This window comes from Parambassis ranga, chromosome 2, assembly GCF_900634625.1.
Source record: "Parambassis ranga chromosome 2, fParRan2.1, whole genome shotgun sequence".
Taxonomy (NCBI): Eukaryota; Metazoa; Chordata; class Actinopteri; family Ambassidae; genus Parambassis; species Parambassis ranga.
In genome coordinates, this window is record NC_041023.1 from 11,829,360 (window position 1) to 11,889,435 (window position 60,076).

A 60,076-nucleotide genomic window follows, 5' to 3' on the forward strand; every position below is an offset into this window, starting at 1 on the left:
TAAGGACAGACAGCTGTGTCCTTAGTATCAACGCCTCTATCTATGAGGAGATTCAGCATGAGATGAAGAGAGCCAAAGTGTCTCAAGCTCTGTTTGCAAAGGTCGCTGCCTCCAAAAGTCAGGTACTTTCTTTTTAGTGTAAATTTAATAAAAAACACACCTGATCCCAAACATATACATATTGCACCTATTTTCTTTTGTTTGATCAAATGTTCAAATTTAGCATTCATGATGAATCCTCAGCTAAAGTAGTGTGTGGAGGAAAGCCCAGATAATCAAGCAGCAGCTGTACTCTGCAGAGCACTATCATCAGTGCATCAGACTGCTATTGTGTCCTAAATTATCGCTTTAATAGTCGCCATACACACATGCACATATACACACGGCTTACTAACACACAGCCATACTGTACGACTGCATAAAACACACACAAAAGCACTAAAACAAATACACACACAAGCATGATTTGAGTGTTTATTGTTCTCATTTTTATGGCAGCCCCATAAGCTTGTTATTGCCTTTTGTTTTGAGGATAATTTCCCTTCATGGAATGGGAGGATTTTAGCTGTCTCATTTTCTCTTTCTCTCGAGCATATCTCCATTGCTTTCTTTCTTTTTCTTTCTTTCTTCCTGTCTTTCTCTCTTTTATTTTCTCTCTCTCTCTCTCTCTTTCTTTCTTTCTTCTCTCTCCTCTTCATCAAGATGTTTAGAGGTCATTCATCGGTCATGCCAGCACAGACAGGTGGTCCAAAACCCCTGAGGTTCTTTTTCCATCTCTTCACTGGCCTCCATTTTACCTTACTTTCTCTAAGTTCCCTGTATACCACTCTCTCTCTCTCTCTTTTTACCCTCTCATACTCTCTCTCTCTCTCTCTCTCTCTCTGTATTACCCGGTTGTTTGGCAGGCAGAGCCATGCTGGAGCTCTCTGTTCTATCTGCTCTGTGCATCTGGATGGCATTGTGTGCTAGAGCTGGGCTATAGCCAGGTGTTTGTATGTGTGTGTGTGTGTGTGTGTGTGTGTGTGTGCGTGGGTGTGTGAGCATATCAGCCTGCTTGCAAAAGTAATCATGCTCCAGTTCATGAATCTGAAACTAGCTTGGCTTTACATTGCTCAATCTGCCACTCACAAGTTTCTTCCATCGTGATGCTGAAACAGTTCTGGACTATGATCTTCAGATTAGCCGGAAGAGCATCTTAAAAATTAACATTCTAGTTTATATTTGTATGTTGAGAGTAAACAGTTAATGTGGTGAAAAAAAATAATTTTTAAACTTGTATAGTGAAGTAAAGTGGGCTATGTTTTTGCTCAGTATATGTTAGATTAGGTGGTTAAATTAGATGGTGCTGTACCTCTTGTAGGGGTGGCTGTGTGAGTTGCTGCGCTGGAAAGAGGATCCTAGTCCAGAGAACCGGACCCTTTGGGAGAACCTGTGCATGATCCGCCGATTCCTCAGCCTGGCTCAGACCGAACGAGATGCCATCTATGAACAGGAGAGCAGCAATGTGACTGCACAGCAGCACTGTGCTGACAGGCTCACACTGTTCTGCAATGACAATACACTGGTAAGGCTGCAAAAAGAACATAAATGCAATATTACTTTTTAACTCTGTCTTAAATTTTTCATGTCATGTTATTAGCTAATAAAAAGGAAAAAAAAATCTTATTGACAACTTTCATTTTGCAAAAAATCTATTAAAGAAAATACATTACATTTAATACCATTAGGTCTCTTGTTTGTGCAATGGAAAAGCAGCACAGTAATGACGGCTAAATGCCACATGTCAGAAAGAAAAGATGATTACCGCATTAAGCAATGATCCGTGAGGCTGATTAGTTATTTTTCTTTCACTTCCATTGTGTGTGGTTGGATTGATGGCTTGATTACAGCACAGAATCACAGTTACAGCATGTGAAAAAAATGGTTGTGTATCACTCTTGTTTGTGCAGCATATTCTGTATCAAACCACTGAGACCTAAACTCCAATACATTTTGATAAGATGATAAAAACTATCATGTCCTGCAGCTTTTCTTGTTACACAGCCAAAAACTGCTGTGTTCAGGTAGATATAGAAAAACTGCCACTGACTGTGTCTGCCTGTAAATTACCAAATACCAAGTTTTAACAGCAGGTAATTTCCTATTTAGGTAAACCAGTAATCCAAATGAGCACATTTTTACCTATAATTTCTCTCATCAGTATCAACGCAACTCACCAATGCCACAACAACATCATCTTCAACCTCATCAACCCCTGCAGCCTGAGGCAGGAGGACCTCACCTATCTCCACGGCAACCCTGTGCTGCATCCCCAGCGGAGTCCGATGCTGGGGGCACCTGGGGACATTTGAGAGTACGTTTGCATAGCAGGGGCAGCGGCAGCGGCAGCGGCAGCAATGGTGAGCGGGGGGACAGTAAGGACTGGGTTGAAGGGGGAAGAGGAGACAGGGGCAGTTTGGGTAGTGACTGGATTTGTAGTGGAAGAATGAAGGACAAAAGCACAGAGAGCAGTGAGCAGGTGAGAGATGGAAATGTGGGCAAGGAAGACCGAGATGAGACCACTGGCGACAGCAAAAAGGGAAAGGTTAAAGAGAAACTGTCTGTGAAGTGGTGCAACATGAAAAATGAAAGCCACTGTAGGGATGGGGTTTGTTCAGAGGCAGATAATAATGACATAGGAGGCCCAGATGAGGTCTCAGGCATGGGGTTAAACGTGTCCAGTGATGCTCTGGGAATCCTGCAAAGCTTCATCCAGGATGTGGGCCTCAACCCAGATGAGGAGGCTGTCCACACACTGTCAGCCCAGCTAGGCTTGCCCAAACACACCATCCGCAGCTTCTTCAACAGCCAGGACCAAGAACAAAGCCAAGAGCACAACCAGATCCCCAAACGAAGTCGAGACATCAAGCCTGGCTGTACAGATGCAATTCTTTTACAGGCAGACACATGGCAACCAGAGGAGGAAAGACAGAATTTTACAGAACAAACAGGGGAGAAGAATCACACAGAAAAGGGTGAAACAAGTGAGATAGGTGTTTTAAAAGACTCAAATGTCAGTACTCAAACCATTCGTCCTCAGAAGGAGGAGCAAGAAAGCTACATCTGACCCTCGTACATCCAGTGGCATAGCTCGGACAAGCCATATGTTGCCTGTGAACCACCACCACGTTGTCCAAATACAACTCAATCATTACAGATTCACAGTGTATTGATTGGAGTGGTCACGCTATAGGAAGACTGTTAATGCCACAGCTTTCATTGCCAGAGATTTGTGTATTTATTTAGAAAGATGCTCTGTGATTTGAGGATCCTTAATGCACTTGAGACAGAGGTTACTGTGACTGTGTACAGATAATGTTTGTTAGACATTAGATACATGTCTGGAATAATGGGAACCAATACAATGAGTCTCAGATTACATATCAATGTCTAAAAAGAACAATTATAGTTTGATGATGTACATTTTTGAGAAATGTTCATACCAGAAATGCCTTGTAGAATTTGGACTGCTAATCGGTTTTGTTTATAATAATAAAAAGTATCTCAGTTATTTTTGTTTTAATATGTTTAATAGTGCTTTGTATGTTGGCACAGAATCTGTTATGAATCAAACAGAACACTGTTCATCTTTAACATTATGTTTGTACTAAATACATTTTCTGTTTTGTCCATATTGAAAGTTTGTTGAGGAAAAAAGTGGATTCATGTCGTATGAGTATTGATATGTTGTCATTTTTTCAGTATGTCATCTTATTCTGTTAAATAAATAATGATGGAAGCATCCTGTGCAATTTTCAATAAATGAAACAATGGATGAATGAACAATCAAAATGTCCCTGCTAGTCAGTCAATATGCATGTCTGTTTCTCAGTTGATGATCACATGACTTAAGATAAAAGGTGATTAAATTACACAAAAAGTCTGACAACAGCTTTTCTGAGATCTTGTTTTTGATAGGTCTGCTTTAGATGTCATATTCATATTCAGATGTTTTGGCATCTTTTGATGACAGCCTCTTTCTTAATTTTTTAACTTTTAACAGTTTCTACAACAGAAGCTCCATGACTGCTGGAGTGTTTAATGGTAATGATATAATAATGAGGGGTCCTAAGAGGGAATTATGTTTAAAAAAAGATGCCTAAGGTAAGTAAGTTTTTCTGTTATTAAAGAAACATAAAGACAGAACTTCAGTTTTTTTTCATTGAGATGAATACAATAGCATTGATACAGAAATAACAGTCACACATTATGTTTTCAGGTTGATAAGATCATGTGAGAAAACCTGTGTGCAGACACACACAGGCTAAAATAGCTGGGGGCATTGTGCTATTTCTGCTTTCTGACAGATAAAAATATGGTTGCATTCATCTTAAATAACAAAACACCACTAGATGACATGTAAACTTTGAAAATATTCAGTGAAGCTGGAACTGGATCTGGGAGAGACACGAGTCTGTTATAAATGTGAGGCACATGGAGTAGAGTTAGAAAAATAGATGGAGCTCAGTTATTAGATGACTATTTTAGGCCAGCTGTTAAAGATTAATGATGCGATGCTCACCATCTGTATTAGTATAGACTTCACACTGATGTTTTTCTCGTATAGGTCTGTGTCTGTGTTGGTGAATCGGTGTCATTGTTTCCAGCCATTGCACAATATTCCTCTGTTCTGACCATCAGGGCATTCTGTACCAGTGGATCTGTGACTCTAAATAATCACATGACCATCAGCGCTGCCAGCATTTTCCATTTTCACTCTCTTTTTTTTAATTTTATTTCTATTAACTGCTATTTTTATTGGTGTTTCTGTCTCTCCTCCTCTCTGCCCCTGACTCTCATCTGTCTCTCCTTGGGACCTTTCACATTGCTGCTCCTATACTCTACTCAGACAGTGCAACATTCAAGCCCCATTTGGTCAGAATAGCTTCATAGAGTCATTCAATAAAGCTATGCTCTTTTCTGTCATCTGTTTCCATGACAATAGCTAAGTCAGGGCCAACGAGAGGCCATGAAAGCCTCATCATCAGTAATATTAGCTACAATATTGATGATAATGGGGCTCTTGAAATGCCACGCATGTGATGATGATGGTAATAGCGATGATGGTCATTATTCCTGCTTTGTGTTAACCCCCCACCACCACCATACAAACACTGCTACTGAATGTCTCCACCTGTATATATTAACTCATGGAGTTCTGCTATGATTTGAAAGTGTTTTTGTGTCTGGTCTCTTGTCTGTTAGAAGCACTTTGTGATAAAGCTGTTTGTTAAAAGTGCTCCACAGATAAACTTGACTTGTCTGACCTCACAAATTGCTGTAATTAAGTCTACACAAAACTGCTTTAATTAACGTACGTGTTGTACAGCCCCTTTGGTGTTCTTGCTTATTCATAATGTGTTTTATTTCTCCTCTGTACTGTGACACCACAACCTTGTTTCACCAATGCAGATTACCATCTTTCTTTCTTTCTTTCTTAGTTTTTCTCCACATGACCATATCCCCCTTTCTTTTTGATGCAAATAAGGACCATGAAAGCCTGTATTTGCAATCTCATATGCAATTTTATTCTAGCAATCTCAAGTTGTTCGACATATCCACAGTTATCTTGCCATTATGTACCAAACCTTTCAAGAGAAAAAGATGTGTGCTACAGTACAATGCACGGGACATACAGATCATTTGTAGGAGCTGAAAACTGCTTTCACCTCCCTATCGCAGACATATTTGTCTTTTAAATTAACCAACATAATGACAGATAATATCCAGATATCACCGTGCATTCAATACATATATTTATTAAAGAAAAAGAGCATATTCATATTAAGATTTTGATCACCATTAGCTTAGTATGTATTTGTCCTGATTCTACATGTCTGCATTTATAAATTAATTAAATTATTTTGTTATTCTTGTGGTATTTTTCATTCTTTGTATTACCTAATAAGAAAACATATTAAACCCTTAAAGTACAAGTTAACCCTTAAAGGACAGTTTGACCTTTGACCTTTCAGATAAGCCTTTCGGAGCTCTGAAACCAAATCAATGACTGAACCACTAGATAAAAATAGGTGCAGTAATAAGTGAAATGCAAAGATCTTGGTTGCTAATGGTGCTTTTTCTGTTGAAAGAGACAAATAAGTGGATACTGTATATTCTCATCTTTGCAATCCTGTGATATATTAGACATTAATGCACGATTTAATTTATAATCATCCCTTACCTCGAAAGTGACAAAACATTTCATGTTGCTTGGACAGAATTTGAAATAAACAGCAGAGCTACCTGCACACGGCGACGTCATGAGGCCCAGGTCACATGACCAGTCAGCTGGTCTTCAGCACATCCGCCTGACCCGCTACTGTTTACAAATCAGCAGACAGTCCGACAGAGCAGAATGAGGATCCCTGCATGATCTGAACAGGTACCTGAACAGCACCGAGATCCCGTAACTGCTAACTGACCGCTCTCTGCTGCCAGTCATGGTCGTGTCAACCTGTGTATGCGCGCGCCTGTGTGTGTGTGTGGAGTGTTGTAACTTCGTCTCGTGGTGCTCGCAGTGGCAGCTGTGTCGGAAGTAAAGACAGGCCCTTGGGTCGGCTCGTTTACTGGCTAACATAGGCTAGCATCATATTAGCTTTCCTGCTTCCTGTCATCTCCTGGCATATCCATTCACGTGACAGCTACAGTATGCCAAAGAAAGTTTATAAAATCCCGTAGCCTTTATTTAGCATCGTTAGCCGACACAGGGTACAAGCTAGCTTGGCTGTTGTTTGGAGTGTTGCCTTCTCTGCTTCGATAGTCCGTCTGGTTGCAACCATTTTTCAAATTATAGACAAACTCTCAATGCTGGGTAAATATTAACGAGTCAACAGTGCAGGAAAACGTTTGGTAAAGCGCAGTATTCCTTTAACATATGAAGTCGGGACGGACCACCGTGCATGGCAGATTAACTGATGAGTTCAGGTTAGTAACAGCTAACACTGCCTGTCTGAACGCTTTCATGCGCTTTGACACACACCTCTCCACTCTGCCAAGGACCTGTCTAATACAAATATCTGTCTGTGTGAGAAGGTAGTCTATCATTTTTCGACAGTAGGGACACAGGGCCATGACTGAAACCTGTTGTCTGTTGTTTAGGGAAGGCCTTTACTGGTTTACCTTTACTAATAACCGCATCAGTTAGAGGAAAAATGATTTGTAGTTCAATTGTGTGAACTTGCTGAAAACTTAAAAGTTAGTTTGTATATATTTTGAACAGATATTCTTCTTGCATGTTCGTCTTTCACTGCAGGTCTCCCTCCAGCTTGTAGGGTGTTGTTAAAACAAAGTTGTCTGATCTCTGAATACAGTTGTATACATCAGTAAGCAGGAAAAGAGTGGTTCAAAGTGATAAAATTGTCATGTAATTCACCAGAAATGAGTTCATATCAGAGGAAAAACTCATCTTGTGACTTTTTGTGGGTGTCCAGAGCCCCCAGGTTACCATCCACAATCACTGTTCTAGTTGTGCAGACAGACAGTGGTCTGTCAGATTTCATCTCGGGTAATTCAATCAGTCAAGACCTAGCAAGTTCACAGTATTTTGCCAAGGTTATAGTTCCAAGCATGTTCTCAGCCTCTTGCGGAGCATGTGACTGCAAAGGCTCCTGAGCTCTCACTGTGCACTGAAGTAGAGGCATGTGAGTTTGTTTAGCTGGGCTGTTTCAGTTTGACTAAGCAACAATCTGCTTCTTTGACTGTAGCTGCCAGCACTCGATGCTTTTTGAATATTCATCCTCAAAAAAGCCCATGGAAAGATTTGTGTTCTGTATTTATTTAGCTTTTGACTACTTTAGACAAAGACTAGTAAACAGGCTTAGTTAATGACTATTATTAGTTAAGTTTGGACTTGTTTGAGAAATATAGAAGGATTTTCCAGAAATGAAAACAAATCTGCTGTTGTAATTTAGTCAAATGTCTCCAAATAGAAATAATGAAACAACGTTACCAAAACATTGAATACAATTGAGTAATCTGGGTTTAGCCCTTTTGCCTCAAGGCCAGTGAGCTTGGAGCTATTTCTGCTTATTTCCAAATGAACAGCAGATCCACTTGTGGGCCAGTGGCAAAAACCTGCTAAGTTATCCCTATATTTTTCAACTTGGATGCTGTCTTATTGTCTCCACCAAAATGTTCAGCTGATCTGAAGCGTTCTCATGACATTAAAGAATGTGACGCTGCCTGGCTTCGACCAAGTGGAAAAACAAAGACACAGAGGGAAGTGTTGGCTCAGATCACTTTCAGGCTGAATGTGAGTGAAGGGGAAGTGAAAAGTGAAATGTTCTGCACAATAATTGGGATGTTTGAGAGAAGAGGTTTGACTGGTTGTGTGACTGCACAGTTTCATTACACTTTACGCAGGCCAAGGCACAACAACTTTTATTTTTTTGAAGTGGTGTTTGAGGTGATGACTTTGAGAGGAAAAAAAAAATGAAAAAAATGACCTGACACAGTTTGCATATAGCTTCCCAAGCATTTGCTTGTAAATCCCAGCAACAGATCATCTACCTCTGAACAGATGGATTCACTGTTATTTGTCTGTTGATTTATTTATGCATTTCATTATGTATTGATTTGATTATTTCATGAAAGATTCGTGTTTTGAATTATTGAGGTGTCTCCAGGTGCTGTGGATTAAATTATGCAGAAGCTAATTTGCCTTGATTATTATGTTGTAAAGTTAGGATGTCATTTTACGTTCAACTCCGAGTTGAAGTAATGAAAGCAGCAGAAGGCTAAGAGAAGACTTGCCTTGGGCAAGACTGTGCTAACACTTCCAAGTCCTCAAATCTCTTGCATCATATTTCACTTTCTCATAACTATTCTCAGACAAATAAAAGATATAGCAACGAGTCATCTGTAAAGGCCTCTTTAGAAAGGTTACTTCTTTATTTGTGAAAAGAAGAGACAGTTTTAAATTTGTCTGCAGGCCCACAGGAACAGTGTTCTTCTAAATGTCTTCACCATCTCTATGCATGTCTGTTAATAATAATATGTATAATACTGTTAATATATGTAGCTAATCAGGAGACACCATTCCAGTCTTTTAATGTAAAACAAAGGAAAACGGTTATTATACCTATTCACCACATTCCTCTGTTTTTCACTGTAGTGGGGATTAGTTCCGATTATTTAATGGGATAATATCACTTTCATGAGAGAAGGGAGGAAAAACCCCTCCGACTTAAAGAGAGCATTAGTCTTTGAGTAGAACAGATGTTTCCCTAGAAAACAGGCACATACATTATGCATATAAAATAATTTCTATTCTGATGGCATGTGGAGCTAATTTATCGAGCAGCGTTTCATTCACATGGTTAATAGGTTTAAGAGATGCCTTTGTTGTGTTATTTCCACAAATATTAAAGGGAAAGAAAACGTAATGCTCTCTGGACGCCTGCTATTCTGTAAGGCCTGTGTATTAGGCAAACCATATTCATAAACGTGGAATAATCCCAAGCCGGATAAAGAATGGAGACAGGATTGGTTAACCTAGATTGTGATGTTTCGCAGAGAAAGTGAAACTTTCCTCAAATCTTGGCAGAGAATTGTTGGCTCAAGACTTACCTGGTCAGGATCTTGTTTACACAACACTAGTATCTACCAGATAATAGATGCTGCCTGCAGTTTGATAATCCCTTCACATTGTGAAAGGATAATACAATATGATCTTCTATAACTTATATTTCCTTAATTGTTCCAGAACCTCTGCTGTCTATATGCCATTTGATGTGACATCAGAATATTTAATTAATGCATTCATTTGCCTTCTTAATGACCTCATTAGCTTTGGTAGTTATGTTCAGTATATCACAATGAGTGCAGTGGAACATCAGGCAGCTTCAAGTGCTTCATGTTAATTTCAGCCATTCTTCACCGACTGTAATCACTGTCAGTGTTTAATTTTTGCTGCATGGTGGACACACAGATGGTTGTACAGTAGTATAACCAAACTTCTTAATGAACAAAGCAGTGGATTTTATATCAAATACCTCCCTGGCTGTACAGCTACATTAGGTTTAAAGGGATATGAGGTTATTATAGCTGTTTATTAGTATTCCACATTTTCCTTTGTCAACTTCTACTTTTACTGCTGTTCTGTTGACTTCTATTGCACCAAATTTGTCTTTCTATTCTATTGTTTCTCTTCCTTTTCATTCTGCACTGAGGGTATTAAGTTTTATTTTACATATTTCTTCTTGCAGAGACATCCTTTTCTTTCGAGTCTTGACTGAGGAGAACCTTGAGGCTGTGACAGTAAGTACTGAAACCAGACTAGTCAAGAGTTTTTTGGTTTTATTTAGTTGTGGTATGACTGATTGCAGTGTATAGTATTTGCCTGTCCAGGAGGGCAGGGTGCATTTTGCAAAAGAGCAAAACCCCTGTTTAAGGAGAGTCAGCAAAGAAGATGCCTGTCAGCACAGGTTCTGATCGAAGATCAGTGTTCCTAATCGGTAGAAGGGAATCTATTGTGGCTTATCACCTGGCATTTTTGGGCGTTCAAAAGTCATGCATATCAGAACATGAAGCTCTGCTTACTTCTGTTACTTTTTGTTAATTGATGTTGTTTGTTAATTGATGCTGTTTTTGTTTTTTATTTCAAGGTCCAAGACCACCCGGGTCGCGGTCATGCAGCACCCTAATTTTGAGACCCGTCACCCTCTCCAGACTGATGAGCAGCAGGAGACTGGCTTTGACCCTCTCCAAAATTTCAACAAGAACCGCAGCAGTATGTCACCTCAGTGCTAATCTGACAGTCGTGCCTTGTCCTGGGACCTACACATATATGATAACATACCAGGACTTCTGTCATTTTAGACCTGTGGCTTTTATATTTTTGTACTCTAGTTTATGACATAAGTTCATAAATGCAGCCCCTTTCCAAAAATCTAAAATAGAGGATAAAGGGATAAAGTTTGCTTGGACATCCTAACAGTGCCATGTCACAGAGTGTAAGATACAGTCATGATAGGGTTCATGATAGAGATAATAAAAACAAAATTTAGGCCTGAGTTGAGTGTGAGTCAGAGATGTGGCTTGCACTGCCTCCAGGCTGAGGGTGTTTTTATGTTTACGTGTGAGAGAGAGACAATGTTGGGGGCTGGCATGTTGTGGAACTGATGAATATTCATACTGAGCGTCCCTGTGGAATGATCTACTCCTGTAACTAATGTTGATAGACAGCTCTCCAACTGGAATGCATGTTCACCTGCAGGCCAAATTACACTTATTACCAGCAATAAAGAGGAAGAAGAGTATGGAGCTTTACTTTGTGTCATGACTTCCCTGCTTCTGGCATTTTCTGAAGCCCCAAAAAATAACTCCTGGGTCATTGAAGAAGCAGTAAAAGCAGTTGTCAAAGGTTATGCTTTTGTTTATGATGTCACATACATAAGATTTGAAGGTAGGGTAGGAGATTTCATTCTGATGCACTTTTTGTTAAATTAGTGTAACTCCTCTTTACAATCCGATAGCAACCGATTAGTTTGTCAGTTTCGCTTTAAAACGAAGAATATTAATCATCTGTGGAAGCTATAAAATGCTAAAAACATCAGCCAATCCTACGAGGCGCCCCTGCTCGTATAGTTAGCTGGTTGTCACTCTCTTCCTACTTCCTACTACGCATCAGAGAGGTACGTGCGTGATGGCCGAAGTCACAGACTGGTTAGGAGGCGTGGCTTCGGGGTGAGCTCCGAGAGTAAGGGGTGTGTGTTTACTTTCAAAATCTGGCTGACTCTCACTGAGTTTTCAAAATCTCCTACCCTACCTTTAAATTTCTACTTTCACTCACTAGTACTTGCTGTTTATGTCTCCCCCTCGTGGTTGTGTTTTTGTCTGTTTCTACCAGGAGGGTCTCTTGACAGCAGCACTTACTCACAGTCTCAGTCAACCTTCCTTTCATACAGGTAAGATTTTCCAGGATCACCTTCAGTGGCTAGATGGTGAACTCAACTCTCTGCTCCAGCCTCTGAGTTTACTCCTGGATGACACATTAGATAGAATACCATGCCCAATTTGGGTTGAGACGCTCATAAATCTCCTCATCCTCCGCCTACCCTCCCCTGTGCAGGAAAGAATGGGACGACTTGTTCCTCAACAGTAATTACCTGGCCAGGATCCGGCAGGCAGGCATCAACGGTCGGCTGAGGAGCAGCCGCTTTCGGAGCGTATGCTGGAAGGTAACTGCCAAATGGAACAAGCAGCCCTATCGAGTTTGATTAAAGGGGCTTTGGCAAATTCCCTGCCACAGAAAACATTGCAGTTATGGCAGCTTACAGACCCTGTTTGCTGGATGTAGGAACCTAAAGTTTGATAATATAAATATCCTGGATTTGTGTATCCTTTGTTAGATGTAACATGCACTGACCTCTGCTCTGTGTGTCTGTAGTTGTATCTGGAGGTTCTTCCAGAAGACAAGGGGCAGTGGATTAACAAGACCAAAGAGCTCCGGGCCCAGTATGAGAAGATTAAAGAGACGGTGAGAGCGCCACCCTGTGGCCACTTCCTGTAGTATGCTGAGATTTATTTCAGCTACTACAGACATTTTAAGTGGGGAAAAAAACTGTTAATACATTGCTGTAGTTAATGTAGTTGTGTGTGTAGTGATGCAAGAAATGAGTGATCACTGGGCTGTCACAGGCTCTAATGATTGGCTTTGTAATTGTTTTTTGTCACAGCACATCACTAACCCCCGAAAGGCTGCAGGCCAGCAGGACCTGGTGGTCAACAACCCGCTGTCCCAGGATGAGGGGGTGAGTGAAATCCGTTTTTGAGTGGATCATGAAGTACAGGTTTATGTCATTTTGTATTTAGAAAGGCGCTGATTTTATTTTCTAATAGGCAATAAAGGAATTATTAAAAAAATGTTTAAAACAAATCATCAAGCACAAAGTTTTCTTATTGAGTTGCCACACAAACAATAACATAAATAAGTAAAATAAATAAGTACAAAAGACTTCTTGATTTATTAATCAAGGACATAAATAGACAGTTGAATTGGTTCAATTATTGTTAAAAATGTTACAGAGAGCTTTTCACTGTGTTATTAGAGAGACCGTCTGACTTGTGTTATGTCATTAATTGTTGGATTTTTTTTATCCACTTGCTCACTAATTTGTCATTGTTCTTAATGTGCCGGGACAATCATTCTTTCAGCTCTACATTCTTTTTTAACTAACATCTTCTCCTGTCCTGCCCAGAGCCTGTGGAACAAGTTCTTCCAGGATAAAGAACTGAAGGGAATGATCAAGCAGGACGTGTTAAGAACGTCAGTATCTCTGACACACAGTGTTGTTGTTTTTGTCACCATACCTAAAGTACACGTTCTATTTGTTTCATTTCTATAAGATTCCCTGAGATCTGTTACTTCCAGGATGAGGATGTGAGGACCAAGCTGACAGATATTCTGTTCTGTTATGCCAGAGAAAACGAACAGTTGTTGTATAAACAGGTAGGACCACCTACTGTCCCATCTTCTCCTGTTTTGTTGGTTTATTTTAGAGAATGACAGTGTTGATAATCTAGGCTTGTGCGGGTTTGTGTTTGTTCCAGATGAGCTCAGACAGAAGAACAAAATGCCTTTGTAACCTAATCATTATCAGTGTCTGTAACAGGTGCCAGTAAGCGAATAGATGGCCTGTAGAGCATCTTTTTTGCAAAATGGAAGTGACACATGGCCGGGCAGTGGCTAACAATATCTAAATTAAACCTGTCATCATGGATTAGAAACCTCGTGCATCACTATTAAAGAAACACTGACCACAAATGAACCATATTTTCTCTCTCCCCCTGCCCTTACATGTCCGCTATCCCTTTTCCTATTTTTTTCTGTCTGTAGGGGATGCATGAGTTGCTGGCTCCCATAGTATTTGTACTGCACTGTGACCATCAAGCTTTTCAGCATGCCAGTGAGACAGCCACCCCCAGGTCAGTCGTAAAACAGAGTCTGTCTCCGTTTAGCTGCCATTAACACCTTTAATATGATTTAACATTTATCTAGACAAAGATGAAATTTAAGGGGGTTCTGTTTGTTTTTTCACAGTGATGAGATGAAGTGTCTGTTGAACCCAGTGTACCTTGAGCACGATGCCTAGTGAGTACATTCATATCAGATAAGCAAGAAGTATCCAGCTCACAAAATGTAGAGAAGATTGAAGCAAGGCGTCTGGACTTGTAGAGTCTGGACTTGTAGAGTCTGGACTCTACAAGTCCAGACTCCTTGCTTCAATCTTCTCTACGTATGATGATCTGGATGACTGAGAATCTTCATCAACAGCTCACAAAATGTTTTTTCTCATTTATTTCTGTCTCTCTCTCCCTACACACACACTCTGTAGTGCCATGTTCTCACAACTAATGGAGACTGCAGAGCCGTGGTTCTCCAGCTTTGAGAGGGAAATCAGGAAGGTCAGTTTGATGTCAAGAACTGCTTTTGACATTGACTTTACAACAATTGATTGCATGTTGTTCCACAATATTGACTGATTGCACATGCCATTACATTTACACTTAGTTGTAATCCTGAAGATTGCAGTCCAGGTTGATTTGATGTCTCAGATGGTTACCATGGTAACAGCAGTGTAATTTAATACAAGTTAGCAAATTTACTAGACCAGACATATTTCATGTAAATTCTTCACAGTATGAGCCACTCAGTGTCTTTTAAAGTGAGTACAACTTGCCAAAATATGTGGGGAATGTTTATCAACCAGATGGACACAGATGCTGCTAACTGATGTTTATATAATGATAGACCAGTTATGTAATAATCTGCTCCCCTAGGGTAAGGAAGAGATGCTGACCAGCATCCCATTCGCTCGGCCTCAGGATGCTGGGCCATCTGTTGCCATAGTGACCAAAGTCAACCGTATCCAGGACCAGCTGGTGAAAAAGCATGACATAGAGCTGCACATGCATCTCAACCGGCTGGAGATCGCCCCTCAAATCTATGGCATGTCAGTATTAACACCTTCGGTTCATTTGATTCTCTTCTTCACCCACAACTGTATACAAATGCAATTACCCTGTTTGTCTGTGTGTGTTTAGTCGGTGGGTTCGTCTGCTGTTTGGCCGTGAATTTCCTCTCCAGGACCTGCTGGTGGTGTGGGATGCCTTGTTTGCTGATAGCATCACTCTGGACTTGGTGGACTACATATTTGTGGCCATGCTGCTCTACATCCGAGATGCTCGTATGCTTCATTTATTACTTAAATAATCCAATAATGCTATGTATGGTCTTTGTAGCAAGTCATTTCTCAGTTAAATAGAAGAATGTGAAATAAAATACAGTAAATACTTTTTCTGCCATAAATACAAGTGGAATTATAATTATAACTACTAATCAGCAAACATCATCCATGTCTGTGTGTTAGGGATTCAATGAAATGAAATGTAATGTTCTGAAACCACTGATCCTGCACTTGCATGCTCTGATTATGACAGACAGACCCTCTGCTGGGTAGCACTGTCGCAACTAAATGTCAGAAAAAATGCGAGAAGCTCACCAGTGGAGAGGTGTCTTTCTCAAGGGTCGCAGTTTGATGGAAACAAGCTAGTGTAGTCTGTGTGCATGCGATGATTTTTTTTGTGCATTCTGTTTTTTTCACACATGTTCAAATTAATATTTTTTTTCAGTCATTGCCAGTAACTTCCAGACCTGCCTGGGCCTGTTAATGCACTACCCTCCAATAGAAGACATCAATGCTCTGCTGCAAAAGTCTTTGTTCCTACGGGATCCCAAAGTAAGCTACTGACATAATAATTGGAATAAATTCATTGTTATTGTGTCACAGTCAAGCATGTAGTTTAGTGATACTGTTTATGTTTTTGATTCAACAATCAATGAATTTTAATCTCACTTGTAGTGGCTCCTCCTGCTTCTTTCTGGCACTTATTGCTGCAGAGGATGTGCCGCATTAAACAGTAATCATTTGACCTGTTTTCTTGCATAGGAAGTAGAAGATTTGCAGAAGTGAAACACTCGGGTTAAAGCCTCGAGCAACAGTCAGGGTGTAAAGCATTTATACAATGTGTTCATATGAGTAAATATAAGTTAAAAGTAGCAGCAAGCGTTTCACTTCCTTATACAGTTGGTTACAATGTGATGATTTCAAGGCACTTACAGTAAATAAATGAACCATAGAATCATTGAAGCATGCTCTGCAGTTAATGAGAGGAAGTTCAACAGATATTTATAGCTTATGTACTGTACTTGTACTGTATGGTTACTTGAACGGATTAGGCCTTTGTATGTAATCCATGAATAAATGTCGTACTGTTGCAGTTACTAGTCACTAAGATAATTTTCTTAATCTATCCACCATAGCAAATACAACATACTGTATGACAAACCCATCCACATATAAAAATATATATTTTAAGTTAAAAATGCGGGAATGGTAGCATGATTGGATTCTTGGCAACCATACAGGTCAGGTTTTCATTTGAACACAGTGTTCAGTCATTCAGTAAATTGCTTTATTTTATTACTCAAACAGCTGTGACCAAGGTGGGACTGTATCTTATCAGTGTCCCAACAGGTTTGTCCTGCTGCATCTAAATGTTTACAATTGTATTTCAACACACAGCCGAGGAAGGTTTCTTATTGAATATGGTATAAACACATTATCAACAGGTCAACAATTCTCACTGCTGCTGTTAACAAAACATCTGTATTAAAACTGACATGGCCGACTGTTTAAAGAGGAAAGTTACTGCCCTGACATCAAAACATTTCAGTTCCCAAATTACAGTTACTTTGTAAGTGTTATAGCTGCATCCTCTCGCAACAATGTATTTGTAATGATAGATCAGTGTGACTGAAAAACAGTGAGAGCTAGGTGTTGGCTGTCAATGTATGTGTGGAATTAACACTCATTTAACTGTCAAAGGCTGGTTTGTTTCTATATTTCGGAACTGAATCTGAATCTGTCGGCCTGAGAAGGAGCTGAACATTTATGTCATTATATATATATATATATATATTTTCTGTCACACACCTCTTATAAATACATTTATTCAATTTAAAACCTTGTCACACACTTTCACATGCAGAACATTCACAGTCTTGCGTACATCAGACAGCAGTGGTTCTTTGACCTCACTGTTCTGGTACAAATTATCTCCTGCCCCTCCCAACATATTTACTGACCTGTACTCATAAACACAGCAGCTTGCCAAACTGTTGTCTACTACTCTCCTGGATTCAAACTCTTGGATGGTGGTGATCCAACATGACATTGTTTCCCCCAGTTTAATAACCGCGTCACATCACGTCCACATCATATTTACACCTGGGGGGTCGTCATCTATATTAACAGCAAGAAGGAGCTTGTTGCTCATAAGTAGTGACTCAGAAATGCATGTATTCACCATGCATGGACGGAGGTTTAACATTGATGTGTTTACTTATTTGTTTATCACGCACAACAGAATTGTTTATGCTGTCCCTTGTTTTGCAGAACAATCCGCGCCCTGTGAACTACCAGTTCCAGCAGAACCTGGATTACTACAAAACAAGGGGAGCTGACCTGATGAACAAGACACGGTGAAATACAGACACAGTTATTCAATGTTATTATTCATAAATATTAATAACCTCAGCCTTTTTGACCGACTGCCCTTCCAGGTCCACTTCCAGTACAAAAGCTGCACCCCTGAACATCAACAAGGTCTCCAGCAGCTTGCTGAACTTCGGCAGGAAACTCATCAGTCCAGCCATGTCGGGGGCATCCAGCGGCATCTCGCCGATCAACTGTGAGGTACACTCCACTTCCTCCTCCTCCTCGTCCACTTCTCCTGCCTCAGCAACTCCACCCGTCCTCCCGCACCCACTGGCTGAGCCCCCCGTCCAGGTGTCGATCCAGGGCCAGGCCCATACTCAGCACTACCGCCTGCTCAAGTCTGAAAGCATGCCTGTCCACCTCAGCAAAGGTGAGCAACAACACACAGATGCATAGGAAAACTGCTTCAGATTTGTTGCAAGACCAGCAACACATCCTACTTACATCAACTAATGTGCTTTTATGTTGGCAGTTTTGTAATTGGTGAATTTTTTGCATGTTCAGTTTAACCCTGACTATCTTAATATCGTCAACCATTTGTTTGTGTGGTTGTGGCAGCATCAGCTTTGACTATCCTGTCTGTTAGATGGAGTTTTAGGTGGCGTGTCTCAGGTCTGTCTCCCAGCCCAGACTCACACTGACACACAAGGTAACTGCTACCATGGCAACTGCTTGTGTGACACGCCCTCCTCATTTATCCATGCTTTTGTCTGACATTGCATGTCAAAACACCAGTTGTGATTTGTTTGTGTGTTGTTGCTGCTAGATAGGTTCACATTACAGATATTATCTCCTGCATGTGTTACTAAAATATGACCAGCAGAGGGCGATCACAGCTACAGGATTACTTGTCAGTAGTGTTTATTATGGCTGTTTAAGGCTTTGTTTAGACTTGTGTGTTGATTTGTGTGTAGTGTTGGTAAGTTTGTCTGTTTTTCTTTGCCTTAACCAACAAAATGCAAAGAAATATTTTGTGTGCTAATTAATAATAGACCAAAATAAACAGATTAAGAATGAATTCATAAATAAAGAGCTCTTACAAACCAGCTAATTATGTTTTAATTTAAATGATACATTAAAAAAAAATTAATGAATAGAGCAGCAGCATGATCCCTGGCCACTGAATAACTGGCCAGTCAGAGCTCTGGCATAACATAAGTTAAAGCAAGTCAGGACATGGAAACAAAAAGTTTAATTAATTACCGGTATTCTCTTTAATTTTAAGATTGACTTGTTAATTTAAAGGCAGAATTAGTACATATAATTATTGACTGGTAAAATTATTTTAAGATTAAGGCCCATTTAAATGCAAATTTAATAAATCATTCCATATTCACTCTTATATTTTAACAGTTTCTTTACTATAAAAGGACATGAAATTATTGTTATTATTTCTTCTCAAGAATAAGTACATCATTGTACAAACAGTAGTAGGAGTTTTACTTGTTATCTGAAACTTACTGACATTTTTTCTGGCCCAAAGTTGGATCTTTTGTTAAATAATTGTATTAAACATGAATATTTCTATTGTTTAATAACAAGCAAACATTAAGATCACTCATCTGTAACTCTCTTAGGCCAAAACTCTTGGACGGTCAGCTCCTCACCCAGCATAGAAAGCCTCTCTGGCGGTCGGGCTCAATCCACTGCATCCCCACCTCTTCCACTGTCCAGAGGCAGTGATGTGAGCACTTCATCCCCCCCACTGTCTGCCACCAAGAAAGAGTCTTTCTTCAATATCACCCGCTCTCGCTCCCACAGCAAGACCATGGGCAAGAAAGAGACGGTGATTTGTTTATATGTCATCTGTACCAGTCTCCTCTCTTGTATTCTTGTTGTGTGTTTTTCCTTTTTTCATTTTCTCTCACAGCATCAGCCCCATAAATCCTTTCACTGTGGAATCCCCTTCAGTTTTATTATCTTTTGGTCATTGTGTATATGTGTGTAAAATCAACAGGAGGAGGACCTGGAAGCCCAGGTTTCTTTTCTTCAGGGCCAGATCAATGACCTGGAGGCCATGAGCAAGTACTGTGCCAAGATGATGAATTCACACATCTGTGAGTTCAGCTACATATTTTTAAGCCATTACATTTATTTTTAGCATCCAAGATAAAAATGTTAAAAATCCTAAAACCCTTCTTGTTTTAAGAAACACTCCAGTCATGTCAGTGTCTGCTCTAATTAATCCAACAGGTTTGTTTTTATGCAGAAAAAAAATGTTTACTCAGAATTAAGAGATTTTTTTTTTTTATTCGCTTTGTAGTAAATTATTTTGTGGCTGGTTGCTCAGTGATTCTTTCTCTGCAGGTAAAATCCAAGAAGTCATTCTTCAAGAACATCTGGAGAAAGAGGATGAGGTCCTGGTCTCACTGGCTGGACTCAAGCAGGTGAGTGTGTGAGCAGGGTTTTACTCAGACTTCCAGCAAAACAGATTTGTTTTTCAAATCAGATTTCACTCACCTCTTTTCTTTTGGCCTTGATCCTCTCAGATCAAAGACATCCTAAAGGGGTCGCTGCGCTTCAACCAGAGCCAGCTGGAGGCTGAGGAGAATGAAGAAATCACCATTGCTGATGATCACTATACCTCCACAGCAGCTGCTGAAACTGCTCTGAATAGCAACATTCACTACAGTGACCGCCAGCAGCAAAGAAACATCAGACAGAGCCGAGACTCTGATCTTGACGGGAGTGTGAGCATGGACGAGAAAGAAGAGGAGGAGCAGGGGATGACACCTCCCGAGCAACAGGTTAGTTAGCAATTCATCCATCTATTAGATGCCTGGAATTATTGCTTCACACTCCTGGCAGCAGTAGTGGTGCAGTTTAACACTCAGGTCAGACAGGATGGCTTTCAGTTGTCTGGCTGAGTTGTTTGACCTTCTCATCCAGCATCCTTTTAAATCTGATCATTTTCATGTCTACAGATTGTACCCTGTGTTCACAATGATCCAGTGTCTGTCCAGTGTCTGTACCAGAATTGCATTCTCTCACAGATTAAACCATGTGACACTGCATCTGCCCCATTAGGAATGAAACAATAACAGAATGATAACGCATAATACGGCTTTTGCATCATGATAATCAGGCTTTTACCTGTCTAAATCTCATCTGTGCAGGTGGCATCTTCTCTTGGCTCAGAGGGAAAGAACTGGGACGACTACATCCTAGTGTCCCAGGATGGAGACTTGCATCCCGAGGGGGGAGGAAGGGCTGCATCTGAGCGCACTCCGCCAATTAGACGAGGTCGTGGCATGGTGCGCATGGAACCGGAGGGTGCAGCTGGGACTTTCCATGACCCCCTGATGGGTGGCACCACCTCAGGCTCCTCCAGCCCAGACGATGGCTCCACCCACAGCAAGGACTCTGACTTTACTATTGTTAACCCGAACGACCTGTGAATGAGAAAATCACCCCTCTCCTCTTACTCTTATACTTGCTCTGTTTTATCTCCTACCCAGGAGTTCCTATAAAACAAAAACTGACTTGTCATTAAAGAGAGGAGAACCTGCAGTTTTTGGTGGAGCTGCTTAAAAATTGCACATGTGGACTGTGACGCTTTAAGTCACAAATACCTTATAATTTGTCTCTTTAACTGTCATCTGTGCCACTTCAGTCCTGTCTAAGCTGATGCTGAATGCTGTCTCATCTACCTAATGCCTGTCTTCCCATTATGCTGACCCATTTTATGGGTGCCATACAACTTCACCTGTCTTTCATGATTAACTGTAGTTCCCAGCTCTACAGAGAGAGGGAGCCATTGAACTGTTTAAGCCTGTCACTACATGACAACTCTGGAAAGTTGGACCTCAAACTGCAATTTACCTTCAGGGGGATGACTTCCTCCTGTTACTGTGCTGATGGGGAGTGTGACGCTTCTTCTGGATGTGGAGATGTGGCCATACCTCTGCCTGTGTAACATCTCTGTCTGTCTTTGTCTTTACAGAGGAAAGAAGGACGGTGTCCTCCAGTGTCACTTGTTGAGGGCAGCTTTCTCCCTCTTCTAAACCAGTGCCTCTGACCATTATTCTTCTCTCAACCAAACAAAACCTAACTCTGTGATCTTATTCTTCATTTTTGTCGTTTAGTGTTTTTTATTTTAAAGAAAATATTTTAACCATTTAGATCTTTAATTTTCCAGTTAAAAGTCATTAAATTATGGAATAAGCTTGCTTTTCCTTTGTTTTTAAATTGATTCCAATGTAAACATTTTAATGTGATAATTGAGAGTTTTCATTTCTCACATTACCAGTGAGTTCTCATGTTCTGTGGAAATTATGTAAAGCAGCACACAAAGAATGTCCCTCTAGCTGCCCATTCAGCATTATTAAACGTAGACCAATAAAACTACATTGCTCTTGCTACACCTTGATGTGATATTGTCTGTTTAAAACCTGCTTTGCTTGTTTTTTTAAAGACACTCAAGTACATTTTTTATGTGTTTAAATAGGTATTAAATTTCTCTCTTTTTTGTTTTTTTTTGAACCGTGATAATAGTCACACTCTTTTAACCCCACTGCATTGAATCTACAAATGCAGGCTGATTAGGTCTGTTTCCCATAAACAGCAGATGAGTGTACCCAGCTGTCATCCTGGCACTACGCTGAAAAGCAGTCATATGTCATTATGAATGAATGCACAGCAGTAACACACACATGGGCTTAGTCATTTAAAAACTACTTTATTTCCATCCTTTCTGCTGAGAAACATAATCTTAAACTTTAACCTTTTACAGAGCTTTTTCTACTGCATCAACAATAACAGGAGCAATAACTTATGTAAAATAGTCTTTACAGCAAAGGGATAGAATTACATAATAAAATACTGTACAGTGTTTCGCACACAAAGTAAGCACTTTCAACATAACAGTATTAGTTTCTCTAGAGGCAGACACGTACATGTGTGAAGTTGATCACTATGGTTGGAAACAGTGGTTTTACAGAGGCTGTCAGAAAAATATAAAAATATACTGTGTACTAAGAACATATTTAGAGGGTGAGGCATGGATTTGAATGTGAAGAGCAGCAATTTAGGATCATAAATGCTTATTACATAACCTGGAGAAACACACATAACAAGGATAAACTGGTCCACGAAATAATGGGCAAAGACGTGAAACATACACAGATCCTTGGATAGCGTTTGTCTCTTAACTGGCTGGCAAAATTTCCTGATTTAAACAACCCACTCAATATTGCTAAACAGCAACTTTTGACAAATAGAAACCAAAGACGTATGGAGGTTGCAGGTTTTTAAAAGGTTTGGAATTTTCAGAGTTCCCCGATTAATCTCTGCCTCAAACGCTTAGCACATAAGACGTGAATAATAAACATTTGTATTTACAGTTTCATACAGTACAAACCAAACAGATTAACCGTGGCTGGCAAATCCTACTACATTCATCTCCCCAGCATGGCATTTCCTGCATCTCCCCTTAACAGTGCACTGACTTCTGCAGCTCTCGTCTCTTCGGCTGTGGCTGCATTTTGAAGACTTTTACAATCATCAACTCATCTGCCCTTAGAATATCTTTTGCTTGTAATAATACTTCTATGGTATTATGTCATTTAAATGTAGAAAAGAGTGTGTCACAGCAGCTACAACAGCAATATGGTCATGTCCTCTTCCATTTGCTTGTCATCCGCCTGCTATGTAGACAGTCCTCTAGCACTCGCGGTGGGTTTGTCATCCTGGCCTCGTCGTGTTTGGGAGCGGACTCTTCTTAATCCCAGTCTCTCCTTGGTGAGGTTTCCAGTCAGAGCGGCGTCGTGCACCTGCTTCATGTTCTCCTCCACTTCAGCCTTGGCATGTTTCAGCAGGTCAGCCTGGCCCTGGATGGCAGGAATGGGGGGGGGGGACACAGGGGTTAGAGTAGTAACAGGGAGCAGAGGGTAGGAGAGGTGAAAAAGAGCAAAAAACATGAGCTAGACTAACTAGCTAGCAACCAGAACATGCTTTAATTGGCTAGCCCTAAAGCTGTTTGGGTTTTTGAAAAACTATGAGTATGTAATGTGAGTCTGCTGCTGACCTTAAGGATGGTGATGTTCCAGCTGAAACTCTCCAGCGCTCGGCTGACCTTGCAGCCTTTCAGCCCCTCCTTTGTCGCCAGGCTTTGCAGTTTTTCATGAAACTCCATAGCTAGAGCAACAACATAAAACATGCAGTGGATAAAAGCCATTTAATTATGAACGCTGGAATTATTATTATTTTTTTCTTACAGCGAAGAATGCTTTACACATTTCTCTTATATTACAGCCCAAACACTGCACCACTTGACTACTGTATCGGCAGCACAAACAAAACTGAATGACCTTAGCTTTAGAAAGTCACTCAGACTTGCGCACACTATAAACTGAGGAAAAAGCCAGAAGAAAAACATCTCCACAAGAAGCCAGGGCTGTGAAAAGTGCCGGATTGTCTGTATACTTTGCTGAGTGAACTGGAAGTGAGCAATGCCAAAAATCATGCAGGACTCCTGCTGTTACTGTGTGTGATCAGGAAGCATTCAAGTAGTGAATCACTGTTCCTGCAATATGACTGTCAAACTGCATTAAAATAGTGTTTGTAGTTCAGCATTTATGATCGTAGATGGTCTCTGAGCAAGATTTATCCACCTGCAAAAAGTACTCCATCACCAGGAGATCTCATTCTTCATCCTGCATGTTTATGCAGCCAGATGCTTCACATCAATGGGGTTCAATTGCCAAAATCAGTCTCATATCAATAAATATTATTGTACACTTCCAATTCATCTCACTTCATTTAGACTGATGTTGACATTGAATCATTTACAAAACTCACACAAAAAGACAATGAGAAATGAAAGTTAAAAACCTTCTGATGATTTTCACCAAAAGAAGAATAAGTAATAAAAAAAACACATAGGAATGATACGTATGTAAAATCTGAGAGACAGATGAAGAAATATACAGGGAGAAAGCATGACAGCATCAAAGACGTCAGGCCATCAGCTATAGTTGAAGTGTGTGCAATGAGTTGTGTGTTGTGTGTCTGGCTTCCTCTGGCTGCCCCAGGCCACTGTCCCACTGTTACCATGGAAACCCGGAAGTGGGTTAACATGGGGCACACATCACTGTGAGCCATCAACAAGAGCCCAGACATTAAACATGCCAAGTTGTGGACCACACACACACACACACACACAGAGGAGAGAATAAACAGATTGGGTGCAAGTATAATTCATCAAAACCTCACAATAACACATCTCTGTCACTGAATGTCTGCAAACATGGACACACACATGCACATACATATGTTGTCACAGCTCTGCATTCACACACACCTACATAAGTTGCTTGGATAATAACATTTACTGCATGGTTGCTAGGCAACTTCAAGCCTACGTGCCAGTGTACTGTGTATGTGTCAATGTCCCTGTGAAACCAAGCCAAGCCAGGGGAGGGAACAATAATTCCAAGCCAATACTGGGTCAGTGTGCATACATAGACAAACACAAACTGACCCAGAGGCCAAAATAACCTCCAGTTCCAGTGAATCAGGATGCAGCAGGCCTTGAATCACCTTCACTTCCTGTCCTTTCCCTGAACTTTGAACAGTTCAGATAGGAAAGGTCTGACTTCCAGTCTTATGAAGAAACAACTGGGCTATGAGCATCTCATCAAGTGTAAAACCTTTACTTCCAGATGTGACTCTCAGCCCTGGGGAATAGCATCTGATCTACTGAGGGTAGGAAAGGGCCCAAATTAATTAAAAAAGTGTCTCAGTACAGTAGCCCTCATTGGCTCTTCCAAGTGTGGAAACATACTGGGAGGACAATTTGCATTCCCTTGAGAGTTACACCATCCAAACAATTGACTGAGGCCCTGTACCCTGAATACATTGAAGCATCCACACACTGAATACTTGTCCTCATTGGGCTGATGAACTCCATTTTATTTGTGGTGATCTAAACCTTTCAGCCAAAAATAACTGTTCTCATCATCTAGTGTTTCTGGGAAGACATGTAAAAGAGGAAATTAACACCTCTGAAAATCTTTCATTCCCGATTTGCCACAGAGATTCAGCTTCTCAGCTTGCTGTAACGGTGTTCCAGGGTGTGACAGAAGTGAAAACAACTTTAAGCCTTCAAATAGAGATGATGGCGAAACAGCAGTTTTTTTGCTTGGTGTTAATGTTGCAAACAAGTTATAAAGAGAAAGATCTGAAAATTGGGCAGGACTTGTGGTTGTATTCCTCCATGGACCAATCAAATTGCAGTTTGTATAAATATGACCTTTGACCTTTCAGATACAATGTGTAATTATGTCATCATTTTATCTTATTAGACATTTGTGTCTATTGGAAGATGCTAAAAGCTCCTTCTTCGTGGTAAAGTAGGAGGGTATATCAGGTGAACACAGTGGGTTCTGAACAAGTTCAAATCCATATTTCTGATTGACTGCACAAAGATCCATGTTGTCCATTTTGCCAGTGCTGAAATGGGTATTAGCGTTTTGCATACAAGCTGTATAACTAATCTTCTACCTTAGGCCACAAGCGTAGGAAGTGTTTTCCTAATGTGGCCCTTTAACACACAAGTGCATCCTGATACCTAACTGTCTTTTCTCCCTTGGTGTTCTCGTCTTCCTCTCAGCTTCACCTTTAGAACATCCATCTCCACCATTCATCTTCCCATGGCTTTTGCCTCCCACTCCGTTTCATCCCTTTGCTCTGATGTAACTGCCAGACATCCATCTCTGCCACCAGCCGTCCCATGGCTCCCTCCAATTGACCCAATTAGGCCTCCTCACTGCCTGCCCCCTCTTCCCAGACTGAGAGGTGGACCTCCGCCTTGGGATCACCTGATCACCATCTTTACTCTGTACAAACAGGAAAAGCTTTGTTCATTAGATCAGGCCCGAGGCTCTCTGCAGCAGTTCCTTATCAGATGAACGTGCTAGCACTTGGTCAACAGCACCAAATCTTACACAATGTACATGTGATTACACATCAAATACAAGTGTGTGCTTCTCAGCAGCAAGAGCCTGAGCTGCAGACTTACTTGCAACGTGGATGAGCATGTCACATATCTTTTGAATCAAGCCGAGGCCACCAGAAAACCTAAAATAAGGTCTAGCGAGGGACTGCAATGAGCTGTCTGGGAGCAGTCTACAAATTTATAAACAACATTCATCTCCGACAAATATTCTCTTGCTCTCTGCAGTAGCCCCAGCTGAACCATCATCTCCTTCGTAAAATATCATTTCTTTTCTAGTTTATCTCCAGTTCTTCATTTTTGTCTTTTCTGCTCACACTTTTCTCAAGGGTGATGTTGGAGAAGATGAGAATTTTGCACGCAGTTCAACCCACGGAGCTCTTATGAAACACAAAGATGTTTAAACATATGCCCCAGGAGTTCTTTTTTTGTAAACATGACTGCAGCTTTTACAATACGACTCATCTATATATACTGTGAATGTTTTTACATTTTTGCACCAAGCTGCTTGTTAACACTTCTAAATGTCAATCATACTGTCAGCCAGGAGCTGAAACAGGGGGGTGAAGGAATGAGATGTGAGTGTGTGTGTGCTGGTGTGTTTGAGGGGTTGTTTATCACCACTATGACAACAGTCTGGCTGACTAATGTTAGATGACCCAAGGGGCCATGCCGAAGTAAACAAACCTCTGCCAAAGATCACAGAAGCGATATCAGCAGGTCAGATTGTGTGCCCTTCACTTAAGAGACAGAAGGGTGATTGACGATGGGAGTCAGGCCAATTCAAACCTCCTCCATCCAAAACATGCAGATGAAGAGAGCCAACAAGAAGTCTCATCCGACCTTGTCTAACACTGTGATTAGACAGATGTCTGCAGAAGATGAAATAATAAGAAATTAAAGTACATGAAGGGAAAGGAAAGGAAAGGAATCTATATTGCAGTGTACACTGCTGAAGAGGCTGTGTGGGAGTTCTCATGAGTGGAAAAGGAATATGGGCATAGCCTGGTTTCTACTCATTACACACAGATCATGCTCTACATAGCAGCATTCCATATACACATACACACAAGCATGTGAAAACACACACACACACGCCTACACACCTGTTGTCTGTATATGCAGGATCCTGTCGTAGATTCCATCGGACAGTTCCATCACAGCTTTGCTTGTCTGGACCATCTGCAGACAGGAAAACATGTATTAGCATAAAACACACATACAGCTCCTAGCTGGCCAATAAACTTATACCATCTCGCTTTAAATTTACATACCAGTTTTATTATCTGCTGCAAAAGAGAAGGCTAAGATCAGTGTAAAACAGAGACATGCATATTTCCAATTACATAAAAGGCTATTTTGATGTTCTGCATAATTGGTTGTACAAATGTTTACACTGTATCGACCTGTGTATACAGGCCTTCATAGAGACTAATGTGACAGCTCTTATAGGGTAATGGCACAAAAAACACACATATACACACACACAGGGTTGACATGAGTAGCTTCTGCCTGATTAATTCTGCACCTCCTCTCACAAACCCTGCTGGGACATGACCCCTCTGTGGGAAAAAATTCTGTTCAACAAATAAGGGATTAACTACAGTACACTCATATGACCAAATCCAGTTCAACACACACACACAGACATACACACTCATTCCCATTTCCTGTCTCTGTTGCCCCCCCACCCCCACCCCAGGCATCAGGATTGAGGTGTGGAATCCATTTAGCTGAACAACATTTAAATCTATGCTAATGGTATTCAGCACCAGCGTGAGCTTTTTTCAACTCTGATCCGTCTGGCTGGAAACGGAAGTGGATGAACATGCACACACAGAGACACAAATGAACACACACACGGACGTTCTTACTTACTTACACATTAACGCACAGATGGACAGCCATGTATGCAGATGCTAGATGCATAGCAGTGACAAACAACTGTAGTTAAATTAAAGTGTCACGGATAACACACCAAAACCTAAATCATAATTTAATAAGATTGGAAACAGATACATTTGTCTCCACTGTAGCGTGCTCTTGATAAAACCCAGGAATTCATTCACAAAGCACATACACTCACACATACACATCACATATGCTCTCTCTAGTGTTACAAAATTGCAATTCGTACTGACTGTCCATCATCCTGCTCAGGAGATTCCTGAAGAATATCTAATATGAAACATGGACAAGTGCACTTTGAGCAAACATCAATTTAAAAAGAAATACTGCAGCAGCCAGGCAGATGACAGAGAAAGAGGTTTGATATTCACTTTAACAGTGAAAGACAACAATTTCACAATCCTGGTCCACAGCTGTGCAAAACCTACTAATGTCGGACAGCCAAAGTCCAACCAGACCCAGAGGGAGAAAGGGGAGGCAGGGATTAATGGGTGAAAGACAGAAGACATTGAAAGATGGAGACAGGGGCCGAAGGGAAATATACTGAAAGCATAGACAGAAAAAGGCGATGATGTTTCATCCATGCAATTGTGACGTGAGCCAAACTTTCTAAAGCCACGCAAACACAGTTATTCACCCAGCATTACTGACTGACGAGTTAACTAACAGACCAATTGACCCATGTGCCCCCTTTTTTCTCTCGTTCTCTTTCTCTGTTGGTGTTTATTTCCACGGGGGAGGTTTTCTTGTTGGCTGTAGTTATTTTTAGACATTACATAAATTAAAGTCTGTTAAATAACTTTCCCTTGGTCAATGCGGTCTATTTGGGTTGAAACACACAGCGAAATTTAGGCCAAGGTGAGGATGTTGCTGATGTGTTTATGAGGCTTGTTACTGCCAAAACAAAGGGGGGGGGGGGGGGGCAGCATCCGCTACATAACAATGAGAGGTGACTTTGTGTTTCACAGCATATTGGCTAAAAAGGAAGCTTTTGTTTGGAAGGGGAGGGTTTTCATTGTTAGGTCAAGGAGTCAGATGCTGGGAGGTGACCGAAAGATTTATTATATTAATTGGTTTTTCCTTTTGATTAATTTTAGATTCATCAGCCCTGCCTAATGTGGCGAAAACCAATAAGAATACTGAAGCCCATAATGCAGGACTATTAAAGTCTGCAATGTTTGGAGATTTTAACATGGAGGTTTGACTTGGAGCTTTTAGAGTAAACCTCAGTGACCTTTCCACAACCACGAATGCTGCTGAGTGATAACCAAAGTGGACGCCTCTAAATCGGCTTAGCTTTGCTCTTTTCCTCATCATATTCTGTTTCTGCCCATCAGAGTTCACCTGTAGACAAATGTCATACACACTGCCAGGATAGGGACACAAAAGTTTCACATTCTTGCTTTAACTGTTTCCTTCCTCACCATTTCATAGGTAGCAATGACCCTGCGAAGGACATCTGGCAAAGGTCCCTGGGGCTCCAGGATGGGATAGTGGTCCCGGAGGTCAAACAGAAGTAGAGGCATCCCCTCTGGTCCTGACACCCTGGAGCTCAGAGCCAGTACGCACTGCATGAGGTTGGCCACAGCAGACACACCACAAAGCTCCCTGAACACTGCCACTGAGTTCTGTTGCAAAAGAAAAAAGATGGATGAATTAAACTGAAAACATGATTATTTTAATTCTTTTCCCCTGTGGAAGAACTGAGACTAACATAACAGAAATTGTGAAATCTCCTCTCTGTTGTCTGGTACCTGATTAACTTTCCATTTCTGTCTCACAAACACACACAAATACACACAGGTAATCAACAGTGACTCGCACAGCAGAGCTGTTTGTCTTTTCTTTCAGCTATTGATTGCACTCCTGCAGCTGTGCAGTTGAAGTAGTCTGGAGTAAAATGGAAGAAATCAAGGGACGGTGGTACCACATTCTCAGCACACTGACAAAACATATACTGTTTTATTGCCATAGGTTGACACCAGCACCAACAGACCAAATCGCTGCCTGACTAACAAAGGTTAGTTCAGCTATTAACAAAAGAAAGACACCTGTCCTTCTTTCTGCTATTTCGTTTAATCTTTTCAATTATTTAAATATTGTTTTTGTGCTAGAATTACAAATGTAATGTTTAAACCAAGCTAATAATAATCATATCTTTTCATTTAAAAAAAATCAAGATTATACATTATACAAACTGCCAGTAACATAACAAGCTAAAGAATCAGTTTTATGCTTCCTCACCTGCATGTTTCCCCTCAGGTCAGTAGCTTCTCTCAGCAATGGAGAAGCCATCTTGAAGACCTCATCTACACCCCTAACTCCCAAGTCCCTTAGGGCTGTGTACTCCCTGCCTTTCCGGGCCTTCCGCACCGAGAGACCCCTTTTGTGAGGTTTTCCTCCTCCTCTCCGATTTGTAAGGGCCACGTGGACAAAGAGCTTAGCAAATGGAAGATCCTCCCCTGTGAGGGACTGGAGGGGTACATGTCGATAGCCAGGCTGGAGGCACTCCAGAGGTATGGTATACTGACCTGAAATTACATTCCAGATGTGAAAAGCTAAATCTTTGCAATCAAAGTCTGTTGGTTGTTGCACCCACTGACCTATAAATTCATCCCCTATGAAGTCATCATCCAGCACCACAAAGCGGACCATGGCAAGCTCAGGCAAGTTGATCTGGAACTCAAAGCTCTCATCAAAGATTGGGTTGTCCCCATTATGGGTCACGGATCTGGTGCGGCGCTCAGCACAGTCTGCAGGGATGCCATGGATCTCCACATACACGTATGGGTCCACAACATCCCCTTTGGCCTCAGCTCCTCTGGGCTTGGGAAGGTTTTGGCCACTAATCACCTAAAAAAAGAGTGCTGTTATTTATGAATTTTGAGAACATAATTGGTTGCAAAGGCTCCCGTCCATGTCATGACATGTCTGGATGTTACTAAAGACAACCAGACTTTTCACTTTCACCTCTCATTAAAGAATACTGAACAGTCTTGAGAGCCCTTCAAGAAACTCTAACCCAACAAAACAGTCCAGTCTTTTGATCTTGTTTGTTTTGACCTCTGATTGGTGGTTAACCTTGTTCATCATGAATCACGGTCCACATGATTTCACCTACCTTCACATGAAGTAGCTGTGGAGACACACCAGGCACTGTGTCTCTGGTGTCAGCGCTGAAATAAGACACCTCCTGCCGCATGATGGCTGGACGCAGTACATAGCCACAGCTCCCATTCTGCCTGAACCAGGCTGTGTTCAGGTCCATCATCAGGCCTGCTGTCTGAAAATTCATGGACACAATCTGACAACCGCACTTCCACAGGTCCTGGGGGTTCATGTTGCTCGAGTCAATACGCATAGGGCTGGGGTACACCCGTGACAAGAAATGCTTGTTGTGGTTGACAAAGTCACCAGGGCTCTCACTAGCAAGACGCACAGCCAAAGACTCGTGAAAGGAGCACAGTTCCCAAGGATTTTTGCTTTTGGATGATGTTGGAAAGTCAATGAAGCGGACAGACTGGCAAAGAGTTACCAGGTCAGAGAGCTCTTTCAACAGTTGGAAACAGTTGGGAGGAAGATGAACAGGATTTGACTGAGTGGTGGATGTGAAGGAGACACTTTTTTGCATTATGTCCTTCTCACTTGTTCCAGACGTTGCTACTCCACTGTTGGCAGCTTTTATCCTTTGGCACATCTCTGCTCCTTCATCCTCCTCACTCACCTCGCCATCCTCTCCATCCCAACCCGGGCCCAACTTTTTTCCTTTCAGTAGGATTCGATGCCTCAGGGCAAGTGGCGATGGTAGGTACACAGCCCCTTCATCTGGAAGATCTGCGTACAGCCTCTCACCAAATATCCTTATGAGATGCTGGCACATCACTTTCTGCTGTCGCAGTGAACAGTGGTTTTCAATACACAGGATTAACGGAAACTCTGATGCCACAAATGCGAATCTTCCAATTGCTTCTAACACACGTGGCAGAGATAATGGTGGCGAGAGCGTGTGTCCAGTACACACCACTGGCTCCTCATCAGGGCCGTCCCAAACGTCCACCTCCACACAGCGGCAGCCCATCTTAAGGGCACGGATGTAACCGGAGACATCAGAGGGACCTTGGAACTGGTCCTCTATGAGGTAGGTATTGTGGGAGGAGTTTATGTAGTAGTGCGACAAAGGTTGGGACATGTCCTGACACACACGGTCATGCTCCGGGTCAAAGAGGTGGCACTCTGTAGATGTGAGGTAGCTGGTGAAGCCGTCCAGTGACAGGTATCCCTGCTGCCGTCCCTCCTCCGATGGCTCATGGGTCTGAATGAGTTTCAGACTGGTTTCCTCACACACCTAGAGGAAAGAGTGAAACAAAAAGTAGTGATGTAGTAGAGCTGTGTCTCAATTCATGAAGGTCCAATTAATTTGTGTTACCCACCTGAGCTGTGCCCTGCTCAGCTTCGATGAACTTTATCAGGTCTTTGGTGTCCAAGAACTCCTTGTTGCTGGAAAACTGCACCAACAGAAAGTAGATCTCTGGACGTGTGCAAAAGTCATGAAATGCCTCAATGAAGTCCAGCTTGGTGACTTGTTCTTGTCTTCCTGTTAGCTTTGTGGTTTCACTGTGCTCTTTTAGTCCAGATATATTATCTAGTGTAAGCCCACACATCTTCTCCCTGACTCTTTGGAGCTCTTTAAACCTGTGCTCCAGTTTGCTGCCGCTCACCCCAGGGTTCACACTCTGTATCAACTTTACAGCTGACTGCAAGCGAATCCCTTCCTTAATGCCCTCCTGTCTGTCCAAATCAGCAGCAGAGGAGAACAACCGCTCCAGCCAGTGCAGACGAAGACTGTCCTGACTGCTCGCAAGCATGTCGAGGGCATGTTTCCCATACTGCATCAGATACCTAGTAGATGAGAGAAGAACAGACAAGGCCTCTGCATTAGAACTGAATGTTGTCATAATACTGAATCACAAACATTTTTTATTTGAGGCATTTTGTGCAGTGCCTGAAATATGAGGTATAATAACTTCAGCCGAACAAATACTTTGAAGTCAAAACATATTTAATCACACGGCTCTTCATAACAAAGAAGTCTCAAAGATATATATATGATATATAAAAAAAATCAACCCACATAATCTCACTCTTCATCTTTGTACAATCAATACTGAAGAAAAAGGAAAATATAGGTATATTGTTGGACTGGCATGAAAGAACGATTTAGATTATCTTGATTATATTTCCTGCACGACGAAACCTTTATTCAACCACAAATTAGATCTCTGTCATGACTTGTTCACCTTGACGTCAGTCAGTCAGAACACCAGTGAGGACTATATGTCACTGAACACTGGATGGAAACGTGTCTAAAGCTCAACAAAGCTTTATTTTTATTTTATTTATTTTATTTTAGATACTGTATTAATCCCAGAGGGAAATTCTTTACGGCAGTGTCATACAATGACTAGCAAGGCGCGCCACAGGCTAGGGTGAAGTGTCTTGCCCAAGAACACACAACAGCGACTAGGGAGGAGTTGGGATCGAACCACCAACCTTCCGGTTACTAGACAAACAATAAAATAACAATAAAATATGTTTAAAATATGTTTAGCTTTTTTCTATTATATATCCATTGTTTTAGATCACACAATAGGAAGATGATCCAAGCAGCCAGCAAATCAACAAACCAGTGTTTGTTCCTTTGCACCTGCTTCTTTGGTAAAGTTTGAAATATGGACAAACTTCACTGATCAATAGTTCATAAGAGAAACCTTGTTATAACACAAATGCAATCTTTTTACAAGAGCAGGGAAAAGCTTTTTGTTTACCTTTCTATTGATTGGAAGAGGCATTGTTTGTGTTGACATGAGCGATTTATATTGTGATTATTTCCAACTCAACTCTACAGTTGTACTATAGAATAACTTACTCCAAGTTCTATGTTCTGTCATACCTCAGGCCTGTAACCCAAATGTTAGCCACTTCGGCAGAGTTAGCCACCAGATCCAAGCTTTCATATACTTCTCCATAGATGATGGAGAATGCACAGTCCTCTGAAATCTGCTCATAAACACCACTGGTGCGGAAGGTTTCTGTGTTACGGCCTGTTCGTACCTAGAATCAGAAAACAAAAAACCTGCATGAGATACAATAAAGATAAATGGACTGTTGTGTCCCGTGTGCCTAAGGGTTGTAAATATGTTCATTACATTAGTCAGTCAGATCATTCAACCAGAATGGGGAACACTGACCTCTCGTATAGAGGCCAGACAGATCCGAGCTTTGTCCGACTCCTTCTTGGAAGGCTCCCAACACAGAGCCTGGAGGCCAGCATCCAGAAGGTAGTAACGCTGGTAGACGCGTGAGTTGGGTCGGATTTTCTTCAGCTCGCTCCCCTCAACCTGGAAACAGGATAAGGATGAAGTCGTCACCCACTGACTCTCATTGCAGAGCTCAGTCCACTTCACAGCTGAACACGCTCTGCTGAATGTTTGACAGGATCAGAAGACTTTGATCTTCCAGAATCCCTCGGTGCATCTGTGGCACATTAAATATTTCATGCACAGGTATGTAAAGCTTATATTTTATGTAAGGGGTCACACAGCTGCTGACCCACCATAGAGTGGATACAATCTGCAGCGCTGCTGATCTTCTTCTCTGACAAACTGCTGCTGAAGGACACAGTCTTCTTCCTCTCCCGACCAGCACGTGATCCATCCTGAAAAAGGAGGGAGGGAAGGATGAAATGATGGCACAGATAAAGGAGGAGTGGGGTGTAGCAATAATAAGAAGTGGAATGCTTTGGAAGAGAGAAGCAGCGGTAGGCAGACAGTGATTCCTCTGTTGAGTATATTCTTTATTAACATTTTTTCCAGTCCACAATGGATCTCAAAGGATTAAAAGGCATATCAGCTTATATAACCATACATAAACACAGATTATTTGGTCTACCATGAGGAGTCTCCTCCTCCCAATCTGCTAGTTTTTTCCTGATACCATGCTAAAAGCCTTTGCTTGCCCTTGCCCTTCACCATTACACCATTAATCATACCTGACTAGACAGAGGCAGCAGGCTGCAGCATTCTAATTCCGCCCCTCCACAATGACAGTGGCAGGCCCAATCAGTTTATCTGTGCACGTCATTACAGCTCATCCATCTAAATTTAATGGCCAATCAGATGTCACCCCCACAAAGTGCCTCATACTAAGATAAGAGCACATACTATGTGGGCAAAGTTATTTAATTACAGGTATAATAGTTCTGATAAAATCAAATCAAAGACTTCATCAAGGCTAGTATAGGGTAGGAAAACAGAATTATAGCTGATTCAATGAAAACTCCGACATACTTAACATACCTGTTTCCTATCTCAAGGCATATTGGACAAAATCTAATTGGTAGTTCATAGTTAACAGAAGCAGCTGAGTACAGAGAGATTATGTCTTTATGTGTATTCAAAACATTCTCATCATGTGATATCTCAGGAGTGCCTCAACAAAATTTGGTACAAGTGAGTCAAGGAGAAGCCTGCTATATTTTGGTGGTCAAAGGTCATTGTGGCCTCTCCAAGCATGTTTATTTCACACAAATGTCTGGCAGGATAAACCTGAAGTGAAAGCTTGTTATATCTGTGAATGCTTATCACGGTCTGATTAATCTCTGCTCATCAGCATAACACTGATTCAAATAAGACTTTATATGAACCTCAAGAGCGCCTGTGCCTTTTATGAGAGATGAGAAGAGGGGAGGGAAACCTTATATGAAAGAAATCGGTGGGATATAAAAGGCAAAAAGAGATGAGAGAGAAGAGCTTTGAAAAAAAAGACCTGAGCTGTGTTTCACTGAAAGAATATGAATGAACACATGGAAGAGGCAAAGAGGATGAAAGTGTTTTCCTCAGATGGTACGGAGGGTGTCAAACCATCACAAATCCTTGTAGAATCAATCACCTTATTAGAATGGAGAATTTCAAGTTTTTTTTTTCAAGCTAGAGTGATGAGGGAGTGCACTAAAAATACCCCCAAGTCCCTCAGGGCTTGATAGAGTTAGTGCGAGGGGTTGTGGACAAGACCACCCTTCCAATCTCATTGTGAAAACTTTGAAAGGAAGAGACAGAATAGGAAGGTGTCTGTCCATTTTAGTCTCTTATAAAGCATTTTATGACACACTATAAAATGCTGACATGTAATTGATCTAATTGATTTTGTGTTCTCATTAAAAAAAACTGCTCCCTAGAGCGCTGTAGCAACACCTCTAAATTTAACTCCACCTCAAATAGAAAAGCTGTCAAGTAGGAGGAAGATATGAAAAGCAAATTAGGCTTTTATATTATTAAAAAATAATTTATTTTAAAAACAGCACTCTAGTAGAAATGTTTATAAGGTAATAGGAACTTCACTGGCAGAGATACAGCTACACATTTAGCACCAAATGATTCACACTTTCCTTTTTTCACACTGTGTAGTGACAGGCACAGGAGATTAATGCTGGTGGCCTCAATCTATATGTCTTCCTGTGTGACTGTGTGTGTGTGTGACATTACTACTAATGGTCCCTCTGTGGCTTTAACAGCACCCATCTCTGTGCACACATCACCCAGTTTAGAAATCCCAGGTAAATAACACTTTCTCTACTGACATTCACTCACTTGTAACAAACACAGCAGCACTGATAAGAAGTTTTTTTAACCAAACTAATAACGCTCCACTCGTATAGCATTCAACTGCCACAAGCTGCAATAGAAACGCCAGGACTCTTCTGGAGGCATGCTCAGCAGTTGGGATTCAATTATCTTGTGTGTGGAGGCTGTCCTGCATGTTCACCTCTGTTTGCCTACGGCATAAATAACTGATGGAAAGAGCAAGAGAAAGAGAGAGATACAGAGTTCAAAAACACAACCAAACAACACTGACGTCACTGAATAAATTATCCTGGCAAGATAAAACTAGAGGGCACATATTTCCAAATAGATAACCACCTTAACAAAACCCAAATATATTGATTTTTCTATGCAAAACATACTGGTGAAGGAGATTAGAGTAGCTGTGTCCACATGCAAGATGAAGCAAGTTCAGCTTCCAGCTCATGGTAAGATTCCACTTCCATCTTTCCTTCATCTCTGCACAGTACATCTTCATCACAAAGTTTTCTCACACAGAGTAAGATGAGTCTCCAAAACCACCACTGCACTTCAAAACAGGAAGCAGCCTGTCAGCCCGTCGCAGAGAGTTTCCTGTGGCTCTGAGAGCGAAGTGAAGTGACAACAGAGAGCAAATGAAAAAATGTTGTAACCCTCAACCGTCTTGATGAGTATTGGTTATTTTTAGATTTGACAGACTAGCAAGTGTTAACATGTCTACAGTTTTGTTAATGAAACTTCATCTGCTATACTAGCAGTGTACAGAAACATGTTTTTTTCTGTGCACTTGTTGAATATATTTTAAAGCAGCCAGTGACTCCAGCTAATATTGAGCAGCTCACATTCATTTTTACACGTTTGATCGGCCTTGATATATTCCGGGCCAGATGATGCAACGTTGGTATCTATAAGGTAATCACCAATGGGTTCTCTGATTCTGTTTTTTGTACTTAGTTATTTAAAGGGTATTTTTTTACACTGTCTCCTGTTAGAGCCAAAAACAATGTGACTGAAAGATAATAAAGTTGTTCTAATATTTTCTTTTGTAATGCTGAAGGGGAGCAAAGAGTCTGTTTTCATTTGTTGGAAATGTACAAAAGATTACCAAAAAACTGGATGATTGTGTGACTATGAGATTACTGATGTCCCTGTTAGACTGATTGAACAGATGGACAAATGTGGTGAAGGATGGAGAGTGAGAGAATTGGGAAACTGTGTGGCAGAGCACAGTGGATGCAGTTATCAGAGAAGGACACACACAATGACAGACAGACATCACAGAAAGTACAAATTTAAGAGGGGAAAAAGGAAAAAGAAAAAAAAGAGATGGATGCTTTTTGGCTGATTGCTGTCTGTCTTTAGTGTAAGAGGCTGGTGCACTTGGTATTCTCCTGTAGGCACCGGCACATCCTTGTGCCTTCATTAGCCAGCTCACATGCATGTATAATATGATGTATGGGAGTGTGAATGGATGCAACAAGCTTGCATCATTAATTAGGGCTTCACCGAGTCATCAGAATCAAGATGTAGGTCATTAGTGGATGTCGTCTTTGATACGTTAATTAAGACACAACGAGAAAGAAAGACGGTTGTTACTAGGTGAGAGGAAATAAAGAATAGTGGACTGAAAATTAGACAGGAGTGTGAAGAGTCATGCCTGTGGTCTTGTGTGTTTGACAGTAGATGATGGATGCTTAATGGCATAGTTTATTACAACAGCCTCTCACCCTGGAGCACACAACACCACCAAGGGGGGTTATGAGGGTGATTTATACTAAAATGTGAGATGACGTATTGCATGTGCTAAAAAAAGGCCTTCAGAACACAATGTAAGGAAGTGTAGGCCCACCATTAATAAATACTGCCGGACATCAGACGTTGAAAATATAAATAACAGCATATAGTTCCAGGCACTTATCCACCACTCTTAATTAATGCACAAGGAATAGGCTATCTTACTGTGGGTAACCATAGCAACAGTGGTGATGCTTTACATGCTGTCAACAGTTAATTCTCAGTCATCACACAAACCTGAACACAGTTTAATCAGTCCTGTCAGCCCTGGTAAAAGCAGGGCTGACAGTGAAATGATAAGTCAAACACTCACAAAGGCTAAACAGAAATGAACTCCAAACAAAGCTAAATGCAAACATGCGCTGTAATTGTGTTTGCATTTTGGTTAACGCAGTGTGGCTATCAAGGGTAAAACTGGCCAAAAAAAAGTCTCCTTTCGAGATGAATGCATATTTAATTCAGTTAAGACATCAGCTACCAGCTACCGGTACTGGTACAAACCAGATCTTTAAATGTTAGTTGTCATACTACTTGTCATACAATATTTGAAAGCAAGTCACAAAGCATGATGACATTCTGCATACGATTTGTTACTGGATATTAGAGATAAACCGAGCAGACAAAGGACTGTGTGGTCAGGCCTTTCTGTCAGCAGCTCGAACTATGGAAACGGTGAATGTGCATGATGTATGCATTGTGGTAAGTTTTCACAGTAACTCAACTGCTCACTCTGACTGTAAACCCCTGCCCTTGTGGCAAGTAGAGCAGCAGATGCTCTTTTACGCTTGAAACCTTTGAAGTCCCATGTGCACACAAGTACGTACACACAAACATGCATGCACGCCACACAAAATGAGGCAAGTAAAAGGTCACCTTGTCAGAGAGATAACCACAATTTCAGCTGACTAACGTCACAGATGCATTTAACGAAGATAGTGGGGAAACTAAAACCAAGAACAGGCAGTTGGAGACTTGAGTCGGGAATGTGGGCAAGTGTTCAAAGTGCAGAGAGGGGCTTTCTCATGCCTCAGTGATGACGTCGCTGAAGCTTACTAACTAGGCACAAACTCAGACATCCATGCACACATATCACTGCAAATGAATGGATGGATGGATGTTATGAACGTAGAGTTGTATATGTGGATTCAATCAGCAGTAGGGCTCTGAGCTGTGTTTCCTGTGGCTCCATCACAATCAGTGAGAAGGTTGACCCACTCCCTGCCAGGCTTATACAGTCTGAAGTGCTTCAAAGCAGAACTAAAGATGTTGATTTGAACTGTAGGAGATGCTCAGGGCTGCTCTGAGTCAAACAGTTAGTTCCTGGTTGCTAAAGCCTCTGGCTAATTCTGCTCTCTACAGAATCTAAAAAACACACACAGGGACACCCAAAATGCAGACACACATTCATTACACATGCATACTGATGAAGGTTCAAAACACAAAACAAACCCTCACAATCTGTCCAGCAGTTAAGGAGCATGGTACCCCTCTTTAAGAGAAGCTGGTGTATTCAGCCTTCAAAAAGTGAGCAGCAACACCATCATCCTCAGTCAAAAGGGTGACCACTGAGCTCCTTCTTTGTCTCAGGTAATAGTAGTATCCAAGTTAAAATCCAGATAGCAACATCTCTACTGCTGACTTCCCATGCTGAGTCTTCTTGATGATACCAGCAGCTCTATCAAGAGATTAGCACAAAAGACCTCTGTGGTTGTGTAAAACTACTTCATGTAATCCACCATCAGTGTCCCCTTTGAACCTCATAAAACAGAGACCATCACCTTGAAGTTCTGTCTTGGAAGCAGGAGGTTGAGTATTACCACTGTGTTGATTGTTCTTTCATCTCTGGTTGGAAGTTGAGATAGCCAATGCAGAAATGCACTATTTTTTGAGCCACTGCTGACTTACAATTTGTGAAAATTATTTACGTCAAACATTCTGTATAATCATAAGCACATTTCCCTGTACTATAGGGCACACTTAACTTAATCACCCTCACAAGATAAGCCAATTATATCCAGGCTCTAGTATCAAACTTTTTGCAGAAAAAAATGCCAAACCAACTATTTCAACAAGTCTAGACATTACTATGCATTGCAATTTATTTCATTACTAAAGTGTGTAAAAAAAAAACACATTATTGTTTTTGGTTAACAACAATAAACTATAATTATTTAGATGTGTGGTTTTCAGGAGACAACAATGTGCACATACACACCCTTTCACACAAACATAAACATGCAACCGCAGTTTTCTCAGTGTTATGGTGAATGTTGGCATGAGTAATAAGAGAACTGGGAAGCAGATATTTGTTGTGCCTCACAATATTTTTACTAGAAGGCAAGTCTGAGCAAGTGTGTGTGTGTGTGTAAGAGAGAGAGCTTGAAAGAGACAGTGTTGGGCTCTTAGTTCTGCATCTTCTTTATGCATAAGATTGAGAGGACAATGGACAGCATAAGGTTTACTCTGATTAAATGCAACCACAGGTATCTCAATTAAGGCAAACACACACACACACACACACACACTCTGGACATAAATCCCTGACTTCTGTTAAAACCGGTCTGGAATGTCATGTTTCCTGTTTATCTGCCTACATACCACCCTGACTCTTGTGTGGAATCCTGAGTTTAGCCATAGGGGCAGTCTAGCAAGCAGAAAAACATGCTACTGTGTTGACAGATGGATTCATAATACAGAGCTCCATCTTTTTTAAATCCTCAACAGTTTATGATTCAGAAGCACACTTGATGTGACTGTGACTGTGCTAGACTGCTGATTAGACACTGAGCATTATTGGCCCAATGTAACCACTGATCGAACAAAACATCACATCACCAAGTACAATAGCAAAGGAAGTATGTGAAGTGTGCAGTGTGTTTTCCCACGCTGTTCTGGCTGCATCACCAATGTTTGAAGTAAAAGCTGGGGCGAGAGACATCCAACGACAAGCACGGACACACACTAACAACACTCACGACCCCAGCTGAAACACCTGAACTCCACGCGACCAGAGTCTTTCAACATCCCCTCTGTGCTGTGTGGCCCTGCCCAAAGCAGGGCTGCGTGTGGGCAAGGAGGTGAGAAACACTCTGTTCCAGTGAAACAGAGAGAGTGACTTATCATCACCAACTGTTCATGACTTAGCAATAGCAATATTGCAACATGAACTGTGTGAGGAAATTGGCCAACAGGCCGGTTTCCTGTATTGCTGAGTCAATCTCATGTTGGAATAATCATGTCTTTGCATGCCGCAGCTCTGCTGACGAGTAATGCCTACAGATCAATAGGCCTCCCACATGCCAGAAGGCCAAAACAATAAAAGGACAAAGTCAGGGGACAAGTTATTGATTAGGTGTGTTTAATATGGCTTTAAATGCTGTCAAATACATGTGAAATCTACATTGAGATATCAATGTGTTGACATTTGCAGGCACAGGCAGTAGGACAGAGGAATCCAACTGTGAGCCACAGAAGGTGGAGTGGATGTAATTTCTCATTTTAATCAAAGTCTACAGCAGGTTGTTCCTCCTCTTCCTCTTTCTTGCTGATGAGGTGCAAATAAGTCACACTGCCTGCTGTACAAATCATATGACACACATGAGTACACATGACAGTCTCCTCTCTTTGATGTGACACTGTTTGTCCTGTGGTGCTTAGATACACAAAATGTTAAATTCCTCAACAGCACCGACAGCCGAGGTGAGATGAGGTGACTGATTATTCTGATGTTTGACACAGATACAGAGGAAGTTGACAGAAGGTAGTGTCCCAACCTGATAACAGTTGATTCTCAGGCTGCAGGTTGATTATATCCAGCAGTGTTAGTAAATTGCTGCCAGTGCATCTATGCAGGACTCCAGTGATTCAGGAGCAATTAAGTAATTACATTCAACTTGATGTGATATTTGTCTTTAGTGCGTGCTTCCGAGGTTAATTCTGGACTTTCTACATTCATTTTAATGTCTTCCTGCTTATATTTAAAAGAATACGAGCTGTTCTCTACAAACGGAAACAATGGCCTACCTTGATCAGACTGCTGCGTCGAGGGATCGGTCTATTTGCTGAATCTGAACCTGCGCTCTCCCACGTCGGGGACTCGCAGCTGGATTCGCTTTGGACCTTCTTGACGGTGTCAGGCACGCTGCAGTTGCCGTTTGACACGGGCTCCCCGCTCATACCGGCTGCTCCTGACGCAGCTTTCCAGCCTGCTGCAACCGGTGGACTGACAGCGCTCTTATTCTCTCCAAATTCGGCCATGGGTGGTTAGACACTGCTGGATTTCTTAGTGCTCATGAAAGCAGCGGGGTTCCGAAAGCAACAGCGCTGCACACTGACACAGACGTGCCATCGTGTGAAGTGAACGAACGGTAACTGCGCGCTGAGGAAACTTATCTCTCTCTCTCTCTCTCTCTCGCTTTCTCTCTCTCCCTCACACACACACAGGGGAGGGAGGCGACAGAAGGGGAGCTGAGCGACAACAGTGACCGACACCTTCCAGACCTTCACCGCCAGCACTCCAACAACATCTCCGCGACAGCTGGGTGTGCGCTTGCGTTCAGGAAATACAGATGCCACTGAGCTTGTCTGCTCCTCCTCCTCCTCCTCTTCCTCCACCACGGAATACAATCTAAATATTCACCCTGTGCCACAGAATTATGTAAACCGTGATGTTTTTCTTTCACTTTGTGTCCAGCTTCTGCATGCCGCCTCCTTATCAGAGTTCCGCTTTTCTAAGCGCGGCAGCCAGCAAATAAAGACATCATGTGTCACCAGCTGGGTGGGTGGGTTTGCATTCAGTGCGTCCTAGAATAAAGCCCGTTCGTGTCAACATACTTCCGATTAAAGAATGCGTGTGTAATCCACTAACGCTCTGCATGCAGTAGAGAAACTTCATGCTTGCCAGTTTGTAAAAACAAACCTTTACCAACCTGTTACACCAACCTGTTTACACTCCCTGCAGAAGTCTCTAGGATACGTTTTTGTAAATATTAACTTAAAAAAAACATTGTTAGAAATGTAAAAGCTTTTATACTTCTCACTGCAGATTTCCTCCCTTTCATTCTTAATGTGTAACATGCCAGCTGAGAATAGTTTACTACAGTGGCCTTGTGGATTGCAGGGTGTTTGTGCATGTAGTTGATAATATTTATGGCCTACTTGAAACACATTCCCAGCAATATATCACCAGTAAGCATTGTTTGATTGTGTATTGCCAAATGCAGAAATTAACGTATAAATCATTGTATCATCCTGCTGCAAGGTCATGGATTTCCAAGGGAATCTGGCTGTTTTTCTTTCATATTCCAAGTATGAAAAGGAGATTCGAGTTCATCTAGACAGTCTACATTCTCCGAGCTGCAGTGTTGTTAATATGTGCTTCACACCTTGTGTGATTAATATGATGAAGGTTTTTCAGTATAATTACCCTTTAATATAACATATAATTTACAGGAACCTTATCTGAAGAGGTGAAGGAGAGACTTTTCCATTTCATTATCGGCCCTGTATTATTGTAATGACTGCAATAAAAGCTGCACACTGGGTGTCATTGCTCAGAGAACAGAGGCAGATTTCTGTAATGCAACTCAAATGCAACTCAAATAAAGGTGTCACACTCTGGTTATGTGACATTTAAGCTGAAGGAGGCCTGTAAGGACGAGATAGAGGTTTCATTTCAGGGTACAAATTACAATGTACAAATTAGGCTACATGTAAAAATACTCTAGTATTAGAAGGAAATAGTTATAGTCAGTGGTGGAAAGTAACTAAGTATTTGTACTTCGTTACTGTACTTAAGTAATTTTTCATGTATTTATACTTTACTTAAGTAAAAATAACAGTGCATACTTTATACTTTTACTCCATTACATTTTGCAGCTGTTATCTGTACTTTCTACTCCACTACATTTCTACAATGGAGTAGAAAGTGATTATAGTTACTTGTTACATTTTATGAATACAGTGCTGGTCTGATGTGAGACTCTGCATGGAGGTGGTGTCACGCTGCCAGCTGTGTTTCTATAATGAGCCTCAGTCATGATCCCGGTGCTCTGGTTCAGTTAGCTTACTAGTAAGCTACTGTCTGCTAACACAGGTCCATCCATTAATGTCTGATTAACATTAATCATACCATTAATCTACAGCAGGAATACTGACACAGTAAAAATGGCCTCATGACACACAGACATGTCCATCTGGGTACTGAAAATGTAAATTAACTACACATTGTCCATTTTAATTTTAAGATGATTTCTTTGGTTATTTTAACCTGATCAGATATGCTTTGCAATGGAAATCAATAATATACATTTGGTGCATGAGTACTTTTACTTTTGATACTTTAAGTACATTTTAAAGTAAGTACTTAAGACTTTTACTTAAGTAGGATTGTTGATGTAGTACCTCTACTTTTACTTGAGTATATATTTTGCTGGGTAATTGTACTTTTACTTAAGTACCAAGCTTCAGTACTTCCTCCACCACTGGTCATAGTATAGTTTCTCTGTGGGAGAGAACAGAAGGAAAATTGAAGTCCTGAGACACACATACAAGCACCTTAAAATGAGTAAGTGTAATTCATTGTTGAAGGCTGAACTCCAAGGATATAGGACAGATAAGATTCTAGAGATGTCCAAGTTTGGTTCACACCACTACTGAGCACACATCTCCACTTCAGTTTGGAGCTTATTGGATTTAAGGTTGTAATGTTTCATTTTGTAAGGTGGGTTATGGTGCAGGTGCTGAATTCAGATGTCAGATGATTTATGCTTAAAGCCATAAGTGCTGACTGCAGAGAACATCAAGCATTGCAGACATAAATACAGCCAGGCAGCTCCACTCACCACCATCATCTGTCTGAACTGAAGTTATTGGGTTGAGAATGTAAAACTTCACCTAATGTAAACACCCTCCTTTACTTAAAAGTTTAAGCTATGTATGAAAAAAATACCATGATTTGATTTGTAGCTTTCTGTGTTACATAATGTACTGCCTATACATGGAGGACAACAATAATCCTATAGTAAATCCTATAGTATTTCACAGTTAAGTCATGAATCAATTTGTCAGATTTCAATCAAAGATGGTCAGACAGGTAGAAATGGATATTCTGTCATCACGGTCCCTGACTTTTTCCTTTCACCCTTTAGCTGTAAATGCACAATGAATGCACATCTTAAGAAGAAATGGTACAGAAATTGTATTTCATTAATGTAATTTGCACAAACATTCCCATGGGCTCAAAAATCAGACAAAAAAACTCAAGCGTTGGTTTGCCTTTGCTGCCATCTAATGTTTGTCTTCAGAACTCACGCTGCTGGTGTTGGTTGAGATGAAAGTTTACAGTCTGCTTACCCTACAAAAGGTTAATTGAATGAAGTTTAATGCTTGTGATGTTAATTGATAAATGTGGACTAGACAGACACTATGGTGCAGTCGGGTAGTTTCAACAAACATGGACGTGCTGTTTAACTGATAGTGAAACCAAATGCAATCTGATCATCAATAGAAATGAGTAATAAAAGTCATTAAAATGATCTTGATCTTGCCATATATTATTGACTTTAATCAAGTAATAAATGCTTAACCACCACCACCATTGTAAAAAGCTATAACCATACTGTAAACTGCACAACTATTATCAATATACATTCTGTCAGTGTCAAATTGTATGTTTCCTGTGTTGAACAGAAATAAACAGGACCCATTGGTAATATATAGGTGAAAGCCTGATATAGAACAAAATATATAATGTGTGTCTTTGGCTTATATATGCAAATAAATAGTTGACTCAACTGATTTTAAAACTTAGTCATCCAGCTGGCAGAGGCATGCCACCCCACGGTTAATCCAGTGTTTCTGTGGCTTGTCAGAGGGCAACTCGATGGACATGACATAGTTGGTAGAGTGTCCGGTGGTGGACAAGGTACCTCTGCGAGCGCTGGTTTCGTAAACAGGGCACACGTAGATGTGTTCATGTAAAAAGTTAGCCATTTCTCCTGGCTTGAGCTTGATGATAGGCAAAGAGTCAAAGAGAATCTTGGGCAAAGACTCTCCGATGACCATGTTCTGCCTGTCCCAGCGTGCCCCTTCCATAAAAAGACCCCTAACATAAGCTCCATCCTCTGGCTTTTCATCCATGTGGGTCTCCTCTCTGGTTACCTGGAGCACACATAGCACACATAAGAATATTAGTATGGTTGATCCTTAAAATGATTGAAATTGAATATGGTTTAGGTTAGAAATATACACCTCAAATTCAAAGCCAATGTAGTCAATGAGGATGGTATACTTCCTGGCAAAGTTCTGAGACACTCCAGTAAGAAATAATTGTGTGAAATAAAAGCCTGAGAGCCAGAAGACTGTATGTGGGCAAGTGCATAAAAAATCAATGAAATAGATTTATAATAATCAATTGTGATGTCTGCTTTCACTAATATATACTGAACTGAAATGTTTACATGCACACATATCTACAGTATGCTAGTGGCCCAGAACTAATTAGTATGCACTACATTCCTCTCCACAGTCATTCTCCAAGTGTGTCCAAGGACTGCGTGACCCAAAACAATCATAATTCTTACTTGTAAGAACTGTAGCCTGGCTAAGAGATCAGTCAGTCCCCCATTGGCTTGAGAGAGGGATAAGACTTGGCTGCCCACATAGAGGGCACCTTGCCAGCATGCTGTTACAGATGTTCTCAAGTTCAGAAGACACAACAAGCTGGCCCTTCAGAGCTTTGTGTATGTTTACCAAGCTGACACGCACCACATCTGTTAGTCTAACCAAAGAGGACATGAGGGTGATTTCAGGGTTAATGGTAAAAGCATTTCTGCACAAACAGCTCAATAAACACAACTCCCTTGTTATCTGGTGTAATTGCATGAAAATTGATTACCTGTTGAAGTAGATGACCTCCTGCCTCAAAACAGTATTCATAGAGTCTTCATACATAACTGGGTATTTATCCATCACCATGCCTATGTCAAAGTTTGTAGGCAGCTTAGACAAAACGTCCTCTGCAAGCTCATCTACAACTTCCTGCAACAGAAACAAACAATGCAAGACCTTAGGCGTAATGGTTTCACCTTAATGATGTAAGACATAAATGTAAAGTCTTACATCCTAGGTGGTTCAATATATGCTTGTCCCATGTTGTCCACTATGAAATCCTGCACTGCTGGAACCAGTTTGTCTGGCCTGAAGCCCATCAATTTACTTCATTGTTCAGGCAACTGGTCTTTGTGGGGCGTTCCTGAATCATACAGATTCTTCCATTTGGAAACGTTGTTCAAAGAACCCCTTCAGGTTTGGTAGTTTTGAGGCCCTGACAATCTCTGACCAACATTTGTCAGATAGCCACACTGGAGCAGGGTTTGGATGAGGATCATCTAAAGCAATACCACCCGTTAAGAGAAAACGCCAAACTTGATCATTGCAACAAACAGGCTGTTTGCTATTTAAAGTATAAACACCAGCACTTTCACTGTAGCACTTTAACCTGCATTTTTAACACTTTGATAGCACACAGCACTTTAAACAAACATTTAATTGCACAGACAGAATAATTGCACACAGTTGGGTTTAGAGATCTTTTTTAGCTAGCTTAGGTGTTTTTTTGGTTAATGGGTTTATGTATATATATGTATTATGTTAGGTTTATGGTTGTGGTTTGGTTTATGGAGGTTTTAGAATAGTTTTCACTCATTATTACTTTTGATACATCCCTACTGAGTTTTAGTAGTTTTACCCAGTTAGTGATACAGTATAAAAGGAGCCTTTCCCCTTCACTTATGGTTCTGCTGCATGAGAAGAAATTGCTGCTTTACCTCGATTGCACTTTGCACTTTTTGCACGTGCACTTTATGAACTATTGAATTGAAATTAAAAAACTGTGGCCCCGGCAATTTTCTGCCTCTGTCTTTCATTGTACATCCTCATCTCACTTACTCCAACCGTAATTTTAAGGTCCCTTAAACTTGAACCTGATAAGATGCCGCAGGAGCTGTACGTCTGCCTGAAGGAGAACCTCAACAGATGGATCCAGCCTGGAAAATCCACAGTGAAGCAGATCTGTGTGATGCTGATCCTCAAGCAGTTCCTGTGGATTGTCAACCCAGAGCTTGAGATTTGGATCCGTGAGCATGACCCCACCACTGCTGAAGAAGCAGCCCGCCTTGCCGAGGTCTTTACATCTGCTTGGAAGGGAACCAGAGCCAACTACCTCAGCCGGGAGTCTCACCAAGCCCTGCCAAGTAAGTCCTTTGGGGGTGATACGGGGTATGGTCCAACTCAGGGTAACAGCAGTAGTAGGCCCCCTATAGTCCACCACCAGTCTCTCCCAGCTAAAAAGCCAGCACAAGAGGTCAGACGCTACAACTGCAATGAATTTGGTCATACTCAGCACTTTTGCCCAGCTCTTAAAACCAAGCACTTGATACTCTGTTCTGTACCTAGGCCAGCAGAAGTACAGGCAGGTCAGAGGAAAGGGCGCACAACACCAATGTTTGTTAATAGCCACCGTGCAGAGGCAATTTTAGTCTCTGGTTGTTTTCAGACAGTGGGTTTGTCTAGTCTCGTGCCAGCAGAAAGACAGTCCTTAGACAAAACTCTTTTAGTCTGCATTCACAGAGATGAGCATTTTGTGATGAGGAACTACATGCTCAGCCAGGCAAGAAAAGAAAGTCTAAGGACCAAAAGAGAAGGGACACATTTGCTGGCACACAAAGAGGGAATGAGGAGCTTCCCAACCCCCTTAGTCCTGTGGATTTCTGCATTCCCTCAGAATGCAGAAGGAGGACCCCACATTAAAGCCCTGGTTTGACAAGGTCTCAGAAGAGGGAGTCAGGAAAATTAGCTGCTTGCAGGAAGCAAGCTATGTCATTAAATATGGCCTCCTTTACCAAATTAAAGGCAAACATGAAGCCCTGGCCTTACCAGGAAAGTTCAGAATGCATGTGATGGAGCTTGGTCACTCTATTCCCTCAGGTCACATGGCATTTCAAAAAACATTGTGGAGGATTGGCAGTTGGTTTGTGTGGCCGGACATGTACCCAGAGGTCTCCACATTCTGTAGTTCCTGTAAAGCATGTCAGCTAACTTCAGGAAAAGGAGTTGCAAAGGCCCAATTGCAGCTGTTGCCTATCATTGGTACCCCTTTTGAGAGGATTGGTATGGACATTGCTGGCCCCCTAGAGAGCAGCTCAGCAGGTAATCGTTACATTCTGGTTACATTCTGGTACATTCTGGGGACAACAGTGGCGCAGTGGTATAGCAGGGTTGTCCAGTAACCGAAAGGTTGGTGGTTCGATCCCAACTCCTCCCTAGTCACTGTTGTGTGTTCTTGGGCAAGACACTTCACCCTAGCCTCATTGTATGACACTGCTTGGCAGCAGCCGTAACGAATCCCTCTGGGATTAATACAGTATCTAAAATAAAATAAAAATAAAATTTCTGACTATGCTACAGGCTATCCTGAAGCCTTCCCTGTCCAATCCATCAAGGCTTCAGCTGTTCTCTAGGGTAGGGGTAGCCAAAGAAATACTTACCGATTGTGGTACAAATTTTTTTTTTTTTTTGTCTAAACCACTCCTTATCACCAGCAAACGGATGGTTAGGTGGAGCATTACAATCAGACGCTCAAATGTATGCTGTGGAAGTTTGTCTCCTCTTCAGGAAAGGATCAGTGCCTCCCTATCTCCTCTTTGCATACAGGGAGGTCCCGCAGTCATCAACTGGCTTCTCCCCCTTTGAGCTGCTGTATGGACGGCAGGTAAGAGGGCCTCTAGATCTGCTGAAGGACCACTCAGAGGCAGACAACATCGTGGCATATGTCCTGAAGATAAGACAGAGGCTTGAGGCAATGGCAACTCTGGCACAGGAAAACCTCAAGGTGTCACAGAGACAGCAGAAAACCTGGTACGACCAGAAGGCCAAGGACCGAAGATCTTCTCCCCAGGCCAAAAGGTACTGTTACTGTCACCAGCTACTGAAAATAAGCTGCTTGCTAAATGTCATGGGCCATATCAAATCACCAAGCAAATCAGTAAAGTCACCTATGAACTGTACATGCCTGAAATGGCATTATGTAAATCTCCTTAAAGAGTTCCATGTTCGTCAGGAGCCTACACAGCAGTTATTGGTTCGTGCAATGAAGGATGAGGAGGTGCCTGTAAAGTTTTTCCCCACCCCTGCCATAGTAACTACCGCTATTGACCTCTCTCACCTCTCGCCCCCTCAGCAGGAGGAAATAAAACCTCTTGTTGAACCAGAACTTTTTCAGGAGACACGTGGTTTCACCTCACTGTTACAGCACAAGATCCGGCTCAAACAGAATGCCCCGGCGAGACAACAGAGCTACGGAATACCTGAGCGGTTGGTGCCAGTGCTACAAAAAGAAATCAAGCCAATGTTAGAGCTCAGAATTATTGAGGTCTCTAACAGTGAGTGGTGCAACCCTGTTGTGCTTGTTCCCAAAAAGAACAGTGCTCTACATTTCTGCATTGATTTCAGATTCCTGAATGCAGTATCGAACTTTGACCCCTACCCGATGCCCCGCATCGATGACCTGTTGGAGCGAGTTGGGAGTGTGACCTACATTACAACGCTGGATGTATCCCGAGGCTACTGGCAGGTGGCACTGGCACCCGAGGCGAAGGAGCTAACCGCCTTCAGGACTCCTTTGGCCTGTACCAGTTCAGGGTGATGCCCTTCGGCCTACAGGGGGCCCCAGCCACATCTCACATTTTCCATCGGCTTCAGTAGGAGCCGCAGGTAGAGAAGATGGGGGTCATCAACTCGTTTCCTGTGCCCACCACCAAACGAAAGGTGCGGGATTCATCGGCCTGGTCGGATGGTACCAGAGGTTTGTCCCTCATTTCACATAGAGAACTGATGTCCTGAATGGCCTGACTAAGAACTCTGCAGCCAACAAAGTTCGCTGGACGGAGGAGTGTTGATTGACCTTATTGAGTACATTCCTGACATCACAGCACCTCTTTTAATTGTTCTTTAATTTCCCTCCTGATTTTGAATTATTCATGTTTAATTTAATTGAATTTAAGTATTTATTCAAATTTATGTCAACATGGAAACTGAGTTTTATTTTAGTATGTATTTTGTTGTTGTTTTGAATGAAATGGGCATTTAGCTTTTTGTATTGTTGTATTAAAGTATTATGGCATTTGTCTTGGCCAACCTCAATAAATGGACCTTTGACCCATGAAAAAATGTTTGTAATTGAGTACCCCTCTCTAGACTAGACTAGGCTCTAGACTGACCAATGAAAAGTAGAGTACACAAACAGCATCCACGCTTTCAGACCTGAATGATCATCATGTTTTTGTGGATTTAAACTTGAAACGCCGTGGTGACTAGAGTTCCATCCACCCAGTTCCTCTCTTTCTTCTGGGAAACAATACAGTTTAATATGAATAAAAAGTTGACAGTTACAATTATCACAGTTATTATGACAGGAATGAGATGGGAAGATTTTTTATTGATTGTAATATTTTATTCTTTAAGTAAATTCTTAATTTTTTAATGGACGTTTGTTTTCTAAAGCATTTAGTATGAATAAAAAAACAAACAACAACCTCAATGTTTTCAGTTATTGTGACAGAAACAATATAAGATTTTTTTTTAGTTTTTTTATTTATTTTTTATTACCGTATTTTTTTTCGTAGACAGACAAGTTCACAGTGTGTGCGAGTTGAGTGCGTCTACTAGTTGTAGACAGCAGACAAGTTCAGTGTGTGTGAGCTGAGTGCTTCTACTAGTTGTAAACTCCAGTGAATTCATCTGCACACAGATTTTTTGTCCATTGCGTCGTCGCACCAAACTTTTCTCCACAACAAGAAGCATCTGAGGAAGCACGTGGGTCAGTGTTGGAAACACTTTCTTATAAGAAACTGTTCGCTTCTTAGGGAGTGGCCACGAATTAGTATTGTTATTGACAGGGCACATGGGAGCGGGCTGCATGGCCAAGGAGCACCTTTCCCGGGCAGCAGGGAGCAATCAGTGTCCCTCTCCCTGTCCATGTCGCTTTAACTCCTGCCTATCCTATCCTCCCCTGTGTGTGTGTGTGTGTGTGTGTGAGAGAGAGAGAGAGAGAGAGAGAGGAAGGGAGACACTCTCCTCAGCGCGCAGTTACCGTTCGTTCACTTCACACGATGGCACGTCTGTGTCAGTGTGCAGCGCTGCTGCTTTCGGAACCCCGCTGCTTTCATGAGCACTAAGAAATCCAGCAGTGTCTAACCACCCATGGCCGAATTTGGAGAGAATAAGAGCGCTGTCAGTCCACCGGTTGCAGCAGGCTGGAAAGCTGCGTCAGGAGCAGTCGGTATGAGCGGGGAGCCCGTGTCAAACGGCAACTGCAGCGTGCCTGACACCGTCAAGAAGGTCCAAAGCGAATCCAGCTGCAAGTCCAGCAAATAGACTGTGACTTATTTGAACCTTGTCAGCAAGAAAGAGGAGGAGGAGGAACAACCTGCTGTAGTCTTTGATTAAAATGAGAAATTACATCCACTCTAACCTAGGGCTGGGCGGTATGACCTAAATTTTATATTACGGTATTTTTGTTATCATTTTGACGGTACCGCCCCCACCTTTTTTTAACAAACAAAAAGTTAGTTTTCAGAGGGTGGCACTAAAGTAGTAAAGAAATCATACAGCATGCATTTGCAGTGAAAATGTACAACCTTTTATTGAATATATTTTTCAGACAACTTCAAAACTATAGGCTAATTTTGACAGCTTCTGTAAACCAGCTGCACTCTGTTAATGTTATCAATCTCTTACCAGTTTTTTGCTTTTGCTTTTGATAACTTTGATAACATCTCCGCGTGAGCTTTCCCCCCTTTCGGACGTGGTCCTCACGACGGGGTCTAGGACGCCAATGCACATTTACAATTCTTGTATTAATAAATTCTTTCTCATTCAGTTCGCCGAGTCTCTCATGATTGAAATAACAATATATAACTAGAAAAGCATTTCCTGAAGAAAATGCAAGTTTGATTGCTGCAGCTGAAGCATTGCTTTGAATGCTGATGTGAAGGATTGCTCTGAATTGCTGGAGAATCTGCAATCTGAATTTAATTTGCTGAAACACGGTTAAGAATTTAAAAAGATGAAGCTTTTGAATAGAATAGAATAGCACACCTTTTATTGTCACTATACACAAGTACAATGGGATTAAAGCCATCAACCAGTTTCAGTGCAAAAAAGCATGTATAAAAAGAGATGAATGAAAGATATTTAAAAAGAGATATTAAAAAAGATAATTAAGAAAAACATTTACAATATAAACACAGATGGTTTTCTCTCTCTAACCTGTCTGCTACAGGATGCAGACTGATGGGAGTTGAAGTCTGGGGGAGATGGTCCTTGATGTGCTGAAGAACTCGTCTCTCAAAAGCATTTCATAATTACCGGAGTGAGGGCCACCGGTCGGTAATCATTCATGCTGGTGACGGGAGACTTCTTTGGCACCGGGATTATTGTGGAAGTTTTCAGGCAGGGTGGGATGACTGCCTGTTGGGATGATTCAAAGCGGGCAAAGAAGCAGTTTAGCTCCTCTGTCAGTGACAAACTCTGATCCGCTGTTGACACATTACTACCTCTGAAGTTAGTGATGTCATGTATGCCCTGCCACACCTCCCGAGAGTTGTTGCTGGACAGGTGGGACTCTATGAAACAGCTGAAGACAAAAACAGTATGAAGTCACTGACCTTAAAGAATAGCCTGTGAATATATCATATGAAAGGTCTGAGGCTGCAATAATACCATAAGCTTATAAGAAGCACAGGCTGTTTGATTTGAATGTGGGAAAGTAGTATACAGCTGAAGGATGATCAATATGACATATATGCTTAAAATGTGATGAAGACTACAAACATGGCTGCGTTGTATGCTTCTTGTGTGTCAGTCTGTCACCAGTGTGTGTGTTGTAGTTTTATACTGTGGTCAGTAGGTGGCGATTGCAAGCTGAGGCGCTCCTGTTTCGGCTGCATACGTCACCGTTGGAGTTTGTTTTCTTTCTTTTCCTCTGTCTTCTGAGCGAACGGGTTGAGGTTGGTGACGGTGTCCTCCGACCAGGGTTAGCTCGTAAAGTTGTAACCTAAAAGGTGAGAGCCTTAGGCCCCGTTCACACTGGGGAAAAAATGTGGCTTAAGCAGGATTTGGCCGCATCCAGATCAATCCAGATGTGTTTTTTTCCAAGTGTGAACACCTCCAATCCAGCTGAATCCAGTTTGATTTCAAGCCGGCTAGATCCACCCTCGAGAGGTGGATCTAGCAGGATTGGCTCAAATGTGGCTCAGGTGTGAACGCAAATGTGGCTAGCGAATCCGGCTTGCCACATTATTAGCCATATTACAAGGCGCCGCCTAGTGGTTTGGAGAACAGCAAACACGCTGGATGAAGCCGGATTGAGTGCGGACACAACTGTGTGCTAGCCAGATTTGAAAATAGGTCTGAACGCATCCAGTTTAAAGGCTGTCTGGGCTCAATCCTACTCTAGCAGGATTAACTTTCTCCAGTGTGAACGGGGCCTTAGTGTCGCTCTTGTAAGTTTATGTTCATCCAACACAGTTTATTTATGATTGATAAATGTTTGTGTTTTTTTATTATCAGCCCCACTGCTGTATTTTCTTTTACGTACGATGTACGATGTAAGTAAATTCTTATTTTTTTAGTATGAAAAAAATGAACAACAACCTCAATGTTTTCAGTTATTGTGACAGAAACAATAGATTTTTTTGTTTTTATTTATTTTTTATTAATTTTTTTTGGTAGACAGCAGACAAGTTAACAGTGTGTGTGAGGTGAGTGTATCTGCTAGTTGTAAACTCCAGTGAATTCATCTGCACACAGATTTTTGTCCATTGCGTCGTCTGCGTCCTTAACTTCCACCTCAGGTGGCTCCTGTTTGGGCCCAGCAGTCTCTGTGTACACCAAGACGTTATCAGACTCTGAAGGCTTCGTTTTTCTGTCACTCTCTGTGTGTGTGTTATCCTCCATTCTGAAGAATTCCTCCACCATCTTTGCCACGTAGCCGATCAAAACCCTCAGACAACTTCTCTTCACAACAAGCTCCTCACAATCCTTACCATTCAAGACGACATCATTAACCAATGCAGTCACCTCTTTGGCAATTAAATATGAAAAGAAGTCTGTGGTCAAGCTGCTGACTTCTTTAGAAATGCCCAGAGCATTGGCAAACATCTGAGGAAGCAGGTGGGCCAGTGTTGGAAATACTTCCTTATAAGAAACTGTTCGCTTCTTAGGGAGTGACACCAGAACACATTGAGTGATCCTGAGTATGAGTGCCCTAAGTCGCTCTGCAAGCCTGGCCTCCAGTCTGTTGTCAGGCGTCAAACCTGAAACCAATCGTGCAAACTGGTTTAGACTAAACTCACTATACAATGCCATGACAAAGGGATAAAGTTCCTCCTTCATAACTCCAGTGAGTTCTTCTGCACATGAACTTGCGCCCATTGTGTCGGTTAGTCGTACTTTATCCATGTGTGAAATGGGACAACAATGCAGTCCTCTCTGCCAGCGACTGTCTACTGTGATAACATCATAAATTCTAAATGACACCATAAACCAGTTTCGTTTGATACGCCCACTTTGGTAAACAACTGTTGCCAGGGCGACATAGGCCACACCCACTGGGTTCTCCCGTTTTCATGGCAATGGGGCAAAATAGAATGTGGTGTAGTGTGGAGCAGGGACTTGATCCTGGCATTTAGTGCAGACATATAAATACAGAATTTAAATTTGTACAAATAAAATCCAGAGGTGGGACCAAGTCACTGTTTTGCAAGTCACAAGTAAGTCCCAAGTCTTTGTCCTCAAGTCCCGAGTCAAGATAGACAAGTCCCAAGGCAAACATGGCAAGTCCGAGTCAAGTCCATAGTCCTTTTAATAAGAGAGTAATACATTTTTGAATTGACAGCTCATGTATACTTTTAAATCAGCAGCTTATTTGTCACATGTTTGATTAAAACAAGGACAAATGAAGTCACAACATGTACAAAACTGTAAAAGCTGAAATTTGAAATATATGTGCTGACATTTAATTTCTATAGCACTATAAGATCATATCAATTTTAGTCAGTCAGTCATTTGTACATGATAAGGTTGTAATATGAAAACTCACTTTAACATCTGTACAAGAACTAAGCTGGAAAACAGTAAATCACCTATAGTCATGCAATGCATTTAAAAACTCAGTTTGCTCCTCATATTATCAATACCTCAACAGTTTCTTCATATTAATTTTATTGTGTACTGCTCAAATATTGGTAGAGAATGCATTTTAATGTTTTTGCTACTTTAATTTCTGACAGACTGAGTGCTGATAATCAAAGCATGCACAGTGTATCCTCTGCATGCATCTGTCTGTGCGTCTACATCATTCAGACGTGGGGCAGCGAGATGTACTCTGTTTCCATCTGGCAGTAACATATGAAATAGATGTGAAAATATTTGTTTCTGAATGTCGAACAAACTTGGAAGTTGTTGCGGCTCGGGGTAATCTTTGACCCGCATTGTCTGCATGCTGCATTTTGTTTGTTGTTGACAATTTCATTTTTGTCAAATGAAATGTTGTTATAGGATCCACAGCTCCTCCTGCATTCATTTGACTTACTGCTGCGCTGTGATAAAACCTATGAATCTATAAGAATATTAGGAATACATCAAGTGTCTGGTATAAGTAATAAAGCAGCTGTACAGCAAACAAAACCACATTAACAGATTGTAGCTGGTTTAAAGAAGCTGTCAAAATTAGCCTATAGTTTTGAAGTTGTCTAAAAAATCTATTCAATAAAAAGGGTCTACATTTTCACTGCAAATGTCATGCTGTATGATTTCTTTACTACTTTAGTGCCACCCTCTGAAAACTAACTTCTTGTTTGTAAAAAAAACCGATAACCGATAATCATAACATGGTCATACCGCCCAGCCCTAGGATGTAGTGGATGTAATCTGCTGCGTCGAGGGATCGGTTTATTTGCTGAATCTGAACCTGCGCTCTCCCACGTCGGGGACCAGCAGCTGGATTCGCTTTGGACCTTCTTGACGGTGTCAGGCACGCTGCAGTTGCCGTTTGACACGGGCTCCCCGCTCATACCGGCTGCTCCTGACGCAGCTTTCCAGCCTGCTGCAACCGGTGGACTGACAGCGCTCTTATTCTCTCCAAATTCGGCCATGGGTGGTTAGACACTGCTGGATTTCTTAGTGCTCATGAAAGCAGCGGGGTTCCGAAAGCAACAGCGCTGCACACTGACACAGACGTGCCATCATGTGAAGTTATGGATCGGTAACTGCGCGCTGAGGAAACTTATCTCTCTCTCTCTCTCTCTCTCGCTATCTCTCTCTCTCTCACACACACACAGAGGAGGGAGGCGACAGAAGGGGAGCTGAGCGACAGCAGTGACCGACACCTTCCAGACCTTCACCGCCAAGACTCTAACAACATCTCCGCGACAGCTGGGTGTGCGCTTGCGTTCAGGAAATAGAGATGCCACTGAGCTTGTCTGCTCCTCCTCCTCCTCCTCTTCCTCCACCACGGAATACAATCTAAATATTCACCCTGTGCCACAGAATTATGTAAACCGTGATGTTTTTCTTTCACTTTGTGTCCAGCTTCTGCATGCCGCCTCCTTATCCATTCAGTGCCTCCTAGAATAAAGCCCGTTCGTGTCAACATACTTCCGAATAAAGAATGCGTGTGTAATCCACTAACGCTCTGCATGCAGTAGAGAAACTTCATGCTTGCCAGTTTGTAAAAACAAACCTACACCAACCTGTTTACACTCCCTGCAGAAGTCTCTAGGATTTTGTAAATATTAACTTAATAAAACATTGTTAGAAATGCAAAAGCTTGTATACTTCTCACTGCAGATTCATCCCTTTCATTCCTAATGTGAAACATGCCAGCTGAGAATAGTTTACTGCAGTGGCCTTGTGGTTTGCAGGGTATTTGTGCATGTAGCTGATAATATGTATGGCCAACTTGAAACACATTCACACATTCCCAGCAATATATCACCACTAAGCAGAAATTAAGGGGATTAAGGGAATCTGTTTCTCTTTCATATTCCAAGTATGAAAATGAGATTTAAGTTCATCTAGACAGTCTACATTCTCCGAGCTGCAGTGTTGATATGTGTTCCTCTGCGGGGGGAAACAAGATAAAGCACTAATAAAATAAATAATTTGACTGTTGCCACTTCCACAAATCAAGATCACAACACTGGTGCCTTGTGTGATTAATATGATAAAAGTTCTCTTTTTCGCTGTAATTACAGGAACCTTATCTGAAGAGACAAAGTAGAGACTTTTCCATTTCATTATCGGTCCTGCATTAATGTAATGACTGCAATAAAAGCTGCACACTGGGTGTCATTACTCAGAGAACTGAGGCAGATTTCTGTAATGCAACTCTGAGTAAATAAAGGTGTCACGCTCTGGTTAAGCGTCAGTAGAGATGCCTGTGATTTCACAGTTCAGTTTTCATTTAGCTGGAGGAGGCCGGTAAGGACAAGATAGAGGCTATGTCTCTTGTTTCATTTCAGGGTACAAATTACAAATTAGGCTACATGTAAAAAACTCCACTATTAGAAAGAAAAAGTCAAAGTATAGTTTCTCTGTGGGAGAGAACAGAAAGAAAATTGAAGTCCTGTGACACACATACAAGCACCTTAAAATGAGTGTAATTCATTTTTGAAGACTGAACTCCAAGGATATAGGACAGATAAGATTCTAGAGATGTCCAAGTTTGGTTCACACTACTACTGAGCACACATCTCCACTTCAGTTTGGAGCTTATTGGATTTAAGGTTGTAATGTTTCATTTTGTAAGGTGGGTTATGGTGCAGGTGCTGAATTCAGATGTCAGATGATTTATGCTTAAAGCCATAAGTGCTGACTGCAGAGAACATCAAGCATTGCAGACATAAATACAGCCAGGCAGCTCCACTCACCACCATCATCTGTCTGAACTGAAGTTATTGGGTTGAGAATGTAAAACTTCACCTAATGTAAACACCCTCCTTAAAAGTTTAAGCTATATATGAAAAAAATACTGTGATTTGATTTGATTGTGGCTTTCTGTGTTACATAATGTACTGCCTATACATGGAGGACAACAATAATCCTATATATCTGTGGATGCT

At 41.4% G+C, this 60,076-nt stretch overlaps 3 protein-coding genes across 7 annotated transcripts in view; 2 read left to right on the top strand and 1 right to left on the bottom strand.

The window, feature by feature from the left end:
- satb1a (SATB homeobox 1a) overlaps positions 1-3,106 on the top strand; it is a 10,583-nt gene extending 7,477 nt beyond the window's left edge. Inside the window, exons 9-11 of the mRNA XM_028428579.1 lie at positions 1-122; positions 1,361-1,564; positions 2,201-3,106. The exon at positions 1-122 is cut by the window's left edge and continues 34 nt beyond it. Of these exons, the coding sequence (XP_028284380.1) occupies positions 1-122; positions 1,361-1,564; positions 2,201-3,106 (1,232 nt within the window). The remainder of the gene's footprint in view (positions 123-1,360; positions 1,565-2,200) is intronic.
- Positions 3,107-6,312: 3,206 nt separating this feature from the next.
- tbc1d5 (TBC1 domain family, member 5) lies at positions 6,313-21,113 on the top strand. 4 transcript variants are annotated; one of them, XM_028428630.1, is made up of 24 exons: positions 6,393-6,424; positions 8,181-8,293; positions 10,248-10,299; positions 10,647-10,771; positions 11,891-11,948; positions 12,113-12,221; positions 12,431-12,520; positions 12,720-12,794; positions 13,242-13,309; positions 13,390-13,492; positions 13,880-13,968; positions 14,084-14,134; positions 14,379-14,448; positions 14,824-14,996; positions 15,088-15,230; positions 15,676-15,782; positions 17,502-17,587; positions 17,669-17,973; positions 18,190-18,252; positions 19,181-19,389; positions 19,561-19,660; positions 19,911-19,990; positions 20,093-20,350; positions 20,720-21,113. In XM_028428630.1, exons 4-24 carry the CDS (start codon positions 10,672-10,674, stop codon positions 20,999-21,001), a joined length of 2,619 nt encoding a protein of 872 aa, XP_028284431.1. In that variant the 5' UTR covers positions 6,393-6,424; positions 8,181-8,293; positions 10,248-10,299; positions 10,647-10,671; the 3' UTR covers positions 21,002-21,113. The 4 variants fall into 4 exon arrangements, with proteins under 4 accessions (XP_028284414.1, XP_028284439.1, XP_028284431.1 ...); XM_028428613.1 differs by lacking the exon at positions 8,181-8,293 and having other exon boundaries at positions 6,313-6,424; XM_028428622.1 differs by lacking the exons at positions 6,393-6,424; positions 8,181-8,293 and adding an exon at positions 6,552-6,966.
- Positions 21,114-22,265: 1,152 nt separating this feature from the next.
- LOC114450417 (inactive phospholipase C-like protein 2) lies at positions 22,266-43,559 on the bottom strand. 2 transcript variants are annotated; one of them, XM_028428512.1, is made up of 12 exons: positions 42,918-43,556; positions 35,078-35,179; positions 34,713-34,862; positions 34,415-34,575; positions 32,895-33,363; positions 31,586-32,809; positions 31,068-31,317; positions 30,709-30,995; positions 29,889-30,092; positions 27,663-27,738; positions 23,629-23,738; positions 22,266-23,431 (listed from the first exon to the last, which is right to left on the bottom strand). In XM_028428512.1, the coding sequence occupies exons 1-12, from the start codon at positions 43,149-43,151 to the stop codon at positions 23,249-23,251; spliced, it is 3,450 nt and encodes a 1,149-aa protein (XP_028284313.1). In that variant the 5' UTR covers positions 43,152-43,556; the 3' UTR covers positions 22,266-23,248. The 2 variants fall into 2 exon arrangements, with proteins under 2 accessions (XP_028284313.1, XP_028284322.1); XM_028428521.1 differs by lacking the exons at positions 22,266-23,431; positions 23,629-23,738 and adding an exon at positions 24,538-26,440 and having other exon boundaries at positions 42,918-43,559.
- Positions 43,560-60,076: the final 16,517 nt, after the last annotated feature.

What these genes read in the sequence shown, in the direction of transcription:
- LOC114450417 (XM_028428512.1), bottom strand. Translation starts at nt 43,151, where the DNA reads ATGGCCGAATTTGGAGAGAATAAGAGCGCTGTCAGTCCACCGGTTGCA. An exon ending in CTGAGCAGGGCACAGCTCAG is followed by an intron (nt 32,810 to 32,894) that starts GTGGGTAACACA and finishes TCTTTCCTCTAG; the next exon opens with GTGTGTGAGGAAACCAGTCT. An exon ending in GGAACATCACCATCCTTAAG is followed by an intron (nt 23,432 to 23,628) that starts GTCAGCAGCAGA and finishes CCTGCCATCCAG; the next exon opens with GGCCAGGCTGACCTGCTGAA.
- tbc1d5 (XM_028428613.1), top strand. Translation starts at nt 10,672, where the DNA reads ATGCAGCACCCTAATTTTGAGACCCGTCACCCTCTCCAGACTGATGAG. An exon ending in TGTTCCTACGGGATCCCAAA is followed by an intron (nt 15,783 to 17,501) that starts GTAAGCTACTGA and finishes CTTGTTTTGCAG; the next exon opens with AACAATCCGCGCCCTGTGAA. An exon ending in GACTCACACTGACACACAAG is followed by an intron (nt 18,253 to 19,180) that starts GTAACTGCTACC and finishes TAACTCTCTTAG; the next exon opens with GCCAAAACTCTTGGACGGTC.